At 31.6% G+C, this 64,697-nt stretch overlaps 3 protein-coding genes and 1 non-coding gene across 9 annotated transcripts; 2 read left to right on the top strand and 2 right to left on the bottom strand.

Moving 5' to 3' along the window:
- Positions 1–8,411: 8,411 nt before the first annotated feature.
- Positions 8,412–9,740, top strand: LOC108487896 (reticulon-like protein B9). The gene is made up of 5 exons (XM_017792237.2): positions 8,412–8,597; positions 8,765–8,945; positions 9,041–9,182; positions 9,252–9,321; positions 9,408–9,740. The coding sequence occupies exons 1-5, from the start codon at positions 8,492–8,494 to the stop codon at positions 9,575–9,577; spliced, it is 669 nt and encodes a 222-aa protein (XP_017647726.1). The 5' UTR covers positions 8,412–8,491; the 3' UTR covers positions 9,578–9,740.
- A 4,585-nt stretch (positions 9,741–14,325) lies between these two features.
- On the top strand, positions 14,326–42,205 carry LOC108456197 (uncharacterized). Of its 6 annotated transcripts, none has more exons than XR_001866878.2 (5): positions 14,326–14,638; positions 14,800–14,915; positions 15,018–15,092; positions 38,198–39,808; positions 41,583–42,205. XR_001866878.2 is itself a non-coding variant. In XM_053030764.1 (3 exons), exons 1-3 carry the CDS (start codon positions 14,478–14,480, stop codon positions 15,052–15,054), a joined length of 318 nt encoding a protein of 105 aa, XP_052886724.1. In that variant the 5' UTR covers positions 14,341–14,477; the 3' UTR covers positions 15,055–15,298. The 6 variants fall into 6 exon arrangements, 2 of the variants coding, with proteins under 2 accessions (XP_052886724.1, XP_052886723.1); XR_008285759.1 differs by lacking the exons at positions 38,198–39,808; positions 41,583–42,205 and adding exons at positions 26,847–26,925; positions 27,109–27,593; XR_008285758.1 differs by lacking the exons at positions 38,198–39,808; positions 41,583–42,205 and adding an exon at positions 26,847–27,073 and having other exon boundaries at positions 14,328–14,638; positions 14,800–14,919.
- On the bottom strand, positions 38,784–38,890 carry LOC128295982 (small nucleolar RNA R71). The gene has a single exon (XR_008286530.1). It is a non-coding gene; the product is annotated as a small nucleolar RNA R71 (small nucleolar RNA).
- A 6,814-nt stretch (positions 42,206–49,019) lies between the features above and the next one.
- On the bottom strand, positions 49,020–50,536 carry LOC108480289 (uncharacterized). Its single transcript, XM_017783230.2, has 3 exons — positions 50,065–50,536; positions 49,904–49,986; positions 49,020–49,424 (listed from the first exon to the last, which is right to left on the bottom strand). Exons 1-3 carry the CDS (start codon positions 50,405–50,407, stop codon positions 49,131–49,133), a joined length of 720 nt encoding a protein of 239 aa, XP_017638719.1. The 5' UTR covers positions 50,408–50,536; the 3' UTR covers positions 49,020–49,130.
- Between the last annotated feature and the right edge of the window lie 14,161 nt (positions 50,537–64,697).

Genomic DNA, 64,697 nt, shown 5'->3' with positions numbered 1-64,697 from the left:
AAAAATAAAGTTTCTAAATGGCTTAAAATTTTACAAATTTCTTTTCGTACCCCCAAGTCTTTTAAAATGTTTCTAAGCCATATTTTTCAAAGTTTCCAGTCCTATCTCAAGACATACCAACATCGAAGTTAAAATTGCTTCAGGGGTGCCCTGGCTCGAGACAAAAGCTCATTTGTCTCGAGAGCAACCAACATTGAAGCTAAAGTAAGCTATAGGGGAACTCTGTCTCAAGACAAAAGCTTTTTCTTTTGTCTTAAGACAACAAAACATTGAAACTATGGTTTGCTTCAAGACAGCCTTGTCTCGAGACAATACAAGGGAGCAATTGTCTTGAGACATATAACAATTTTTCTTAAGACCAACCTATTGTGTCTTGAGACCTTAGGCTCCAACAGTTATATAGTTTTTCTTCTTGTCTCGAGACATTGACCTGTACACACTTGTGCGCAGAAAAACAAATAATTTTATAAAGCAATTTAAAAGTGCGGTTTTGACTGCGAGTGTATAGTGTCAGTTGTAATATTTATAGTTCCGATGGAACACGAAGTGTTCCCAAGGGTTGAACCCAAAGAATTGTCAAGTGAATAAATGTATTTATCAAGTCAATTACAAGATGAGCAATTACTAATATAATTGAGTAAAAAATTATTAGTGCGAATTCAAATTTAAAATTGTTTATAAACTAAAACTAAACTATTAATTAAATTAACTAAGCTAAACTTTCTTCCTAATGTTTTAGATAATATGAATGATTAAACGATAATAAATTGATTAGTTGAGTGCTAATTAAACTAATGAACCTATATCGATTATATTGTTTGTCACTCTTAGTTAGGAATCTCCTCTCGATCTCATCATAGACTAAAAGATACCACCTAAGATTACTTCTCGGTCTCACCTAGGCATATAGATTACCTCTTGGTCTCACTACTTGTGTAATGACCCAAAATTCACGGGTATCAAAAAAAGTACATTATAGGGCCTCCATCTCAGTAAACCAAACCTATAAATAATTATTAGAAATATCTATGAGTCTAGTAGTGTGTCTAATTAGGTTTTAATTAGGTAAATTTAACTTAATTAAGAGTAATTAGGAAAAAGAACTAAATTGAATAAGGGCAAAAATTGAATTATAGATTAATAAAAAGAAAGGGGACCAAAATGGAAAATATGCCATTTGATATAATTGATTATATATTATTATTAATTGATTATATTATAATTATAAATTATATATTATGAAACAAATTAAATAAATATAAATGTATGGTAATAAAATATACATGTGTAAAAATTATATTTGTACAATTGTAATTTAAATACATAATTTACTCATAATTTAAGTATAAAGATATTTTATGATTATTAATTATATTAAAAAATTATATGATAAATAAATTAAATTCATGACAAGTGGATAGTGATGATGATATACAAATGTAACAATGTATAAATCTATATTTGTAACATATGTATTTGTGTATTAAATAGATACTTATTATATTTATTATTATTTAATTAATATTGTATTATTAAATTAATGAATAAATTAATAAGATGACAAATGTAAGGTGATAGTAAAATACAAGTGTGATAAATCATGTACATACAATTGTAATATTTTTATTTAATTACTTTTTATTTAAGTAAATAGATCATTATTATTTATTAATATTATATTATTATATTATGAAATAGATTAGATCAAGACAAATGTAGGTGGAGATAATGTATAATTGTAACATATATATTTGCTATCAAATAGATATTTATAAATTAAGTAGTTAATATATAAATTAAGTTATAATTATAAAGTAAATAAGAAAAAGAAACAAATAAAGGAAAGAAAGGACGTAAAACATAGAAAGAAACAGAGAAAGCCATTCGAAAGTGGGAAAGGAAAGAAAGAAAGAAAAGAAAAGGAGAAACTAAGTTTTTAAAGCTTGAAGTTTAATTTGGTAAGTCAATTAAGCCTTTTTCTCTTAAATTTGATGTTTTAGAAGCTTTGGAATAAAGTTTGGATGAAATTAAGTTGAGGTTTTGGAAGTTTTAAGGTTTTTGAATATGGTTCATGTTGAACAAAATAGTGAATTAGGGATTTAATTGAATGAATTTCAAGTTAGAATTGATAAAGGGATTAAATTGTAAAAGAAGCTAAAAGTTTTGTGATAGAGGGATTAAATTGAAAGAAATTTTAAATTACGGTTTTATTATGAATATTGAATAGTTGAGTTTCATATGGCAAGAAATTAAGTAGAAAAGAAGTATGAATTAAGTTAGAAAAGTAAGTAAACTTAGTTAGGATTAAATTGAGAATAAGTAGGAATTGAATAAAATTCAATTATTTATTATAATTTAATGCTGTAATTAATAGTGAAAATTATTATTATTTTTGAAGCTAGCAAAGAACCCGAGGCATCGTACCGAAAAAAAAGGAAAAAGTTGTCGAGGAGTAATCGAACAAATCCGGGTTTGTATTACTATAATTCAATTTATTTATTTATTCATTAAATGTTAAATTAAATTATGTATTTGGTAAGTAAATTACGAGGTAAGTGTTGTTAGGGAATTGAATGATAATTGAAATGGTTGTTAATAGTATAGGATTATGATTGAATTGTTGAATTGAAAGATAATTTGAGATTTAAAGTGAAGTTGAATTGAAGGAGAAATATGTGTTAGTATTGAATTGTATTTTGATTGGTGAATGGAAAGTGTATTTGATTCTAAAACTGGATTTTTGAAATGAAAGTGAAATTTTGATTTAAATGGAATTGATATGAATATTGATTGGAATTGATGTGAACATTGATTGAAACAGAGAAAGTGAACTAAGTACCCTATTAACTAGTCGGGATAAGTCGAATATAGTTGGCATGCCATAGGATTGGAAGTGTTCAGGGATGCTTCGACCTCGAGTCGATGAGACACTGGGTGTCACTATTATATTTCGGATAGATTCGATGAGGTACTGGGTACCACTTTACTTCGGCTAGGCCGATGAGACACTGGGTGTCAACTTTGCTTCGAAACATCCGATGAGGCACTGGGTGCCATTCTGGTGTGTTTGGTTGGATCCGTGTATCAGTCAAAGTCCGGGTCTGTTAATAGGGTGAAAAAATGAAATGAAAAATTTAAATTGTGGATTGAAATTGAGATTGGAAATGGAAGGCATAAACTAAACGTTGATGTAGTGAAGAAAATTGAAGTCTATGATATTTGATTGAAACTGATAAATAGTTGAAATTGTGTTACTATTATTAACGAAGGAAGTTTAAGAACGAGTTAATATTTGAGAAAATTCAATTGTTATATGTTTAATATTTATATTTCATTATTGTTATTATAGTTTGAATTATAGTAATACCACTGAATATGTAACACCCGGAAAATTTCTACAAGAAGATATTATCCTTAATATAGTAAAATAAGGAAATAAAGTGACAAGAAGAGGAAAAATTGAGTAATGTTACTGGGAAGTATATTATGACATATTGATTTAAGAAAGGACTAATTTGTAAAAATGAGAAAATTTTTGTGGCCCAAGAGTAAATACTCAAAATTTGAGAGATTAAAGTGTAAATATGAAAAGTTGAAGGACTAATAGTGAAAATATTTTAAGGGTGGAATGATCTAGAAACCAAGGAAAATTGATGAATTAAGACCAAATTGAATAGGTGAAGAATTATGAGGGACTAAATTATAATTTTACCAAATTAAGTGATGACTCAAGAATGGAATTTTAAAAGATCACTAACGGCAAAATGGTCAATTGAAAGAGAGAAATCTAGAGACAATGATGATGTTGGAGATATTTTAAATAAATTAAATAAATAAATATTAGTTTATTAATACTTTAAATTAAATTTTAAATGATATTTTATTATTTTATTATTATTTTATTTAGTATATATAAGGAAAGCAAGATGAAGAATCATTATCTTTTCTTTCCCATGCAAACTAACGTGAGAGAGGAAGAAGAAAAGAAGTTTTCTTTCTTTACAATTTAGTCCTTCCATCAAAAATTCATTATTTTCACCTAAAAATTGAAAGAATTTCCATAGCCATCAAGAGAGAAAGATAGCAAGGAGATGATGGAGAGCAAGAATATCAAGCTGGATTCAAGAAATAAAAGCTGGAGGAGAGAGAAAAATCAAGTTAAAGATTGAAGTCAATAAGAAAAGGTAAGAACATCAAGATTTCAATATATTTTTAAGTTTAATATTGTTGAAAAAGCATGGAATTGATGTTGATTTAGAGTTTTCTTATATATGGTCTTATGTTCTTGTCATGTTAGTGAAGAGAAAATAAGAGAAAGTAATGAAAAATAGTGTAGAGAAAGAAAATAAGGGTGTTATAAACATGATAAATAATACCTTGCACTAAAACAGTTTTGGACAGTAGAATAGTCTAAATTTGAAAAATCATTAAAAATTGCGGGAATCGAATTAGAGGTTAAATAAAATATTAAATTAAATATTATTGAGTCTAGTTTCTTATAAAAGAAACGGTGTAAGAAATGAAATTGTAAATTGTGAGATATAGTAAACTTTGTGAGATAAGGTCAGAATGATTTCGGGTTCCTCTGTTCTGACTTTGAAAAATCATAAAAAATTGGATAAAAATAATTAGGGGCTTAACTTTAATGATTAGAATTCTGAATGAGTCTAGTTTCAAGAGAAATAAACGGGAACATCATTTGAATTCTGTACAATGAGATAATTAATTTTTAGTTAAGAAGGGTCAGAATTGTCAGACAGCAGAATAAGGGTGGCCTTAAAGAATAAACTGTACTTATTGGCTAAACCAAAAATTATGAAAATTTTATGGTAAGAATATACGTAAGTATAATTTCATGAAAAATTAGCAGATCTTAATTTCGAGTTCTGTAGCTCAAGATATAAATAATTTAGTGACTATGACGCAAATGGACAGTTTTGAATATACATATAAGTAAATAGTGAAATTATTGATATTGTTATTTGTAGCATGTTATATAAATTAAGGATATGGAACGGAGAGGAGGAGGAGGAAAATATGTATGAATACTCATCTAGCATGACTAATTTGCATGTTTTAGGCTCAGGGACTAAATTGAATAAAAGTAAAAATTTATGGGTAATTTTGTAAAAATGTTAGAAATGACCAATTTGCATGAAATGGATTATTTTATTATTTAAAATTACAAAAATGAATGAAATTATTAATTTAGCTCAAGATCGGGAAAAATATGTTTTAAGGATTAAGTTGAAAATTGTTGAAATTATGGAAAATTCTGATATTTTATAGAATTCATGGGTTGTTATCAATTTGCCGGCTGGAAATAAGGATTAAATTGCAAGAATTTTATTTTTTAGCCTAAGGATGAAATCATCATTAATTAAAAAGTTTAGGGGTAAAATGATAATTTTGTTTAGAGCATCAATTGAATGTATTAGAACATGAAATGAAATATCTGATAAATAAATTGGTAAGTCCGGTAATGCTCTATAACTCTATTCCGGTGACAGATTTGGGTTAGGGACGTTACAGAGTATGTCTATATTCAGCGTACGGTTATTTTCTGTACGCAGGTCAGTAGGAGTCAAAATCTGGTCCAGCATCCGAACCAATCCCGATCTCAGAAACTTTGGTGATGTATATTTTATTTTGGTATATGTGGCATGTACCTAGGTTGTATTTTGAGTTAATGTGGTTTTGGATTGTAAGGATAATATGTGATGATTTAAATTGGTAAATGAAAGATTAAATAAAAAAATTAAAAATTTACGAAAATTCTCCGAGCACCTGGATAAGTCCCGATCCACTTCTAATACGTGTTTTGGACCTCGAGGATCCATTATAGGGACTTAAGGATTAAATTTATACTTTGTATATTAATTATTTGTAAGTTATTTGTAATTTGTTTGATATGTCTGGTAATGCTCCGTAACCCTATTCCAGTGATGGTATAGGGTTAGGGGTGTTACAACTCGGCACAATTATATTGAACTATCTAAGGATAAACTCTTATTTCAGTCTCGTTTATCTTGGCTTTTTGCTAAAGGTGTCAATTCTAACGTATTAAACATTTCGATATAATTGAACAACCAATCAATCAAGAATAAACATTAATCGTCCAACAATTTAGCACATAATAAAGCTTAACACCAAAATAGACATTTCATTGAACATTTAATAAGCACAATATAAAGATAAGGATAAGAAATGTTCATTTAGATGTGGAACCAATGAAACTCAAAAGTTTCATCCATCTTCATTTACAAGAGTCTTTAATAAGAAATAAGAAGAAAACAACAAAAAGAAAATCTATTTTAAAAAGAAAAAAAAAGAAAATCTAATCTAAAAATGAAAAAAGAAAGAAAGAAAGGAAACCTAATCTAAAACTAAAAACCTAAATAGAGATGTTCAACCAACCAAATGTGAAGAAAAAGGTTTATAAAGTTGTATTTATAGCCTATTAACATTTAACCTAACATTGATCATTATGCCCTTAAATGAAAAATAGACTTAAGTTTGTTTGGACATAAATTTGCCCCTAAAGGTTTTTCACTTGTCACGTAGTGGTAACGTGATACGTAACCACAATAATCCTGAAATGGGTGGTCCTAGGATGTCTCAGTATCGCAATACCCATTACTTTGTATCGCGGTATCATTGTAGCTGGCTTCAATTCTCTTTATTTCAACACTGCTAGGGGTATCACGACTTCCAAGCTTTGATACCGTGATACCCCCCTTCTGAGTGATATCTTCTTCACATTTGGGCCACCATTGACTTCTTACACCACTCAATCAACTTGTTAGGTTCCCCATGGCACGATTGACTAAATTGGGTCTCAAAATTGCTTAAAAACTAATAAAAATAATTTATTAACAACAAAACTAAAAATTAATAAAAATATATAAAAGACACTTAAATTGCTTGAGAATCAACTCCTCAAGTGTATTAAGAAGCCTAATTTGACGTATCAAATCGATAGATCATACATACTGCTTTAGGCTACATTAAATGTGTGAAATCAATGCTCTCAACTAGAATCTCTCTCCAATTGCTCCAAAGGTCCATAATTCAATAAGAAGCTAAATATTATTCTAGGACACTCATATGAAGCCAAGAAACAAATATACAAAGATCAAGAGCTTAATTCCAATCAATTCTCATTATTATTCTCATTTTCTTTTGTACATACTTGTGGGTTTACCTGATATTCATTCTTTCAAATGTTTTATTATTTTATGAGATTGCTTAATTGTTATATATCAACTTTTTAGAGGTGATAATCCTTTCCAAACTTTATTTCTAATTTTTTGTAAGGATTTACTTAAGGTGTTGGGTAAAAAACTTTAAGGGGAAATGACTCTATCTTGCTTATTGAAAAGATAGAGATTGTAAATATTAAACGCTGTACATGAAATGTTCAAACTTAGTAAATTTAAGAAATCCTTAGTTCTGATAAGTTAAGATAGTGGAGGTAAACTGTTTGAGACTAAACCATTGTAAATCTTTGAATCTTTATTATTTGTCATCTTTGCTTTAATTAAAAAAAACAATTTATCCCCGGTGATTATTGATCTTAACATAATCATTATCGATATCCATGAGATGAATAGGTTGTTCTGGCTTCCCCAAGGCATAGATGCGGTTGTATAGGGTATTAAGACCAATCCTTCACCCTAACAACTTGACGACCACCGTCAGCGCCATACTCAACTCTTATAGCTTATGGACCCTGTCAAAAAACTTGATTGAAGGAACTCCATCGATCTCACTTATCGTAAAATCACCTTCAGTGAGTACGATATCATCTTTGCCAACAGCCATCCCATTCCCTTTCGACTCTTGCCCATTTTCCATTAGCTGATCTTTGAAAGACCTAGACCCCCTGGTCGGGTTTGACTCCATAGTGTCCCCTGGATCATCAAGCGGATCGTCCTCCCGCAGCCATACCTTTTTCATGGCTTTGCCACCATTGTTGGTTCCCGACGAAAAAGAGAAAGTACCGTTCGTACCTGTCATCCTTTCCACACTGGTTTAAGAGGTTGTTAGTTTTGCTATTATCAAAAGTGGACAAACATTTCAAATCAAGATTTACATATATTTGGTACGACACAAAGTAAAGCAAATGAAAAAAAGAAAAGAAAAAAGAAAAGTTAGTATTAATTATAAAAAGAAGCTACTTATAACTTTATTGCTGTCACACGTGATGTTTGACATAATAAGGGTGCAATTAAAGTTGACATTAAGTCCTCAGCAATGTTTAATGATTCACTATACTTTTATTAGTGGCGGGCATGCGAAGCAATAAACTTCGCCAAAAGGAAACATCCCAAGGCATTCCTTCCTTCTTTATTGTGATTTACTTTCTTTCCAAGCCTAGAACCCCCCCCCGGGGGCCCATTTTTAGTATATAAGTTTGGTTCAATTAATGCAAAATGGTGATTGGAGCATTATTTTTGTCATCAACAACAAAAACTAAGTATATTAAACCATGCCGATAAACAAATCCTATGATTCCGACGGTGAGACCACCACGCCACGGATAAATTTCTTTGGACGTGGAAGGCCTGTGCATGCTATTCTTGGAGGAGGAAAAGGTTCTCTCTCTCTCTCTCTCTCTCTAGATTTTAGATTTGGGTTCGATATATAGATATAGGTGTTGAAAATGAAGGGTCATTTCCAAAATGGCTCCTGATATATGCAGTGTCAATGTGAACCAAATATTGGATTTTACTGCACATTAAGAAATTGATGAAAATTTCAGTTGCGGATGTGTTACTATGGAGGAACCAAAAATTATCAGCCACATTATTATTTGGAGTAACAGCGATATGGTATCTTTTCGAGGTGGTTGAATACAATTTCGTCACCCTCTTCTGTCACATCTGCATCACCACAATGCTTATCGTCTTCATCCGGAGCATCACTGCTGAATATTTTGGATGGTATGGTGTGTGTGTGTGTGTGTGTGTGTGTGTGTGTATATATAGTTTTCAAGTAAAACCTCCTCGTTTTTGAATCATATCATTCATCTCTCTAGGAATCCTCCGAAGATCCCTGAGTTGATATCCAACGAAGATGCCTTCAGAGAAGCAGTTTCCACCTTCCATAGGAGGTTGAATGAATTATTGCGAAAATTCCTTCACATTGCTGGTGGAAATGACCCACTATACTTCTTTTTGGTATCATCTTGACAACTAAAATTTGATTTACTTATCAAATTATCCTCTTATTAATTTATATATCTACAGGTACTTACTTCTCTGTTCATAATATCAGTGATAGGATCAATTTTCAACTTCTTGGATCTCCTATTCGTTGGTAAGATTTAATTATCATCTCATGTGCCTTACTAACATACCATAAAGCTAATAGTAATTTGTTTTTTTTCTTTGTATTGGATCAAGGCTTTCTATGCATGGAAACGTTGCCGTATCTGTATGCTAGGTATGAGAAGGAAGTTGAGTATCATGCTAGCCAAATGACCAGAAAGGCCAGCAAAATGTACAAAAGGTTTGATTCTAGAGTTCTTAACAAGATACCTAGAGGACCGGTTAAAGAGAAGAAGCGCACGTAATATCAAGTTAAAATCATCAACATATTGGAATTTTATGCAGATGAAGATTTCCATATAAATGTTTAAAAATTTACACTACAAAATCCATGTATACTAAAGATGATATAATCCAACAACATTTACATTTTAATTTAATGAGGTTGATGGGTATTTACATTTACAATTTATTACTATTTTTTCAAGTACGAATTGAATATATGATATTAAAGTCTCAAAACTTCAACCTTCACTAATAATACCAAAACATCGTTAACATATCATCACTAAATTAAATTTCACAATACATAACTCTCAATCTCACCACTATATTAAATAACCTATTAGTTAAGTTTTTTTTATCTAATTGAAACTATAGTCCTACTTGACACGTGTTTCTCCCTTTCTTCTTTTTTTTTTCTTTTTGCATTTTATACAATTTTGATCAAATATCACTTTTGGTCCTTCTACTTTATATACGTTCATTCTTTCTCTTCTCTTTTCTTTTATTAAATTTTTTTTCATTTTACAAAAAATTGGACAAATATCACTATTGGTCCCTTTACTAGGCTTAATAATAAGATTTAATCTTTATACATTAATTTCTACAATAATTTAGTCCTATTCTTTTATAATGTTTAGTCCAAAAGCTAATATTGTTGATTACTTTGACAAATTTTTTATGTGAATTTTTTAAACATAATACTATTCTAAAAGAAAAAGTATTTTGGCATGATGGCTTGGAATAAGTCTTTTTTTAAAAAAAAAATCCACATGAGCTATCAAAATTTTTAACCGCGCTAATTATTTGGACTAATTAATGACACGATTTTTCCCCCTCTTTTAGTCATTATAAGATAATGGTAAAATTGCAGTTTTGATTTTTCTACTATACTCACATTTGATATTTAATCTTTATATTTTAATTTATATAATTTGGTTCTTTCCTTTTACAAAGGTCTTAATTAGTCCATATAATTTACATACTTATATGTGTTAGTTATCTTATCATTTTACTATCATATCCTTTATATTCGACAAATGTTCAAGAAAAAAAAAGTTATTTATAATTGAAAGGTTAAAGGTGATTTTTTTCAACTATTTATAAACTACTAGAAAAGAAAAAAGATTGAAGGTGGCTGGTATGACACCATATTTTTCTATAGATTATATAACAATAGTCAAGTTTCAATTTTGGTGCTATACTATGCTCAAATTTAAGATTTAATTTTATACTTCAACTTCTTGACATAATTTGGTGCCTTAACTTTTATAATGTCATTGATTAGCTTAAATGCTTTATTTTGATTAAAATGATGATATAATTTTTAAGAGTTGTTAACAATATTAAAATTATCTATTAACTTCAAGTAATTTTAAAATAAATTAAAATATCGTTTCAACGAATTTAATAAAAAATTTAACAGTGTCAACAATTAGAGTTCAATTTTTTAATAAAAACATGGAAAAATGATAATAGTATTTTAATAAAACATTAATTTTTTTTATCTTTTATGGAAGCAAGGCCTAAAACAAATGTCAATAAAAAACATGTGATTAACCTTCATTTAATAAAAAATTTATCAAAAATATCAAGAAAGAAATTTTAAGTGTAGAGATATCAGCAAAATCAATAAATACCTTGTATATGAATTAACTTTTTATTTTTTAGTAAAATAAACAATATAAGCGAAATAAAATGAACACCCTAATTCAATAAGGAAGCATTATAATCCATCATAAGCAGCTCCCTAACAATATACGAAGGTTCCTCTAACAGATGGGATTGTAGTAACTCCGGAACTTCAATTTTGGCCAAAAGATCCGCCATTATATTCTACGCCCGTAGGATATGTTTGACACGAACCTCTCAAGACTGAATAAACATTTTCTGTATCAGTTGAAACTCCATCAACTACTATCCACAGCGCCACCAGCTAGAATAATCTCAACCAACAAAGCATTATCACACTCTAATTCTAACTTCTGAAATCCCTTATTTCAAGCTAAGTGAAGTCCTTCAAGTATCGCCCTTACTTCAACTTGAAATATTGTAACTTCTCCAATCGACATTGAAAAACCACATATTCACAACCCATTAGCATCTTTAAGAACATCTCCAATAGAAGCATAAGCCTTTGAAGAAAACACAATACCATCAGTATTAAATTTAACATAGTTCTCTTTAGGAGGTGACCAATGTGAACATAATACCCGGTAATGAAAAAGAAAAGATTTAGATAACGTTGATATTTTTATTAAAATTTTGTGACAACCTTTAGTTGTGTTGCGGATAATATTTAATTGCATGACTATAGCAATTTAGGCGTTACTTGAATAAAATTTAACTATAAGTATCTCAATAAAGATAAATAATTATGTTTTTAGTTATGTTTGTTTTAGTGAAAAAAAAGAAAACACTAAAGAGGTGAAATAATTAGTTGGGTACAGTATAGAATAATAAAAGATTGGGTTGAAATGTTAGTTTTATAATTAATTAAATTATCATGTATTTTAATATAAAATGATAATGTTGTTTAAATGAAAATTTAAATTGTAATGGTTCTCTTTCTTTGGTATTTTCAGCAATCCACAAATCTATCTTTCTTTGTTCTCTGTTTTTTTAGTTTTATGTTTTACCAAGCAAGATTTGAAATGATAAATATAATGCTGAATTATATGTTAAAAGAAAATATTGATGGTTTTTTGCTTAAATAATTTTTTTTTAAAAAATTATATACCAAAATAGGTTGTTAGCTAGAGGTGTTTATAGGCCGGGCCGGGTTCGGGTCAGGCTCAATTAAAAAATCATGCCCATTTACTGGGCTCGGGCCTGGACGGGCTCAAAAATGGGGCTAAAATTTTGCTCAAACCTGACCCGAATAAAAATACTAAAACCAAGGCCGGCCGCTCATATTAATTTTTATATTATTTTAAATATATATAATACAACAAAATACTAAAAACATCAAAATAAATATTTTCCAACAAATTAAAAATAAATTTAAAAAATATGTAGACTTAAATAACACTAAGATAGATGCAACTTAATAAGTAAATACCTCTAAAATAATAAAAATTAACAAATGCCTTTAAAATAATAACAAAATAACAAGAAAATAAGTTTTATACAATGTCCAAACAATAACAACAAAATAGTAGCAACATAATAGTAAAATGGTAGCAAAATAGTGAGAAAACAACAAGAAAATAACATTCAGAAATAAAAAAATGCAGATCTTTTTTTGTCCTTTAGTAAATTCGGGCCGGGCTAAAAATACCTTACCCGAGGCCAGACCCATTTTTTAAATGAACCTTATTTTTTTGTCCAAGCCCATCTTTCATGCCTATATTTTTGCCCAAACATTCCCACATTTCGGGTGGACCTTCGGGCCGGGCCAGGTAGCCCGACCCATGAACACCTCTATTGTCAGCTGGATTATTTACCAAAATGGGTCGTTTTTTTCATTCGCGCCTATCTGACAGGCGCGACTCTTTTTTTTATATTAATATATATATATATATATATATTTTTGTTTTTTAAATAAAATATTATTTTTTTATTTTCGGATCAGTATGACCCGTGTATAGATACGAATACAGGTTGCGTCTATCTCAAAGGCGCGACTAGTTGAGCCTTTCTCAGAGGCGCGACTAAATGTGTCTATCTCATAGGCGCAAATGGTGGGGCCCGCCTATTGCTTAATTTTTCCCTTATATATACCATGAAAATTGTCACTAAAATAAAAAAATCAAATAAAATTATATTATATAAAAATTACATTAAAAAATACAAAACACTAGAAACATTGATATTTGTGGGTGTTAAATAATTTATAACTCAATCTTAAATTCACGGATACTAAACTAAACACAACATTAATATTTGTGGGTATTAAATTTTTAATTAAAATTTTAAATAATTTGAATAAAAATATTTGTTAATATCTTAATTCATACTTAGAATCAATAATGCATTAAATGAAATTCAAGATTCATATTTACTTGTTATTGTAGATATAAATATCCATATCCCATATTTTTCACACAACCAAAACTCTACTCCCATTGTTCAAAATATTTCTTAATTATGAGTTTTGGGAAATGCTTTTAATTGATACTATTAATGTATTATTATCAATTTTTAATTTTTTAAGTTCTTGTTAAATGTTGGTATGTTAATACTTGATTTATATTCTTCAATATTTCTACAATCATTTTTTATAAAAATAATTTTAAAGTATATAAATTTATGAAAATAGTCTGTTATGATTAAACTTAGACAAATTTATATCCAAGTTGATATAAAAAATATGAAATGAGTCTGTAGTAGCATCAGCAAATGGCACGCTGAGGGTTGTTTGTGCACTGTGCGGAATAGTACCATTTGCGCTTACCTGTTAGGTACGACTAGTCGCGGCTATCTGACAGGCGCGACCCATTCTCGTGTATTTTTTACTCGTATTTTAATCCGTTGACCGTATTTTTATATGTATATAAATTTAAATATTTTTAATAAAATAAAAATTAATATTTTATTTAAAATATATATATATTTTAATATAAAAATCACGTCTGTCAAATAGACGTGAATAAAAAAACAACCTATTTTAATAAATAATTGAGCTGGCAACTACTTTTAGTGTATAATTCTTTTAAAAATTTATTTCAATAAAAAACCTAAATATTGAAAATTCGCGATAATCGCGTCGCTATTATGATTTTTTTCCTTTCTTATAATTCCAAAAAGAATAAAAACAAACTCCGTCTCCACTAAGTTTATGCATTAAATAGTTTTTTTTTATTAAAGAGATCTGGGAGAGAGAAAACAGACAAAACCCACTCGGCTAAGCAAGTGGTACAAATCAAAAGTCACATCAACGCTAGCTGTTATGAAACAAATCAAAAGTAAATAAGAAAAAAAATGAATCAAAATGTTCTCACTTCCAAGCCAAACAAACGAAAGTTGATAGAGAGATTCAGATGCTGCAAATCCAAGAACATGAGACCAAGACTAGTTGGTGGTTTGAAGGCGGGTCTACAAACCTCTTATCTGCGTTCATTTGGGGCAGCGTCTTCAACCAAGTAAGTGGCTTCATCTCCTAGGAAAGCTTCTTTTTCCATCAAATGTGTCGCTTTATTTTCGGATTGACCCACAAACAAAATCTTGCAAACTGCACATCGGTCTAATAATCTTTTACCATCAACAATGTGGGCACTAATTAAAGAAAAATCCTGTCCGGTAGATTTCATCTTCTTAAGAACAGAGAGGGAGTCCCCTTCAAGGTCAATCGAGTAAAAACCAAAATCCAGAAACAATTTCAAAGCTTGCATGCAAGTGAGGGCTTCCGCCGCGAAAGGGGTAGGTACATGCTTCATCACTAAGGCACACGATCCCATTACTAACTCTTCCTGATTCCAAATCACCACACCCGTACCTGATATGTTCTGTTCACTCTTGAAGGCAGTTTCGAAGTGGTGACTGCAACCTTGGACCTTGATAACTCTCTAAGCTCTTAACAAATGCGCCTGAATAGAGGTACGTTAATCCTCACTTCTTGTTGTCTTTGCCTCGTTCATGAAGTTGTTTTCAGCAAATCAGGCCGCCCAAATGCTGACTGCCATTACTTCATAGTCATCATTCCTGTGACTATGTATACCTAACTCGGTTACCAGATTCACCACGTTATATTATCAAAGCAACTCCGATTAAATTAACATAAATCTACAAAGTCAAATTCATAATTATCGTTCATAACAGTTAATCCATTTGTTATGATCTTACACATGCATTCATAGCACATAAGAATTAATTATATCTAGTTACAGGTTATAAATAAATTTTAGAGTTAGTATCCAAATCCAAACTAAGTGTCAAATTTTAATTTGTTATCTTAAGACGGGGAACCTCATGTATCGGGACAGACATCTTTTGTACTTTGGAATTTTTGCTTTTATGTCAACAAGTCTCGAGATAAACAAGTTCATGTCTTAAGATAAAGATCTTCAAGGTTCAAGATTGGGTCTCAAGATAAATTTTCCATGTTTTCTTATTTTAGCTTCAATGTTTGGTTGTCTTAACACAAGAGGTTTTTGTCTTGAGACTCAGAACAAGGCAAAACTTATTTAGATTCATTGTGCTCTTGTCTCAAGACAAAGGCCACTTTGTCTTGAAACTTGATTGAGGCTATCTCGAGACTAGTTTGAAAAGCTCGAGACACTAAGCAATTGATCTTATGAAATGATAAGTTTTGTTCTAATGGTCTCGAGGCATGTTCTTATTGTTTTGAAACTTAATGACAAATTGACCTGAGATGCACAATTTCAAGCAGTCAAACCATACTAAATTATACCTAAACTTCACATAAATGAAAAATCATCAATTCAACAAATAAAACACATTCAATCACCAACAAATCTTAGCATCCATTTCGTCTTTGTCTAGCCAAGCAAGTCATGCAACGAAATACTTGTGAACAAATACTTATGAACATGTATAATAATCTTTAAATCAAAAGAAGAAACTGATCACTTAAAATATTATAGGTTAGAATATTAAAAATACCAAATATTAACTTAAGTAATAGTTACATGCTATTTATCCAAAAGTACCAAATATTAACTTAAGTGACATGCCAAAATAGGCAAGTAGTTGGTTTTCGAGTTGGATGCTTTCTGACTTCGAATCTATTATGATTCTCGTTTGAGACCTATGTATAGAAACAAATATATTTGTACGCTGAGTAATATATACTCAATGTTGCTAATATAATTCAAATTCAAATATAAATGTCATTATATCAATTGAACGAACTAAGTGTCAAGATTAAACATATTATTCATTAGCGATTTCAATATTATTAACATTAATATGTATATACTTATAAGTCATTATTCCTTTGGATGATTCATTATCATTTTTTTATTCGAGCATGTTCATATTCACATTTTTGCTTGTTTACAAGTCACATTTCATGATATATGTATGAGAAATTTATTAAATTTCATTAATCGAAGTTGTTAACTTTTTAGTTTAGAAAATCAGTCGACTTGTGATGGTTTTTTAGATGGGATCCAAACATTTAGGGGTTGAAATGTTTTCATAACATTCAAATATCTATTTCTTATATTTAAAATGCACTTTGAATCACTTGATTTCGAATTTGAAAGTTCAAGTTATGACGTTTTAATAAAGATTACGTGAATATAATTTTTGGACGAGATTATTATGAAAAATTATGAGTTTTGAGCTTTAATTTGAGTTTAAATTATATTTGGTTTGATTTTTAGATTTAATTTTATTATATATGAGCATAATATTTTATTTATTAGGTTTTGTTATTTAATTATTTATTTATTCTGAATTTTAGAATATTTTTTAGAGTATTTTAAGTTATTTAGAAGTTTTATATTTCTTAATCAATAATAATTTAAAACTACTTTTTATTTAGATTATATAGGGTTTCTTACCTTAATAATATATATATATATATATATATATATATATATATATAAAACCAAAATGGTATGTTAAGATTAATTACCAAAATGGTTCATTTAAATTGGTGGAAGATGGTGCATAGGTGGCACCACTTTATTTTTTGACACTTTACAGAAAAAAATTTATTTTATGTAGTGGAGGGTGTCAGATAGGCAGCATTAGTGGAGGGTGTTCGGTAGGCAGCACCAGTGGAGAGTGTCATCTAACACTCCCTAACTTCATATCATCACCGGAATAGGGTTATGAGACTTTACCATACTTATACACTAGCATTTATGCAAAATTGAGTCATAAATTTTTATTTTAAATTGAAACTTCTTAAATTACACTATAAAGTCTTTAATATGAGTTTACAGGGTCCAATACATGCTTTAGAAGTAATTCAGGATTAAACCGGTAACTTTGAAAATTTTATCTTGAAGATAGGGGTATGCGCCTGTGTGACTTGGCCAGCCCGTGGGGTTCCCATGGTCGTAGGGCCAGGCTGTGATAGATTTTACTTGCTCACACGATCGTGGGAATAGTCGGTGTGACATAAACAGAGAGTCACACGGCCTGAGCACATGCCCATGTGACTTGGCCGTGTGAAAACATGATTTTTGTCCATTTTTAAGCTATTTTCACATGTTAAACACATTTAATTCACGCTCAAGCATTTACTTGGCCGTGTGAAAACATGATTTTTGTCTATTTTTAAACTATTTTCATATGTTAAACACATTTAATTCACGTCAAGCATTTACTAATAGTTCTTAACTTAAATATCATTCATTATGCCATTCAAACTTAGCAAATATTCATTCATTCATTTTAATACCTCTTAAGGATTATGTATCACAACTCATATCGAAATTATACTACATTTTCATACTAGTCAAACTCATGTAAGTTTAACTTTTCAAAATATGTATATTTCATACCATGTTTCAACATCTTTCATACTCATTCTTATCATTTACAAAATAAAATCTTGCCAATTTACCAAAAGAAAGGTACTTCACCACTTTGAGTTCGGGATTGGCTTGGATGCTGAGTCTTCATCTTTCTTTCGTATCTAAACCTGCGTACAGAAAATAAATCGTACACTGAGTATACACTCAGTGGTATTTTTATAAACCAATATTAACATACATTTAAAACATAACTATAAATTTTAACAATAGGAACTTTAAAAATTACCATTCAATTATCCTTAAATTACAGTAACACTTATTAATAAAATCGTATTCAATAAGATCATACAGTAATAATAAAGTATCTTTCGATTCTTTCGATCAGATAGTTTATCTCTTACATTCATTTTACACCTCTTCCTTGTAGTTAAACAATTCATATATATTTATATTACATGTCTTTTGATAACTTAAACATTCGTAAATTAATCACAGTCACTTAATCGATATCAGACAGTCTTCAGTATTTTCATTTACCCTTATTAACATCACTCGAATTTAAAATATACAGTGTTTAAATCCGAGTGATGTTAATAAGGGTAAAAATAACAATTACATTGTATTAAATCATTAAGCGTAGTTAATAAGGGTAAAGAGGGTGTTATTAAATAACATATATTGATAATTTTAAATGTTCAATTTTATGTAACCAACGTAACACCGAAAACATTATCAAAAAAGGAAAAGGAGAAAGTGAACGAGAATATCGAATAAACCCGAGAATTTCAGTTTGTATTTCTATAAACTACGCTTAATGATTTAATACAATGTAATTGTTATTTTTAATAGTTAAAATGTATAATAAATGATATGACGAAAACTGTTACTACTTCTGTATTGAAATGAAACGATTTGAATACTCTATTAACAGTGTCGGGCTAGTCAAATACAATTGGCATGCCATAGGATTAAAAGTGTTCAGGGATATTCTAACTGTGTTGATGAGACTATATATGTCGACTACTGCGACTGTTTCGGATTCGTTCCGAAGAGGTACTTCGAACCTGATTATGACTGTAACTGTTACCTTACGGTGTCTTCCAATTTTGGTCGATGAAACACTGTATATTATCCCTGGTGTGTGGGTTGAATCCACGTATCGATTAAGTGATTGTGATTAATCGATATCAGACAGAAGTAATAACAATTTTCGTCATATCATTTATTATACATTTTAACTATTAAAAATAACAATTACATTGTATTAAATCATTAAGCGTAGTTTATAGAAATGCAAACTGAAATTTTCGGGTTTATTTGATATTCTCGCTCACTTTCTCCTTTCCTTTTTTGATAATGTTTTAGTGTTATGTTGGTTACATAAAATTTAACATTTAAAATTATCAATATATGTTATTTAATAACACACTCTATAATTTTCATGTAACTTTTACTATATTTCTAATTAGGTCCTACCACCATAACATTCTTTTTCTTCAAATAACTTTATAAATTTCCTTTTATACTTACTTTAAACAAGTTTCAACTCTTAATATTCAATATAAAACATCAATTCTACAATTTACACAATTTAATCCCTACTATTACAAAATTTATTTTTCTTTTACAATTCAATCCTTTTACCACTTTTAACTTGAATTCCTATCAATTAAACCCATATTTCTTCCATTTATTAAACTTAATCAACATCTATAAATTTAATAACTTTCTAAATTTCAACATTACTCAAATAGTATTTATTTTAGGATTTCATAAACACCAAAATTACAAGAAAATGGATTAAATTAACTTACCAATCAAGCTTGAAATCTTAAAACTCTAATTTTCCTTTTCTTTTCTTTCCCTTTTCTTTTCTTTCCCTTTTCCTTCTTCTTTCCCTCGCTAATCGTGCCTTCTTTTTTTTTTATGTTTTATTTATTTTATTTTATTTATTTAATCAATATGTTATAATTATATAATATAATATATTTTACTTTACATTATTATTTACTTATATAATAAGTAAATACATATATATACATATATTTGTACCAATTAAAATATTATACATGTATTTATACTTACCACATACTTGTCATATAGGCTTATTTGTTAATTTAATCCATTTGACTTTTTATAGTTTATAATTAAACTTTCACATTTTATTTAATTTAGTTTATATATTTAATTAACCCTAATTAAGCTAAATTTACTTAATTAAAATCTAATTAACCTCTTACTAAACTTCGTAAATATTTCTAATAAATATTTATGAATCTAATTTTCAGAATCGAAGACCCAAAAACTCACTTTTCTAATGACCTTAAAATTTTGGTCGTTACATGTTAAATAGGCGGCACCAGTTGTATTTAGGGAATTTAATTTATAATAATAATGAAAAATATCTCAAAGTTTGGAAAACAACAAAGCATAAAGAAATTCAAAGAACTAGGAAATTGGATTGAAATCTTCAGTCTTGATGTAAGATCCTACCTCTGAGGTGATTCTGATAGTTGTCCTTTAGTATTTTTTGCCTTTAACTCTGCATGTTCCTTTTAACCCTCTTCTAGGGTTTTTAAATAGGTTTTGGAATGCTTAAATTAGCCTCAAATTGGTCTTTTTCGAGTAGAATTAGACTTGGGCTTGACAGAGACGGTCGTGTGTCACGCCCGTGTGAAGGTGTTTAGGCCGTGTGTAATTCTGACTTAGTTTTGTATCGACACGGTTATGACACACAGGCGTGTGATCTACCCGTATGTTACACACAAGCATATAGATCACCTGTGTAGAAGTGCCTAAGCCGTGTGCCATGCTAAATTAGGCTTATCTTGTCTTTTTTTGGCTTTTTTTTGCTCATTTCACCTTTCAATGCTTGTTTAAGTATAAAACATGAATTTAAAAGATTAGAAACATCAAATTCAGTGAAATTAAGAAAAAATTATCCATAAATATGCCAAACATGGGGTAAAAATATGCATATATTACGGTTTATCAAATATCGTACGTTGATAATGAATCGATTATATGCGGGATTGATATTGATCTTAATGTTACACTTGAAATTGATATCATTGGTGATAATGGATACGATAGTAGTGATCCTTGTAATCAAGAGGTCAACAGTGATAGTGATCTCGAAGTAGACGATGTTTCTGATGATATTGATGACGAAGACGTGAATGACGATGGAAATATTAACGTGTCTTCAGTTGAGAACCAGATTTGAGTATTATGAAACACTAATCTTGGGCCACACGTCGCTTATAGATCCTCACGCAGCGTACGTAGTCAAGTTCCTGAAGTACCTTAAAATACTTCTTGCTCACTTGCTGGCTGTAAATTTCGATCCTGTGGAGTTATTTGTAGGCCAGAGATTCAAAAGGAAAAGTGTGTATTTGTTATTAAGCGATATAACATGAATATATCAGTGGACTACAATGTCGTAGTGTCTAAACTGTCATATATTGGGGAGTGTTGGAAGTCGGAGGAAGGCTGCAATTGTTGGGTATAAGCTGTATTTATTCAAAATTCGCAAATGTAGAGATAAATTTGTTGGGCCTTATACATACATATCAACACGTATGATAGATCATTAAAAACTTAATTTCTAAACTATCTATGCGTGTATCATGCTAATGGTGAAGGATATGCTGACCATTAAAGTTTTGATACTTATTGTCGAAATGTAAACATGATTTCAGTATTAAGTGTCATGCCAAAAGGCGTGAATGGCTAAACAGATGACAATAAAGTAATTGTACGGGAATTTTAATGCGTCGTATAACAAGTTACATGGATTAATAGTCGCTATACGGAAGTATATACTGATTGTTATTTAGTTACAGACACGACCTTATTATAGCCCGAATAACCAATAATCGAGAAATAAAAATTTCTCGAATGTTCTGGACATTTAATCCATATGTGATTGTATTTTCCCACTGCAAGTCGTTTGTGCAAATGGATAAGACCTGGTATATGTAAAATATACACATTTAATTTCTTACGGTTGTTTAAGACGGTAACAAGAACGTACTCTTAATAGCATGTCATCGTAGATAAGGAGTATAGAATAGTGAGAATTCTTCCTTACCAACCTGCGGGTATATGTTATTAGCAACGATAATATTTGCATCATCTTCGATAAAAAAATGATTAATTGTAGCTATTAGGCATTCTGGTGTGCCATGGAGATCCGTTTACTGCATCCAACAAATCGTGGCTAACTTCAATTGAGATTATAAGAATGTAGACTGGAAGAGACAAGTTATGAGAATGGGTAAAGGATAATCTTTCTTTTCAATGTAAGTTTTAATGTTTTAGTGTAATATTGTAACTTATCTTTTCTTAATACATAAAAAGCACATGAGCTAGAGTCATATTTTCTGTCAAAGAATGACTCGACTCAAGAGTCACATGGAGATTCAAACGAGTATATCTTTTCGATTGTGGTGGGGTACCATGAAACTGTGAAAATAGGCTTAAAGTTTTGACGAAGGCTTTTATTATGGTCAAATGACCAAAAACTTAGTGGATGAGATCAACACTGTTTTGTTGAAACAATATATTTTTTAATTTTATCTATCTTCTCAGCTACATTCTATAGATTGACTATTTTGATGCTAAGAATAGGTCAGCAACAAGTTAAACAGATGGAGGCGGGACATGTGTTTATTGAATATGTCCGGGATGTAACAGTTGCAAACCGTTAGATGGCAAGGTTGATGAATGTAGAAATATATTCATAACGTTTTGAAACGTTTCGAGTTATAGAAATCATCAGTTCTCAATACGGTATGCCACTTAGGTCTTATGGAGTTGATCTTCGGAACAGACGTGATTGCAGGAGGTTTTAAACACATCATTATTCACATGCGCATTTTGTGGCAGCGTGTGCTAAAGTCTCAATGTTGAACAATTTATCGATAATGTGCATACTCGAGCGCACATTTCATGTCTGGGAGAATGAATTTCTCGTCTTATCTGACCTGTTTACGTGGGAGGTATCTCTAATGATTTTGAATTTTGTCCTAAATAGAGGGTTGCGTAGGAATTCGAGAGGTCATTCGCAATCATTCAAAATCCGTACTGAAACGGATATGAAGGAGAAATCTGACGGTAAGTGTTATGGATTATGTAGATTAGCTGGTTATAATCGGAATAAATGGCCACAGTAAAACTATCATTTTGGACAATCATCACGATTGGGTAGGAATTGAGCTTATGTAATTTATATAAAAAAAATTTATATTATAAAGTATGTTCCAATTAGGTTATGGTTGTAATATATTTAATTTATATAACAAAATTTATATTACAAAGTTTAATCCAATTAGATTATAGTTGTAATTTATTTAATTTTTTAACATAATTTATATTAAAAGTTTGTTCTAATTAGATTATGGTCGTAATGTATTTAATTTATATAAAATAATTTATATTACAAAACTAAGTTTATAAGTTTTAGTATTTTAATGTTGTAATGTTGCAATTAATCTAATTTATGACCACAAATTTTGTTCTAATTTTTAAAGTTCTAATTAATCTAATTAAATATATAAAAATAGGGTCTTTTTCATGATTTATATATTTTAGAATAAAAGTATAAATTTTATAATATCAAAATCGCAAGAAACCCTTCAAAGTAATTATTTGATGGTGTGGTCTTAGGGGTATATTTTTGCGGGGGTCGACGTTTACGTTGTGGGTGATTACGGTGATCAACATCCTCTTCAGTCGCATGAGGGGGTGTGTGAAACATGAAAGAAAAATCATATGCCCCGAACACCATTGATGAACTTAAGCCGGGAGGACTGTCAAACTATGGTGGATACGACTCGGGAGAAGTGGAGTACTGTAGTGGATTCGGGCCGGGAGAAATGTTGTACTGCGATGGATACGAGCTGAGAGGAATACTGTACTAAGGTGGATATGACCCAAAGATATCAAATTCGGAATGATACCCGTGTCCTGTTGAGTTCGAGAAATATTCATTGACCAGTAAATTTGGATGTTAAGAACTATTAGTCGAATGTGTATGCGATCACTCGGACTCAGCCTCTGGCTGTGGTTTGGGATCTTGCTCTGGGTAGGGCTTGACCTTTATATTAGCCATTAGCTCGTATGGCTTAGGTCGCTGCATGAGCGGGAGACTATAGTCAACTGCTCCCAAGTAAATGACTTTCCCGTAGTAAAGTATCATTTTATGTACTTTAACAATGGTTCCAAATCGAAAGAAATATCCATCTGAGGTTTCCGCGACATTCAATTAACCCACACTGTTATATATTTCTAGTGCACAACCCTTCAATTCTTTTCATGTTTTCTTTTCTTGGTGATCAAGTGAGTTTTCTCTACTTGCATTGACGGATCCGGGATATACTAGATGCAACCAAACTGTCGGAATACTCGTTATTTCACTTGTCTTTTTGAAAATTGATAATTCATGCGTTAATGCACCACATGTGAATGAATATGGGCAGACGAAGGTATAACAATCTCAATTTCTTGTCTTCGATACGACATTCAAATAAACTGCACTATTAATAATAAGTTAAAATTTAACACAGCTTGTGTAAAATAACAAAATAATTACATGTCACGAAAATTGAAATAGCTTACCTTTTTCCCAGCATATTTAATCATCAGACGATATATCGGGACAATATATGACCTCTTGATACCCAGATAAAAACTCAATCTACGAAAATAAATTTCAAGTAAATATAGTATCGTAAGAATAGTATCATTATAAAGAAATTGTCAATTAATAATAAGTTAAATTTTATCACCTGTGCACTAGTAGAAATAGGTATGGTTGGTGCATAACCTATGCCAAGAATGACATCCAATAAAGAGCCCATGACTGTAGCAATACAAGGCGTCCGCCTATGTCTATGGCATCAGACTTTGTCGTCTGACAAAGTTCACGATACAACATAGTCAAAACTGCAGAATCCCAACTATACAAGTGAACATTTTGCAAATCAGCTAATAGGGGTAAATACATCAAATGAACCCTGTTATTTTTCGCATCGGGCATCAATACACTTATAATATGCATAATGTATGCTCAAGCTGCGCACATCAACTCATGCGCAGTGGCATTAACTGATTAAATGTTTTAAATTGGTTTTAAACAATAAAAATTTCAAACCTGTAAAATTAGACTCATCATTAACAGGCGAGACTCTTAGTAGGCTATAACAAAGGGCAGCTGACCCAACAATTGCACTTACGCCCGTTACGGTATTCCCGTCGATTGGGAGTTTAAGTTGCAATGCAATATCCTCTAGAGTGACAGTACACTCCATACACGGTAAATGAAAAGTGTAGGTTCCCGAGCGCCAACACAACCAATGCGGATATTAAATCGTACCTCAAATCAAATTTCTAGATTAATGCTGCTAACTTGAATCTAGCTAACTCCAAGTATGACATCAGTCGTGCATCTAAAGAATATCTTAAATAATTCACCCGACCCTTTAATGTGCGGTAGAGGCTCTAACAGTGATAAATTACAGAAAATAGTTATAATTACATAATTTATTTTTGTAAATTACATAGATCTTTTTTTAAGGGAACCAACGATAACAAATAATAATATATTACTATATTATTAACTGTGTTTGATATGTGACCATTTTTAATCAATGGAGCCATTGCGATACCTGCAATTTCAAAATAAATTTCGGTTATTAATTTCAATGTTTGATATATTTTAAATATTTTTCAAAATACTTAAATTTTATATTTTGCTTTTAATTACTAAGTCAACATGTAGTCGTGCCATTATTGCAAAGTGGTGCCGCCTCTGACACCCCCCACCTGTATATTTTTGTAATTAAAAGTAAAATATAAAATTTAGGTATTTTGAAAAATATTTAAAGTCCATCAAACTTTGAAATTAATAAACGAAATTTGTTTTGAAATTGCAAGTATCGCAATGGCTTCATTGATTAAAAACGATGATCACATATCAAACACGGTTAATAATATGATAATATATTGCTATTTATTAATCATGTGTTACTTGATAAAAAGATCTACGTAATTCATGAAAATATATTATGTTATTATAACTATTTTATGTAATTTATCACTGTTAGGGTCTATATCACGCATTAAGGGGTCAGGCGAATGGTTTAAGATATTCTCCGAATGCACGATTGATGTCATACTTGGAGTTAGCAAGATTTGGATCAGCAGCATTAATTTAGACATTTGATTTGGGGTACGATTTAATATCTGCAATGGTCGAGCATTGGCGTCTGGAGACCTACACTTTCTATTTGCTGTGTGGGGAGTGCACTGTCACTTTAGAGGATGTTGCATTGCCACTTGGGTTCCCAATTGACGGGAGTGCCGTAATGGGCATAAGTACGATAGCTGAGCCGGTTGCCCTACTAGGAGTCTCATCTGTCGATGATGAGTCTAATTTTACGGGTTTAAAATTTTCATGGCTGAAAGCTAATTTTAATCATTTATCAATTAATGCCACTGAGAATAAGTTGATATGCGCAACTCGAGCATACATTATGCATATTATAGAGGGTGTATTGTATTGATACCCGATACGAACAACAGGGTTCATTTGATGGATTTACCCTTATTAGCTGATTTGCAGAATCTTTACTAATATAGTTGGGGTTCTGTAGTTCTGGTTATGTTATATCGTGAACTTTGTCAGACAATAAAGCCTAATGCCGTAAGTATAGGCGTATGTTTTGTATTGCTGCAGTTATGGGCTATTTATTGGATGTCATTCTTGGCATGCGTTAAACACCAACCTTACGTATTTCCACTAGTGCACAGGTGATAAAATTTAACTTGTTTTTAATTGACAATTGTTTTTATAATGATATTATTCTAACTATACTATATTTATTTGTTTTTGCAGATGGAGTTTTTATCTGAGCATCGGAAGGTCGTACATTGTCCCGATATATTGTATGATGACTGAACATACTAGGGAAGGGGTAAGTTATTTCAATATTCGTGACATGTAATTACTTTGTATATCATACTTGAACTATGTTAAATTTTAACCATTTTATTAATTTTGCAATTTATTTGGATGACGTATCGAAGATAAAAAATTACGGTTGTTATACCTTCGTCTGCCCATATTCTTTCACATGTGGTGCATTATCAATTTTCAGACAGTCGAGTGGTATAACGGGGATCGAGTACTCTAGCAATTTGGTTGCATCCAATATATCCCAAATCCGCTAATGCGAGTGGGGAAGATTCACTTGATGACCAAGAGAAGAAAACATGGAAATAATTAAGGGATCGTGCACCGAAAGTATATTGCAGTGTAGGATAATCCAATGGCGCGGAGACATTAGATGGATATTTCTTCTGACTTACAACAGTCGTTAGAGTACATGCAATAGTACTCTACTACGGGACAGCCATATTTACTCCGTGGGTAGTTGACTGTAGTCCCCTACACATGCAGTGACCTGGAGCATACGCGCTAGTGACCGATATAGAGGCCGAGCCAGAGCAAGATCCTGAGCCGCAGTTGGAGACAGTTTGAGCGATTGTATACACTTTCGGCTGATAGTTTTTATCTTTAAGATTTGTTGGTTAATTACTATTTTTTAGGCTCGTCAAGACAAAAACCATTCCGGGTTTGATATCTTTAGGTTGTAACCACCACAATACAGTACTCCTCCAAGCCCGTATCCATCGCAGTACAGTACTCTTCTCGGCCTGTATCCATCGTAATACTCTACTTAGCCTAGGTCATATCTACCGTAGTATGACACTCCTCCCGGCTCAAGTTCATCGATGACGTTCAGGGTAAATGATTTTTCATTCATGTTTTGCACACCTCATCCTCCAACTGACGAGGATGTTGATCGCCGCAATCACTTAGAACGTAAACGTTGACCCCGCAGAAATATACCTCTAGGACCACACCATCAAACAATTAATTTAATGGGTTTCTTACAGTTTTGATATTAAAAAATATGTACTTTTTATTCTAAAAAAATATAAATAAAGAAAAAGACAATCTTTGTATATATTTAATTAAATTAATTGGAACTTTAAAAATTGGAACAAAATTTGTAGTCATAAATTAAATTAATTATAACATTACAACATTAAAATACTAAAACTTGTAACAAACTTAGTTTTGTAATACAAATTATGTTATATAAATTAAATACATTATAACCATAATCTAATTAGAACAAATTTTGTAATATAAATTAGGTTATATAAATTAAATACATTACAACTATAATCCATTTGGAACAAACTTTGTAATATAAATTTTGTTATATAAATTAAATAATTACAAACATAATTTAATTGGAATAAATTTTGTAATATATATTTTTATATGAATTACATAAGCTTAATTCCTACCCGATCATGACAATTGTCCAACATGATAGTTCCGTTGTGGCCATTTGCTCCGATTATGACCAGTTAATCTGCATAATCCACAACGCTTATCGTTGAATTTCTCCCTAATGTCCATTTCATTACGGATTCTGGATGATTGCAGACGATCTCTCGGATTCTTACGTAATTCTTTGTCTAGGACAAACGCGAAAGTTATTGGAGGTACTTCTCACGTAGACAGTTTAGGTAGGACGGAAAACTTATTTTCTCAAACGCAACATGCGCGCGAATGTGTACACATCATCGACAAATTATTCAATATTGAGCGAGACTTTAGCGCTCGCTATAACGAAATGTGCACATGGATAATAAAGTGTTTGAAACCTCCTACAATCGACCGTTTGTTCCGGAGATCAACTTTGTAGGACTTATGTAGTATACCGGGTCGAGGATCGATGGTTTCTGTAACTCGAAATGTTTCAAGATGCCGTGAATATATTTCTACATTCATCGACCTCGCTATCCGACGGTTTGCAACCATTGTATCCCTGACATTTTTAACAAACACGTGTCCCACTTCTATCTGGTTGACTTGTTGCTAACCCATTTTTGGCATCAACGTAGCCAACTTGTACAATGTAGTTGAGAAGACAAATGAAATTTGAAGATGTCGTGTTGTCAACAACGCAGCGTTGATCCCCTCCACCAAGTTTGAGGTCATCTGACTATAACGAAAGCTTTCGTCAAAATTTTAAGCCCATTACCACAGCTCGATGATACTCAAACACTGTCAGAAAGATGTGTTCGTTTGATCGTCTATGTCACTCTCAAGTGGAGTCATTCTTTGGCTGAAAATATATGGCTTTAGCTTTTGCGCTGTATATGTATTAAGAAAAGATAAGCTACAGTATTGCACTAAAACATTAAAACTTATCTTAAAGATAAAGTTATCATTTACTCATTTTCACAACTTATTTCTTTCAGTCTGTATTCTTATAATCTTGATGGAAGTTAGCCGCGATGTGCTAGATGCAGTAAACGAATCTTCATGGAACACCGGAACTCCTAATGGTGGTAATTAATCATTTCCCTTTATCGGAGATGATGCAAATATTATCGTTGCTAATAATTTATCTCCGCAGGTTGGTAATGAGGAATTCCCACAAATTCATGTTCTCATTATCTACGATGACAAATGCTATCGGGAGCACGTTCTTGTTGTCGTCTTAAGTAACTACAAGAATTAGGATTTGTGTATATTTTCATATAGTCAGGTCTCATCCACTTGCACAAACGGCTTGAAGTGGAGAAATGCACGCAAACATGGATTAAACGTTCAGAACATCCGATGAGAAATTATTTTTCCCGATTGTAGTTGGTCATTTGGGCCATAATAAGGTCGTGTCTGTAACTCAATGAGAATCCCCGGTACGTACTCTCACATAGCGGCTATTAATCCCTGTAGCTCGTTATACGACGTATTAAAATTTCCGTACAATTGTTTTATTGTAATCTGCTTCTCTGTCCACGCCTTTCGGTATGATACTCGATACTGAAATCGTGTTTGCATTTTAGTAATCAGTACGAAAATTTTAATGGTCGGCATGTCCTTCACCATTGGTATGATACATGTACAGATAGTTTTGGAATCAAGTTTTTCATGATCTTCTGTCATACGTGTTGATGTGTATGTGTGAGGCCCAACAAATTTTCGTACTTCTCACATCTGAGAATTTTGAATAAATGCAATTTGTACCCGCCAATTGCAGCCTTCCGCCGACTCCAACACTCCCAATATATGTCGATTTAGATACTGCAATTTTACAGTCCACTGATATATTCATACTATACCGCTTAATAGCAAATACACATTCTTCCTTTCGAATCTCTGACCTATAAATAACTCATCAGAATCAAAATTTAAGGCCAACCGATGAGTAGAAAGTATTACAGGATACTCGAAAACTTGGCTACGTGGCCCGCGTCAAGGTTTATGAGCGACATGTTTGGCCCAAGATAATTGTATCACAATACGTCGAATCTAGTTCCCGACTGAAGACGCATTAATGTTTCCATCGACATTCACGTCTTCGTCGTCAATATCATCGGAGATATCGTCCACTTCGGGATCACTATTAACCTCTTGATCAGAAGGATCACTACTATTGTATCCATCATCACCAACCACATTAATATCGGGTGTAACATTAAGATCGATATCGATTCCGAGTATAATCGATTCACTATTAACGTACGATATTAGAGCCACCATGTATGGTTCTTGAGCCCCATGTTCTTCACCGTATGCAGTGAGATTTTTATTTTGCTCCATATCGGCTAACTTAGAAAATAAGTGAATCGGTGCATTTGTCATTCCGATTCCCACAGTAAAGAGCGATCATTGTCTCCACGTCTTCGTCGTCTTCAAGTGCTATTTTGGTGAATTTGATGGGATCTGTCGAAACTGAAAACTTGTAAAAAAGTTTTAAGATCCTTCTCCCACAACGTCTAACAATTTTTGCGTTAATCCTTCCATTCATATCATCCAACAAGACATTTCTATTGAATTTCATTGCTATTTGTTGCCGTGTTTTAAATATACATCTAACGGTTGTTGTTAAGATGATTTCATCAAAATAAACGCATACGTAAATCTGATTATCTATCTTCAATACCCAATTTGTTAAAAAATTAACAAAAAAATCTCAAAACAATTTCAAATAGCATAAAAATACTTGCGTAAAAATTTAATGATTGATAATAGTCTATTTCTAACAATATCAAATTTTTTGTCATTTCTAACAATATCAAATATATTAAAAATTTTACAAGATAACATTCTCAATAATCTAAATACAAAACTTACTAACAAGTCACAATAAAGAAAATAACTTTAAAACAAAACATAAAAATAACACTAAACAAACCATATAATACTAATGTAATTTTTTCTTATCATAAACTATTGTATTTGAAAATAACAATAAAAAATACATTTTCTTTATTTCTTTATTCTATTCTCCTCTCTTGTTTTGCTAAAAAAAATTTCCAAACTGATACGAGTCAGGTAGAAAATTGAGGGGGAGGGGGAAATATACTGGGTGCGCCGCCTATCTGACACCCTCCACTACATAAAATAATATTTTTCTGTAAAGTGTCAGAAAATGAGGGTGGTGTCCCCTATGCACCACCCTCCACCAATTTAAATGTACCATTTTGATTTTTTTTTTATATTATTAGGGTAAACTCGTTTTATTTTGATGCAATTATCTAGCCTATTTAAAGGTCTTTTTATTATTCATTAACAACACAATAGTTTTTCATTAGTAAAATTTTTCAACCCTAAGAGTTAGTTACTTTTGTGCAAGATTATTTTCTTATGATTTTTAAAAGCAGTTTTCTTCCTGATTTTCTTAAAGGAGTTGTGGGAATTTATTCTTCGTCTTTTAGTTTGCCAATGATTATTTTTTGAAGGGTTTATTAGAGTCATTAATTAAATTTCTAGGGGATTTATATCTCAAAGGTTTATTGGACACTTATCCATCATGTACATTGATTTATTCAATTTATCTTTCACTTTTAGTTTTTTATTTTCAATTATTTATTTATTTATTGTTTTGGATATTTATTTATTGTTTTTTAATTTCTTATTTTGGTTTTTTTATTCTTTGTTTTAATGTCAGATCCCAATCTTTCTTTCTTTTTTTAGTTGAATAACTTGAATACGATCTTTTTTTGCCATTCCTTATCATTTCTCCAATGCACTCTCAAGGTATTTGCATGTATCTTTACCATATCAATTTCATATATCATATTGCCATTATTATCATATTTCAATAATACATATGTTTGGCATATAATTTCATATTTTAATCTCTATTAACAGAATCAAACTCAAGGACAGATATTCAAATTAATCCATCATCATACTAGTATACGCATTGAAGTGTTGACCAGGCATAAATGCACTGATCTCACCAACTACACTAGAATTGTAACACCCCACACCTGTGCCCTACGCCGTGACGGAATATGATGCGTTACTAAACTTAAACACATTCATTCAAACATTTACGAGTCACCAAGACTTGATTTAATTCAAAACTTTTTCAAACTTTTCCAAAACTTCTTATCAGGGGCTTATAATGCCCAAAGCATCTTTAGGAAATCATTCGGGACCAATTCGGGTCATTTAATCAATACTAGGAAAATGACCTTTGAAATAAGGCACACGCTCATGTGGATGGACAACACGCTCATGTAGAACTTGAACATGGTTGTGTTGATGGCCTGTGTGGCACACGCGGCCTAAGCACCTAGGGACACACTCGTGTCCCATGCCCGTGTGAATTAAATTCTAAATTCGAACCTACAGGAGTTTTCACGTGGCCTGGCACACGCTCAGGTCTATGACCCGTGTCCCTCACACGGTCATGACACGCCCGTGTCTTAGCTCGTGTCTAAAAACCTTGATATTTTGTTTTTGACGTCAGCATCTAATTTGGGGCACACGGCCAAGACACACGCCTGTATGCTAGACCGTGCCCTTCACACGGCTGAGACATACAGCCGTGTCTCTACCCGTGCGTTTATTACCATGCATACTAACTTGTAAAATTTACGTGCAGGGGACACATGGCCCGACAACACACCCATAAGGTTGGCTGTGTGTCACACACGGTCTAGACACACGCCCGTGTGTCTACCCGTATGGACAATATAAGGCTATGTACCAAGCCTTATGCCACCCTGAAACAAATTTTAATACTAATCAACATATCAAAGTCTAATTTAATATGAGTTCTCAACCAACAACCATATCTAAGGCCTATATACATTTCAAAAATTTAACCATGTCAATAATTTCACATTCATAAAAGACTATCTTGCATTCATATAATGACTTACAATATTAGCCATTTTCATGGCCTTATACAAAATGAATCAAATGCTAAAACAAGCCAACACCATTGTGCAAAAGAGTTAGTTTCTTTTGTGCAAGACTATTTTCTTATGATTTTTAGAAGCAGTTTTCTTCCTGATTTTCTTAAAAGAGCTGTGGAAATTCATTCTTCGTCTTTTAGTTTGCCAATGATTATTTTTTGAAGGGTTTATTAGAGTCATTAATTAAATTTCTAGGGGATTTATATCTTAAAGGTTTATTGGACACTTATCTATCATGTACATTGATTTATTCAATTTATCTTTCAATTTTAGTTTTTTATTTTCAATTGTTTATTTTTTTTATTGTTTTGGATTTTTATTTATTGTTTTTTAATTTCTTATTTTGGTTTTTTTATTCTTTGTTTTTATGTTAGATCCCAATCTTTCTTTTTTTTTTTAGTTGAATAACTTGAATACGATCTTCTTTTGCCATTCCCTATCATTTCTCCGATGCACTCTCAAGGTATTTGCATTTATCTTTACCATATCAATTTCATAGATCATATTGCCATTATTATCATATTTCAATAATACATGTTTGGCATATAATTTCAGATTTTAGTCTCTATTAACAGAATCAAACTCAAGGACAAATATTCAAATTAATCCACCATCATACTAGTATACGTATTAAAGTGTTGACCAGGTATAAATGCACTGATCTCACCAACTACACTAGAATTGTAACACCCCACACCTGTGCCCTACGCCGGGATGGAATACGATAGGTTACTAAACTTAAACACATTCATTCAAACATTTACGAGTCACCAAGACTTGATTTAGTTCAAAATTTTTTCAAACTTTTCCAAAACTTCTTATCAGGGGCTTATAAGGCCCAAAGCATCTTTAGGAAATCATTCGGGACTAATTCGGGTCATTTAATCAGCACTAGGAAAATGACCTTTAAAATAGGGCACACGCTCATATGGATGGGCAACACGCCCATGTAGAACTTGAACATGGTTGTACTGATAGCTTGTGTGGCACACACGACCTAAGCACCTAGGGACACACTCGTGTCTCATGCCCGTGTGAATTAAATTCTAAATTCGAACCTACAGGAGTTTTCACATAGCCTGGCACACGCTCGGGTCTATAACCCGTGTCCCTCACACGACCATGATACGCCCGTGTCTTAGCCCGTGTCTAAAACCTTGATATTCTGTTTCTGACGTCAACATCAAATTTTGGGCACACGGCCAAGGCACAGTCCGTGTGTTAAACCGTACCTTTCACACGGCTGAGACACACAGTCGTATCTCTACCCGTGTGTTTACTATCATGCATACTGACTTGTAAAATTTACGTATAGGGGATACACGGCTCGACAACACGCCCATAGGGTTGGCCGTGTGTCACACACGATCTAGACACACGTCCGTATGTCTACCCGTGTGGACAATATAAGGCTATATACCAAGCCTTAAGCCACCCTGAAACAAATTTTAATACTAATCAACATATCAAGGTCTAATTTAATATGAGTTCTCAACCAACAACCATATCTAAGGCTTATATACATTTAAAAAATTTAACCATGTCAACAATATCACATTTGCAAAAGACTATCTTGCATTCATATAATGACTTACAATATTAGCCATTTTCATGGCCTTATACAAAATGAGTCAAATGCTAAAACAAGCCAACACCGTTGGCCTCAAAACAATGTGACACAAAAATAAAATCAAAGATTCCTATACATGTCATAATCAAAATGAGAAAACTAGTTATACAAAGTGTTTCAAGGATAGTGTTACTGGCTTCTCTGACGTAGGCGATGAACCTCGAACTACTTTGGCGGCACTAAAAGGAAATGGAAAAGAAAAAAGGTAAGCGTGGGAGCTTAGTAAGTATATATATGCAAATAAGTGTAATTAGAAACACATTCGTCAAAAAATGGCTTATCATACTTAAATGATATATCATTTTAACCTCACTATCTTGCTCTTCCTTCTTTTACGCATACTTACTACATCTCATCACATACTAAGGTCTTCGTTCGAGAATTTAGTACACATATTTGTAGTTACCCAAAAAATAACTCAAGTTCATTTTTTCTATTGACGTACCGTACCTTATTGGAAGTATCGCCAATCCATTCATCGAGTTACCCTTTTAAACACTCAGAAATACCAATGAATAAACGGATAGTTTACTCTTAAGTACTATACAAGTAGCTAAGGCTACCTCGTACTTTGTAATACTTGCATAATTGAGCTACTCACGGGCCTTTTCACCAAGTCAGTACTCGGACCCCATAGCTCTATCATGTAATGCCCGCTCATTGAGCTACTTACGGGTCTACACACAAAGTCAGTACCCGGACCCACATTACATATTTCACTTGTCTCATGAACTCAGAATTGACTGATGAGTTCAGATTACTCAATTTCTCATGACTTGCCTTTTGTATCCCATACTATTTTCGAGGTTCGACGGGATCTCGTATCTGACCTGATGCTGTCGCACTTGTTCATAATGTAAGTTACTCTTATATCGCATTATTTATACTTTCATGGTATCGAGTAGATTATGATACACGGTAAAAATAAAACATTTAAAAGTAAGCTACAATGACACATTATTTACATATGTACTTACCTCGGCACAAAAGGATGGGTACGAACCTAATCTTCGTAAATTTTGTTATTCCCTCGATCAAGGCCCGAATCACATTTCTCTTGATCTAAAATGTCAAAATTAGCTTACTTAATACACAAATCATTTAATTTAACTTAAGACTCATACTTTGGTAAAATGACTATTTTGCCCTTAAACTTGCAAAAATTATGATTTTACCCCTAGGCCCGAAAATTAATTTTTATCGAATTTCCTTTTTAGCCAAGCCTAACCGACCATTTATTTCTCTAATGACTACTCCGAATTCTCAATATTTCACAACATTACTATCTATTTTACAAACTTTACAAAATGGTCTTATTGGGGTTTTCATGAGAAATCCTGTCACAAAAGTTGTTCACTTAACAACCAAGACTCATTTTCTTCCATAAAAACTCAGCAAACATACAAATCCTTTCATGGTAAGTCCCTAAACTATCAATCATTTCATAAAATAGTCCCCTCAATAGCTAGATTAAGCTTTAGGGGTCTCAAAAGTACAAAAATTATCAAGAATAACCCTCAAGTTGACTTACTTGCAAGAGGCTAGCTTGGTTGAAATTTCAAGGCTTCAAAATTCTTATTTTTTGCTGAGAATTTTGGTGAAGAAGAATAGGTGAAATGATTGATATCATCTTTTGTTTATTTTATTTCTTTTTAGTTAAACAAGTTACCAAATTTTTACCTAACATTGACTAGCCTAATTCTTTGTCCCTATGGCCGGCTATGCTGCATTTTAAGAGTCTATGATAAACGTCAAATTATACATATTTTTACCCTAAATACATAGCATATTGATGGATGTTTATTACTAGATTTATGGATTGTGGTGCTCTTAATCTGATTATTTCATGTTTTGTACTCAAGAGAGTACCAAGAGTCAAAAGGAGCCAAAAACGAGCCAAAAAAGGACAAAACGGACCAAATCGAGAAGATGACACGGCCTAAGCCTTGCCACACGGGCTGCTCACACGCTTGTGTCTTTTGAAGGTGTCGACCAAGGCTTTCACGATTCACACGGCCTGACCATTGACCCGCACGGTCATGTGTAATTTAACGAATCGAACACGGCTTGATAAATATGTCACACAGCCGTGGCACACGGGCGTGTCCCTTTTTCAATGAGTTGTATTTTTCACGGAAAAAGATACTTAGGGAGGAAGAAAGTCAATCCAAAGCCTATATAAACACCCTAAGTATGACTTAGAAAGGGCCCTTTTCCTCCAGAACTTTTCTGGAGTACAGAACCACACGCCGAGAATTACTTGAAGGAAGTCAGACGATCCATCCCAAAAGCCGGAGCTACTCCAAGACTGAAGATCTCTCTCAGAATTCCTTCAGAGGTTTTAGAGTTTTCTTTATGTTTTGTTATTTTCATACTTTTGAGATGTACTCTTATTTTATTATGGACTAAACCCCTTAGATACCTAAGGGGGTTAAAACCTATGATGGATCTTGTTATTATTATCTGAACTATATGATAAATACTTGATTTGTTCTTAATTATATGTTCTTAATGCTTGAGTTAATATTCCAGGTATTAATTCATGATTTGATGTGTTATGCAGAGGAGCAAAAGTCCTTGTCTAAGAGTAGATTTGGCATAATTAAGCAGAGTTGATCGAATGCCTAGAAATAGGGTTACGAGATTTTGATGGATTAGGGTGAAACTTAATATGAGAGTCTATAGATCGATTTACTGTTTCCCTAGGGGTTTTAATTAATAAAGAGCTTTCGATTAATTCAACTGAGGGTTAGACATTATTAGGCTCGAAAGAGATAATAATATAGGTTAGGGAGTCTCACGGATCAAGTCAAGTGAATAAATCGTCTGGTTTAGAGTCAGATAACAAGTGAAATCTGGGTGGGTTCCTTCTTGGGTATCGTCTTTATCTATTACTTTCTTTCAAGTTTTTTTCTAAATTTTCTCTTTACTTTAGTTTAATTAGTTAATTATTTTAGTTAATTAGTTTAATAAACAACCCCTCCGTATTTCTAGGTTAAATAATAAAAAGGTAGTTATTACTAGTACTTTTGGTTCTCTTGGGTACGATATCCCGGTCTTACAATTACTGTGCTATTGTTCGATAGGTGCGCTTGCCTTTTCGTCATGATAATAGTTAGTTTAGGTTTGATCTTCATTATAAATATTTATTACGTGTTTCGAATCACGCGATCAAGTTTTTGGCGCCGTTGCCGGGGAACTAAGATATTAGGAACGCTCAATTTTTATTACTTTAGCCATTTATTTTTCTTACAATTTAATTTAATTTAATTATTATTATTATTTAATAATTTACTTTTTCTTTCTCTTCGCAGGTTTTTATAGTTTATGACTAGAAGAAACCCGTCAGGACTATTACTTTCTGACAAAGAAATCTTTCGTACAGTTCGTAGAAACCAAAGAGAAATAAGTCGCAGCTTAAGATATATAGGGAACGAGTAATAAGGCGATACTCAACCTCCAACCGACGAGATGGCTGAAAACCAAGGCAATCAGCTACCTCCTGCAATTGCGGCTAATCAAAATCCTGCTCCACGTACTATGAATGATTATGCTAAACCTTCTTTAACAGGAACTGAATCTAGCATAGTTAGACCTTCTGTAGCTGCAAATACTTTTGAATTAAAACTTAACACCATTCAGATGATACAGCAGTTTGTTCAGTTTGATGGTTTGCAAGATGAAGATCCCAATGCTCACTTAGCAAATTTTTTGAAATTTTGCAATACATTTAAAATCAATGGTGCTTCTAATGATGCCATTCATCTTCGGTTATTTCCTTTTTCATTGAGGAACAAAGCTAAACAGTGGTTGAACTCGTTACCATGAGGGTCAATTACTACTTGGGAACAAATGATCGAGAAATTTTTACTAAAATATTTTTCGTAGGCTAAAACGGTTAAATTACGTAATGATATCTCTTCTTTTGTGCAGATGGATTTAGAAACACTTTACGATGCATGGGAGAGATACAAGGACTTACTGAGAAGGTGTCCTCACCATGGGTTACCACTTTGGCTGCAAGTACAAACATTCCACAATAGTTTGAATCCTTCGACTCGGCAAATGGTTGACGCAACTATTGGCGGAACCATCAACAATAAAACATCGGAAGATGCCTATGAGTTTATAGAGGAGATGTCACTGAATAACTATCAGTGGCAAGTTATGAAAACAAAGCCAACGAAAACAGCCGGCGTTTATAACGTCGATTCAGTCACCATACTCTTTAATCAGGTAGAACTTCTCAATAAAAAGATTGATGGTTTACTTGGTTCTATGCAGGTACATCCAGTAATGAGGTGTGACTCAATTGGAGGAGGTGTGCATACAGAATATCAGTCCTTCAATCCCACAACCGAAGAGGAACAAGTCAACTATATAGGTAACAATAACTTTAGATCTCAAAAATAACCTATACAGTAATATTTATAATGCAGGTTGGAGGAACCACTCAAATTTCTCCTAGGGTGGTCAAGGAAATCAAAAGCCACAAAATCCTCAGGGTTTTCAACTGTCACCTTTTCAACAAGAGAAGAAATCGAACCTTGAGGAGATGCTCTAAAAATTCATATCAATGTCAGAAATCCGTTTCCAAAATACCGAGACAGCACTTAAGAATCAACAAGCATCGATCCAATGGCTTGAAACTCAGATAGGCCAGCTATCCAAACTAATCTCCGAACGACCACAATGTAGCTTGCCAAGTAACACTAAACCCAACCTAAGGGAATAGCTCAACGCAATTAATATCCAAAATAACGAAGGAGTCGTTGAGCCTGAACCAGAACCAAGGCAAGAAACAGTGGTAAGCAAAGGGAGAGATGAGGTAGATCAAAATACAAACAAACCAGTGACTGTCGAATATAAACCTCGTGTGCCATACCCTAACGCGGCAAGAAAAGACCGCTTAGACGAATAATTCGGTAAATTTCTTAAACTTTTGAAAAAATTACATATTAAATTATCGTTTATTGAAGCTTTTTCACAGATGCCAAATGTAATGAAATCTTTAAAAGATCTTTTAGTAAATAAGCGGATGTTGGACGAAGCGTCGCATGTGGAGCTAAACGCAGTCTGCTCAGCTATTCTATAGAATAAACTACCCCATAAATTGAAAGATACAATTCCTTGCTTAATTGGTAGTTTAGATATAAGTCATGTATTAGCTGATTTAGGGGCTAGTATTAACGTCACACCTTACAAAATGTTTAAGCAACTAGGTCTTGGGAAGCCTAAACAAACTAGGATGAGGATTCAATTGGCAGATAAAACTATAAGATTCCCTAGGGGTATTATTGAAGATGTACTCGTGAAAGTAGATAAGTTCATATTCCCCGTTGATTTCGTTGTTCTAGACATAGAGGAGGATAATAACACCCCTTTGATTTTAGGAAGACCCTTTCTAGCAACTATTAAAACAATTATTAAAACAACTATTAAAACAACTATTAAAATTTTTTAGATTATTTTCCTAAATTGAGGTATTATCTTGAAATCTTAAGTATATAGGAATGACATCAAAAAACCAAATTTTTGGTGAGATTTTTGAGCCTTTTGAGCATATAGCTTTCTTTCTTGCTCACTTCTTTTGTGGTTTGAGTGTGTCAACATTGAACTGTTATTTTAGAACTTGCTTCGATTATACATGTCGAGATCACACGTATGATTTGATATACTGAGATGATACAGGCACTTAGGATTTAACTCAGTTACTCCATAAAAAAGCCTTCCCACATAATTAAACCCTTAATGAACCTCCTTTGAGCCTACTAACCTTTTTTATTGATTAACTCTCATCATTAACCCATTAACCCATTATTGTTGAAATACTCTTACTTAATTTACCCTTTCTTTTTTATCGAGATTAAATTTAATATTGTTACCTCATTATGTTCGCCATTTTTTGTTACTGAATCATGAAGTATGATTCCTATATTGTATATACTTGATTTGTTCTTAAAAAAAAACTCAGTATTATTATTGTAATCCTCAGCAAGTTAAAGTTGTCATGAAAAAAAAAAAAGAGCTCATGTAATATAGTTATAGATATTTGTTTGTGATTCAGTAATTAAGTTTTTGATAGTGGGGTAATATATTGAAATTATCTCGATTCTAACATTTTTCTCTTCAGTTGTATCTATACTCGTAACCTAAACTCCGTTACAACCATGCAAGGACCTTTTGATTTGTGTATCATATCATTTACAAGTGGTGGAGATTTGATTTTCATACAAGCCTATAGTAATAACTTCTCATGTTTGACAATTGAGTGCTTAATCTTGAACCTTAAACACTTTGAGTGATTTGAGTGAATCTTTAGTGAGGATGTCATCTCTTGTATATTTAGGACTAAAGTTAATTACTTAAAGGAAGGAGATTACCTATGATTTTATTATCAAAATATTAGATTTAAATTGTTGAGGCTTTTAATGCCCCTATAGTTGAATTCTCACTGTATGATTTTCTGTGGAATAATTTGTAACATTATCAGTAATGATTATGTGATTGAAAGGAATAAATTTTAGCAGTGAATGATTGTTTTACTTGAGGACAAGCAGATGCTTAAGTGTGGGGGTATTTGATAAACTCCAAATTATATATATTTTTACCTTAAATACTTAGCATATTTATGGATGTTTATTACTAGATTTGTGGATTATGGTGCTCTTAATCCGGTTATTTCATTTCTGTACTCAGGAGAGCACCAAGAGTCAAAAGGAGCCAAAAATGGACAAAACAGACCAAATTGAGAAGATGACACGGCCTAAGGCTTACCACACGGGCTGCTCACACGCCTATGTCTTTCGAGGGTGTCGACCAAGGCTTTCACGATTCACACGGCCTGGCCATTGACCCGCACGGCCGTGTGCAATTTAACGGATCGAACACGGCCTGGCAAACACGTCACACGGTCGTAGCACACGGGCGTGTCCTTTTTTCAAGGAGTTGTTTTTTATACGGAAAAGGATACTTAGGGAGGAAGAAAGCCAATTCAAAGCCTATATAAACACCTAAGTATGACTTAGAAAGACCCCTCTCCTCTAGAACTTTTCTGGAGTACAGAACCACACGCCGGGAATTACTTGAAGGAAGCCAGACAATCCATCCCAAAAGTCGGAGCTACTCCAAGACTGAAGATCTCTCTCAGAATTCTTTCAGGGGTTTTAGAGTTTTCTTTATGTTTTTTTATTTTCGTACTTTTGAGATGTACTCTTATTTTATTATGAACTAAGCCCCTTAGTACCTAAGGGGGTTGAAACCTATGATGGATCTTGTTATTATTATCTGAACTGTATGATAAATACTTGATTTGTTCTTAATTATGTGTTCTTAATGCTTGAGTTAATATTCCGGGTATTAATTCATGATTTGATGTGCTTATGCAGTGGAGCAAAAGTCCTTGTCTAAGAGTAGATTTGGCATAATTAAGCGGAGTTGTTCGAACGCTTAGAAATAGGGTTACGAGATTTTTCCGAATTAGGGTGAAACCTAATATGGGAGTCTATAGATCGATTTACTGCTTCCCTAGGGGTTTTAATTAAGAAAGAGATTTCGATTATTTCAACTGAGGGTTAGACGTTATTAGTCTCGAAAGAGATAATAATATAGGTTAGGGAGTCTCACGGATCAAGTTAAGTGAATAAATCGTCTGGTTCAGAGTTAGATAACAAGTGAAATCTGGGTGGGTTCCTCCTTGGGTGTCGTCTTTATCAATTACTTTCCTTCAAGTCTTTTTCCAAATTTTCTCTTTACTTTAGTTTAATTAGTTAATTATTTTAGTTAATTAGTTTAATAAACAACCCCTCTTTATTTTTAGGTTAAATAATAAAAAGATAGTTATTACTAGTACTTTTGGTTCCCTTGGATACGATATCCGGGACTTGCCATTACTATACTATTGTTCGATAGGTGCGCTTGCCTTTCCGTCATGATAATAGTTAGTCTAGGTTTGATCTTCATTATAAATGTTTATTACTTGTTACGAATCACGCTATTTGGTCATTTAAAGACTTTAAATTTTGGCTCTCTAGCTATTTGGTATGTCTATCAAGTGAAATTGAACTTTTACCCTTTAAAGCCTAATTCTTTATCCTTATGGCTCTCTAGCTATTTAGTCATTTTTCGCAATTAAGCTCTCAAATGCTAAAATTTATTCACCAAAATTTTCATGCACCTTTATAATCATGCCGTCATACATAAAATAATATTAAATTAATTTCTCCGGTTTCAGAATAGTGGTTTCGAAACCATTGTTCTGACTAGGCCTAAAATCGAGCTATTACAAAAATACGCTCGTACCCTTAGGGAATTTGAGCCGGTGATACATTCTCAAACTTTAGGGAATTAGAGAACTATAACAATACACATATAGCACTGAATTTTCTACTTATCAAATCAAATCTTATAGCATGCCAACTATGACCTTATCCAACAATGTTAATTGGGAAATTTCATTATTAAAGATCATATATCTTCAAGCAAGCATATACTTATCAATTTACCAAATGATCGCAAATCATATAGTCAAGTATATACGTACCTTTCAAATACAATCACATTGATAGTATATCATTTTCAACCATTTAATGAGTCAAACATATACATATAATTATTTAATAAACTCGAATTATGAAAGCACAAACTAGAGTATCTATTCGTTGACGATTTTAGATTTTCCTTTTAACCAAGATGATTTTAAGTCTTTTTTAGCAATAAAATTAAATCCAAATATAGAAAATAAATTAATCACACAATTCAAACACCAATAAGAAAATTATAGACATGAATGTATTTTATTCATTTTAGTCTCTACAAGCCTTAATATCCAAAATGATTGTAACTTACGATTTACCCAAGAATGTATTTTATTCATTTTAGTCTCTACAAGCCTTAATATCCAAAATGATTGTAACTTACGATTTACCCAATCGATTTTAAATCCGATTTCATAAATTTAATATAGGAAACTTTTACATTATTCACTATCAATTCTCACAATTTGTATCTTTTACAAGTTAATCTTTAATTACACATAATTTAACCTTATAGTCTAAGCTTGATTCAATATTAGTTTATTTTTTACTACAACTTTAATACATTAAACTATAATATTAACTAAAACTAGCATGAATTTGAGTCTTTAACCCTAATTTTTCTTAAGCCTTCCATCAATGGAAATTCATGTAATAACTTACTAATTCACTAAATTAACTAATGGATCTTTAATATCTATTACACCTTAACAAAATCCTAATGAAATTCTAAGAAGAAAACTCACCAATGCTTTGGTGTAACGACAATGGTAAAGCTTAGAGAAGATTTCTTTTCTTTGGTTTTTGCTACTGATTGAGGAAGAAGAGAAATGGGCATTCTCTTTCATCCCACTATCCCATATATATATATATATAAGCATAATTAACATAATTTTCTTTTTCTTTTAACTTAGTTAAACTTAATTGACTAACTAATCCAATTTTTATTAAACTTTAATAATAGTAATGGGAAATGATATATAATTTGCATTTACTATTAGTATAAATTATTAAGGGTTTAATTACTCTAAGGTCCTTAATAAAATTACATGTTAAGCCCCATTTAATTATTTTCATTCAATTTCTTCTATTTAATCCATTTGACGATTTAGTCCTATACTATAATTAGCAACTTAACTAAACTAATTCCACTTAACAATTTGACCATATCATTACATGCCCAACACGCAATTATCCTTTTCAAAATTTTGATTAACTTAATTGAATAAATTTGATCATAAAGTTAAAATTTTCAATGTCGTTGAAATTTGGATTGTTATAATTCCCCTATTATTGAATTCTGTTTTTAACCAGTTCGTGATTGAATTGTTGTTTTGAGCTGCGGTCACTTGAAAACCTAGCAGGTCCCAAACTAGGCTGATAGAAGGGCAATCACGGACGGCATGGGCTGCATCTTCCGGATAGGAATTGCATCTTGGGAATGTCATATTAGTAGTTACCTCTTTATGCACAGATTATGAAATGTAGGAACAAAATTCTTGTGGAATTTCCACACTGTGATTTTTACTTTTTGGGGCATAGATAATAGCCATAGCTTTGTAAAAGGAATTTTCCGTGGGCGAGATAGTATTTGGGTTATTATTATGATGTAAATTCCCCAGCATAAGGCACTTGTAGCCACTGTAAATAGAGTACCTACTTGAGTTTTCGCCCATCCAAGATTGAACATCTTCTACCTAGTGCATGTACAAGGGAATGCAAAGATTACATCGTGGTTCCCCAGTACTAAATAAGGAAGCTCAAAGAAAGTACTAGGAGGACACAAGGAAAAATCTGACAGAGGCCTTGCCCAAACTCAAGTCTAATCTAGTTCTCCATGCCCAAGTTTCTATGAGCTCTTTAAATCTGAGTTAGGTGGACTTTAATTGTCTTCAAAAGGTCTCCATAGAATCTCTGAACTTTAATGTTTATAATTCTGAAGGAGAAATGTGACAACCTATTTTTCAATGGTGTCAAAACAGTAGTTTTGGAATCACAAATTTCAACGTGTCAATCCATAAATATTAATTATTTAATATTTACGAGGTCACTAGTATCGTATTAAATTTTAGTCCAGTAATTTTAATGTTTAAATAGTTAATTAAAGAAAAATGATTAAATTATAAATGTTGTAAAAATTAATCAATATTGAGTATAATTAGTTAATAGGGTTAAATAGTTAAATGAGGGGAAGCATAATGGCAAATATACCTTTAATATTGGTAGTGGATAGCATTAGGTAAATTTCGTAAGGAATTTTAATTAAAATAAGGATAAAATAATATTAATAAAATAAAAGCTAAATAAGGGGGGAGTTGTCATCTTCTTGATTTTTCCTTGAGTGTTGGCTGAAACATCATTTCTATAAGGCTTGGGAGTTTAGTTTGTTATTTTTGAATACATGTAAGCTCAATCCTTAACCGTTTCTTGTAATTTTTATATTTTTGTGATCGTTGTATTAATATCTAATTAGTTTAGGGACTAATTTGTGAAGTTGTAAAGTTTAGAAAAATTACCATTAATGTTCTTGAAGTATTCTTGATGTCTATTCTTGAGCATGAATCTTGATGATAATTTTGATCTAATTTGTAAAGTGATTTTAGTAATTTTCATGATTAGAGATTAAATTGAAGATAAATTAAAATAGACAATTTTTTTTTTGATAAATTCAGAATCATAGGGCTATTTTAGAATGGTTAAAAATTGGGTTCAACGAGTTTAAAGTTTAATTATCTGAAATAAGCTTATTTTGGTCTTTAGGACCGAATTGAATAAAATGTAAATATTTAGGGTCTAATGTGTAAAATTGTAAATAGGAAGTTATATGTATTACATTGAATAGTATATGAAATTGAAGTTAATAGTTGAAATAAACTATATTATAGATCAAGAACAAGTAGATAATTGAGGAAAAGGGAAAGTAGTTGAATAGTTCCTGAATCTTTGTCGTTATTCCAGTTTAGCTTTGGTAAGTTCGTTCAGTTTATTTTAATATAAATTGAATGAGGTATTGAATGTTGAATGTTGAAATGAATGTTTTATTGTTAAATTAATATGAATTGAGATAATAAATTACTTGGATATGTGTTTTACAAAAAATAATCCTAAGCCGAATGACGTAGGATAGAGTACAGTTGGCATGCTAATAAGTTATAATGTGCACTATTCGAGATTGGTTTGAGATGAGATGATAATTCATGTTTATTTCCTATTCACTGAATATACCGAAGTCCAGAATTTGTTGCGGACTATCGTGTTATATTTACAGTGTTTCTAGCATGTTACTGGGGGGCGCATGTAAGCCTTCAGTCTTGGCACTTGGTGCTGAGGCGTGTTATAGAAGGGATGTTAGCCTCTAGACATTTGGTGCCAAGATGTGTTATCAGTTGGATTGGCTCATTTGAGCATTTGGCGTGTTTCAAATGGATAACTGTGTACTCATATTCATATATCGTTTATCGGGCAATGTTTATTGTGTTAAATGTCTTGTTATTGAATTGTTGAACGATTATTCATGAATCTCCTGATAGCATTGTGACTTGATAGTGAATGATTTCGTACTTGTCTATATATAAACTCACCTGTTGTGGATTGTGATTGACAGAAGACTCTGACTTTTAATCTTATTATTAAAATTGTTATATTTAATTCGGTAAACTTTATCGTTTTAACCGTTGAACTTCCTCAGTTCTAGTGAAATTACTTGTATTCTTTTTTGTTCCTTGAAGATAACGTTTTGTGGAGTCGGGCGATTGGATCAACTTGAAGATCACACTATCTAGATACATTTTGGTAGATTTTGATATGTTTATTTTGGGTTATATGACATGTAATAGGTGTTTTTGTATATGTTTAGATACTTATTACAAATGTTATGTTTTAAGCTTGGTATAAGCTTACTTGTGCATGTGCATTTAATCTTGGTGTGAATATGTTTATATAAAGTTGTTTTGGTCATGTGATATAAACCTTATTTAAGTGTTTGAATCATGGTATGAATGAATGTGAATGATTAAGAAGAAATGATAAATTTGGCAAGAGTTTTATATAGGAACTTATGAACTTGAATTCAAATTAGTTGATGTGTCAAGTGAATTAAGGTTGATAATTGAATTGTGGTGTCAATGAGGACACATTGGTTAAACACTTAAGTTGATTATTTTGACATGTTTTAGGCTTGTTTAAATGTGTTTTTAAAGTATGGAAATGGTTCCGTTGGCTTGGAACCTAAGTGTTGGATGAAAGTTTGTCTTATTTTGGAAGCTTTTTAAGGTGCACATGGCTTAAGCTATTCCACATGGCTTGGCCACATGGCCATGCGTCTTATTAATTTTTAGGTGCAGGATTTTTCACACTGTCACAGTTAGTTACATGGTCTAGCCCCACGGCCGTATTAGTTAACGGTCTGGCCCTACGGCCGTATGACCTCTGTTTCCAAAATTTTTGAATTTTTGCATATTTTTTTCTTTTGATTCAAATTAGTCCCGAATTGTTCTCAAACTATTTTTTGGGCCCCACAAGCTCGATTTAAGACCCGTAAGTGTATTTATACCATAAATTGATTTTGTTTGTTATATGTTTATAAATTATTTGTTTAATTGTTCTAAAATGAAGTGAATTGTCCTGTTTTGACTTGTAATAATCCATAACCCTAATCTGACGACGAAGACGGATTAGGGGTGTTACAAGAAAACTAGGAAAAATCCCAAAGGGAATGGAAGCAATCAACCAAATTCTTCATTCTCACTAAGCCTAAAGTAAAGGATGAAGAGAAAGACTTAGAAGGTTTGATGGATCTGAAAGATGCCCTTGGAGAACGTCCCCAAAAACATGAAAATCATTAAAAATGGGGCTAGAATGGACTTACAATCGAGCTTGGAAGCTTGAAAAACCCTAGACGTGGTTACCTCTTGTGAAATTCGGCCATGGGTTTGAAGATGGAAAAAAATTGGCTTTTAATATTGTTTTTAATTCATTTTAATTACTAAATGGCCAAAATACTCCTAACTTAAAAATATTCTATTTCACCTATTTCATGTCCATTTTTGTCCAACAAATTAACCAATGGTCTAATTACCATTTAAGGACTCCAATTTAAAATTTCATAGCAATTAGACACCTCTAGCTTCTAGAACTCAAGTTTTGCACTTTTTACGATTTAGTCCTTTTGACTAAATTGAGCGCTCAAATGTCGAAATTTTCGAATGAAATTTTCACGAAATCATTCCGTGAACCTGTAGATCATAAAAATATAATAAAAATAATTTTTTTCTCGTCGAATTTGTGGTCCCGAAACCACTGTTCCGACTAGGCTCAAAATCGGGCTGTTACATACATTGCTACCAAATGTGTGTGTGTGTTTTTTTTTTAATTTTAAAATGTCGCCCCAACAAATTTAACAAAGAAAATTTTAATAATAGTAACAATTGGATTTGAATTTTGAAATTGAAAAGTAAAATTACTAAATTCCTAAAAATAAAAGCTTAAGAATTGAATATCAAATTTATGAAGAGGGTAGAGATCTATGGTAGATTTTAATCTTTTTATTTTTTATATGGAACATATTAAAAAACGTAAAGGAAAAACTCTCAAAATAATATAATTTGCTTTGTAAAATAATCATTATTTTAATTATTATCTAATTAAATTGATATACAGTTAACTCATAACACCAAATTAATTAAAAGTTAATATACAACGGTTAAATATATTTTCAAGCTAAAAGCCAAAAATTTTTGTGACGCTTTGTGGTAATCAAGTAGCCACCAAGCTGGTTGCTCTTCCTCCTCACGGCGATTGTCATGCACGAAGCATTTTGAATACAGTAATCCACAACCCCACCGCCGTTAGCGCCACCTCTCTTTGCCACCAACCTCCTCATTAACTGCCAGATTATTGATTTCTTCCTCTGTCCCAACACCAAAAGCGACACTTGATGTTCTTTGGCTGCCTCCACTATTATTGAACCTTTCTCCTTTCCTTCAACTTTGGCCACCTCAACTTGGACCTGCAATTAATCAGTCATTTCAAACCATCACCATATATTAAAACCATATCATATACTTTTAAAAACATTAAACTTAGCTGTCCCCATAATCAATAAAAACAAATGAAGTTGCAATAAAAATATTACGGAATTCGTTATAATAAGAGTTAGATTATATTTTGTTCTTTTTACTTAAAAATAGGTAAATTAGTTATTATCGTAAACTGGTTCTTCTATTAAAAATATCATCTATTTTTACTGTTAAAAATTTGTCTTTGTACATTAGTATAATGTTCATGTAACACGCCACGTGTTACTGTTTGATTATTTCGTCATGTACGCTAATTTTTAACTGTACAAATAGATAATTTTTAACATAAATGACTAATTTTCTTTTTAATTTAATATATAGAAATTAATTTATTTTTTTAATAAATAAAGTAAAATGCAATTTAAATCAGAAACCTCTACTACTTTTAGCACGAAGTTGCAGTTCTTACCCCTGACTTTTTCATTTGACACGTATTTTTCATTGAGTGAAGCAGTTCATCAACTCTTGGATTTCGCTTCCTTTTAGACGACTCTGCAAATCAAAACTTCAATGTCAAGCACCTAATATAACGAATATATATACATATATATGAATGAATGACTGACTGACCTCTTTTTCTGGGTTTGGCGACATGCAGAAGAATAATGGTGTCCTCGGTTTGAATAGTGTGAGATAATGCCCAGTCAAGAGCTCCCTTAGCTTCCAGGGTTGACTCAACCACCACCATGACTTTATTGCCACCGCCATCGCCACCGTCGTAATCAGTTCCGGAAGCCTCGATGTTGATCATAAAGTTGGTAGCCTCTGATTTATTACCTAAGAACTCGACTTCCTGATCGTTTTCTACAAAATTAGAGGCTGATTTTCGCCTGAGAGACGGTGAGTTGACACGAACTCGAGCCACTGACAGGCCAAGACTCATTGTTGGGGATCTTGAATGTGATCGACCCATTGTTCTCCTTTCTTTGAATTAAATTTTCGTTGCAAAACTGATCTGTGTTATAATAAATATATAAACATATATAATAATCTGCAGTATGAGTACGGTGGGGGCATTTTCCTGGGACGTGCAAGACATGAAGAAGGAAGATAATATGCGAATTTTTTTGGATTTATATAATTGTCGAGGAGATTATAAGACCTTAAATTAAGGGTAAATGACAACTATTAATTTAATTAATTTCACCCGTTTGCAAGAGATTGTGATATTGTGATCTCTAGTCTCTTGTCTAAAATGAGCTGTTCTTTTTTTAATTATAAAAGAAGTTGAGCTCAATCAAGAAATAAAAGATTTAAGTTTTCTGGCATTCATCACATAACACAATATTTTACACTATCAAAAGTGAGCGAAAAAATAAAATGATTGTCACCTTAGTCATAGCATCAACTGCTATATTCGCTATTTGTGGCACATGTCAAATTTTTACTTATTAGTCACTCGCCATCCATTTTCAAATTCGTAAAATAAACCTCTTTTTTTTCCCTATATATGTGCATTACCAAGGAAAATGTTATATTAACAAAGTTTCAGCTCAAATAAGTGGAATGTCAATGTTGATTGTTAGCAATTTCTTTATTGTAAAAAAAAAAAAGGTTTTTGGTATATAAGGATTGCCACTTAGCCAATATACGACATAAAATAAAATTCCTTCCCATATTTTAGTTATGATATGCATGATAAAACAAATTATATGATTTATGAAAAACATTATAAAAGTTACATAAAATTAATTAGTGAGAGTGGGATGGGGTATTTGGATAACATCTTACCTCCATACCCAAAAATATTTTAAAGCTCAATTCATATCAAGCATAACCTACCTTGCTACTCTATGCTATTAAAACATAGAAATAAACTTAAACTAATATTTATAAAATAAAATAACATATTGAAATTGTCAATTTATTATTCTATTAGGACAATTCTTTTAAACATATATTTTTTTTATTCGATTTGATTTGGATAAAATAGGTTTCATATGAAACAATTGAACCCAAATCGAATTGAGTTGTTTGGGTGATAACACTAACCTGAATTGAATCGAACCAAACAATACAAAATTCAATGTAAACTGAATACATCTAAAAATACGTGAAAGTTTTTATTTTTAAAATTTTAATTAATTTTAACTTCTTATATTCATTTAATTTTTATTTTCATATTTTCCTTGAAAAATGTTAGAAACGTCACCCTTGGCCTAAATCCTACATCCACTTCGGTTTTCTTCAGCAATTAATATTTAGATAGGGGATTTATGTTTTATATATCTCTTGTTTGAGAATCTCTTTTTCTTTTATCTTATCATATGTTTCCCATCCCATTTTATAATGATTTTTTTTTAACCATAAACCAGAGGAAGCTTTGGGTTAAAATTTTTAAATGAGAATAAGGAAAAATAATTAAATTAAAGCAAATTGATCTTGTCTTCGCATTCAAATTTTTTAAACCAAAGCTTTTCTTATAATTTTTTTTTGTCAATTTTTAACCAAAAAAACACAATTAAAAATTATAAAATGCGAATTTCATGGAAAATTATGTTTCAATGAAATTTAACGAGTTTTGTTGTTGAGTTTAGTGGTATTCTTTCTATTTGGAATTTCGGGGGTCTCAAATATGAATCTTCTGGGTTTTTCATAAGAAGGAAATGAAGCTTTTGAGTTAAAAAATTTTAATGAGAATTTTTTTAAGAGAGCAGAGAAAGTGCTAAATAAATGTTTTTCTAGACCTAAAATAAAATATGTTATATCAATTTAAAATAAAAGTAATAGGTAATTTAAAAAATATATTGAAACGGACAAGTGATAAATTTTCTAGAACAACAAAATACATGAATGGAAGTACTAGTTGTAGTGCTTACTGAAGTTGTACTTTGACAAGAACAACAAAAACATGAACACACGAAGGTTATTTACATAATTTAGTTTTCCTACATTTTTAGAGTCTAACTCAGTTAGTAAATTCACTATCTTTAATGTCAATATAAAAAGTAATTGAAGCCCTATCATACTTTTGTATAATAACCTCACTCAGCTTACTCGGCTTGTATACATAGTCTAAACAGTTTGGGCCTTCAAAAGCCTTTTGGTTGAGCCACATAAACCTCCCCATTCAAAAACCATTGAGAACTGAATTCTTAATAAACATATGGTACAATTTGATGTTAAGATAAATGGTTATAACAAGTAACATTTTGATTCTGATGGCTTCAAGTCTTGCAATAAGTGTAAAGATCTCATTGAAATCTATCCCTTCAACTTTAGTGTATCGCTAGACCACAAATCTTGCTTTGTTGCGTGTAATATTCTCATTTTCATCAGTTTATTCTCGAAAATCCACTTTGTGCCAATGATGCTCCAATTAGTAGGCCTTGGCACAAGTTGTCAAACTTTGTTCCTTTCGAACTGTTAAAGCTTCTGCTACATAGCTTGAATCAATCTGCATCCTCAAAGTCATCTTCAACATGTTTAGGTTATATCTGAGATGTATAGAAGGAAAGTCTCATCATATCTCAATAGTTTTGCCTTGGTCTTCCCTCTGGTTTGAATCCCATCATTGATATCTCCAATGATGTCATCAACTGAATGATTCATTCTGACCTTGGAAAGAGGTTAAGGTAGCTCAACATCTTCATTTTGATCATCAATTAAATCAACAACTTCAATTTCATGTGTTTCAACATGATGTTTATTAGGAACATTCTCAATGCCATTTGTAGTGGCCACTTCAACAGGTGGCCACTACAACTAGCACTGCAAGTGATTCTTCAACAACTTTATCTTTTTTTTTCTTCACCAGCTCCGTCATCATTCACCACAACATTGAAAGATTTCATAACCTTCTAAGTTCTTTTATTATAAGCTCAAAAAGCCTTGCTATTACTCGAATATCCCAAAAAGAACCCTTCATCAGTCTTTGAATCAAACTTCCTCTGATATTCACGATCCTTCAAGATGTAGCAGGTACTTCCAAACACATGGAAATACTTAACATTTGGCTTTCTCCCTTTTCACATCTCGTAAGGTGTCATATGAGCCTTTGGTCGGATAAGAACCTTGTTAATCACATAGGTCGCAATGTTCACATCCTCAACCCAAAACCTATGAGCAACTCTCGTTGAACGTCACTCGTGTCATCTCATGTATGGTGCGATTCTGGCTTTCTGCAAATCCATTTTGTTGTGGTGTCTTGGAAGTGGAAAATTCATGTTTGATCCCTGCCTCATCATAGAAATTGGAAAAATCTTAATTCTCAAACTCACGTCTATAGTCACTTCTAATTCTTCTAATCATCATAATGGTTTGTCTTATTTCATTCATAAATTGTTGATGAATCTACCTGTGTTTCTTTCCTTTCAAGCATCTACTACAGACTTTAAGAATGACATCACTCAGTTTTCGGATTCCCCTCACAGCATCATATCGAACCAATCTTTGAAGTCCTTTGTAATGAAAGTGACTAAGCTTCTCATGCCACAAACCCAAATAAGAAATACTATATTCATGTTTGAAGACTTACTAACATACTAAACCAATTACACTCAAATCCCTTAATAACATTAGTTGAAATAACAAAATTCAATATAATAATAAAGACTAAGATAAATTCGACTGTTGGAAATATGCCTTCAAAACTTGTCTCAATCCAGCTTCCATAATTCAAAGGATTTGATATCTCAATGTGATCCAGTCTAATCTTCAAAATAAGTTACTTCGAATGGATTGATATTCGTAGATAAACTTTCATACATCTCCAATATCAGCATCGTTTTCAACCCAAAGATTTTATTTTAAAATTTGTTAACTCCGAACATGGAAAGAAATAGAGTCAATCAAAGTGCTAGTCGTAGTAGCCACTACCGCTACCGCTTTGAAAACTTGCCTCAACAAAACAAAAATAGCTATGTAATTTCTATGTCATATGCCATATATCAGGCATATATTGGTTACATCCATAATCTTATTAGTATACTGGAGTAACTTATATTACATTTGTCAAATTGAGGTGTTAAATTAAAAAAAAAAGAAAAGTTAAATACTAAATTTAAGCTTATATTTTATTATTAAATACTAATTGGAAGGGTTAAAAAACTGTCCAAAGCCGAATTCATTCCAGCCGAAGCCAAAAACAAAAATATAAGATCAATATATATATATATACATACATGAACGTCCCATGTCTAGTGACTTAATAATATTGTTTAATGAAATATTTATATCCATAAGGCAAGAGAAGCAAAATAATTGCCAAGTGACATGCATGCATGTCTTTAGTAAAATATCAATAAATATAATGGTTGGTACAACTGTAACATTGTCCGATTAATTAAAGTAGTACATCTTATAAAAATATGATTTTGTCTAAGTGGCTCACCAATTGGAGGCACTTCACACTTGTATTTGGGGACACAAAATCCATCCATATAACTGAATTAATTAAGAGGGTGGTTAAGTTTATTTACTAATATCAACTATATATTAATACATATAACAGAATTCAATATGAAGGTCAGAACTTAATTTTTTTTAAGAGTATTTTTGCATATAGTTGGCGCTTGTAGAAAGATTCATTGTAGTATAAAGAATTATTATTATGCATTTTATCTTATATTTTTAATTATAAATACAACGCAAATGAATAATTAAATTTTATTATATTAACTGTATATTTTTATTTTTTACATCTGTTTGTTTTATTTTTTCTTAGCAAAAATGAATAATTTTATGAAAAGAGAAAATGCAAAAAGATGCAATGCTACATGCCAAAACCACAATATAAATACTAAGTGTTAAGCGCAACAGTAATGCACATTGTATTCTCAATAAGAGAAAGTAAGTTCGAACCTTAGAGACAACATTGTCGAGAGTAGGAATGATAATGTAGAGAGAAGCGGCACACATATTGCTAAAATCACCACCGCTCCATAGTTGGCACACTTTACTCCACCACCCGTCCTACTCCACTATGGAGCATGATCTTGAAAACCACTACAACTTCCAAAAATGTTGGATGCATCCATCCATTCCCTATCCTACTCTACTTCAATTTAATTTTTGCTACTTATTTTTAATATTTTCAATATTTTTAAAATCAAATATTTAAACATAATTCTTTAAAAAAAATATTTAAACATAGATGATGGTCACTAAACTAACTAAAATTACGACAAAAGGCAAGCGCACCTATCGAATAATAGTATAGCTATGGTGAGTTGGGAATATCGTATCCACGAGGACTAAAAGTACTAGTACTTACTATTGTTCTATTATCTAGCCGATAAATTGAAGGAATTTTTTGTAATCTAAAATTAACTAAACTAATTACTAAGAATGCAACAAAGAATGAATTAAGAAAATAATCGAATAAACCAATAAGATGGACAATACCCAGGAAAGAATCCACCTAGACTTCACTTATTATTCAGAATCTGAATTAAACGATTTATTCACTTGGGCCTTGATCCATAGAAATCCCTAAATTATGTTAATATCTCTTTCGAGAATAAGAACAACTGACTCTAGGTTGATTAATTGAAATTTCTTTCTAGTTAAAACCCCTATTGTTGCATTAACTCGATCTATGGATTACCCTATTAGATTTGACTCTAATCCGGTGGATTTATGCCATCCTATTTCTAGGATTGCATGCAACTCCACTCAATTATGCTAGATCTACTCTTAAACAAGGACTTTTGCTCCACTGAAATAAGCACATTAGGCATGGATTAATATCCTGAAAATATTAAAACATTAAATAAACATACATAATTGAGAACAAGAATCAAATATTTATCATGTAATTCAGAAATCATAATAAGATTCATATAGGTTTCATCTTCCTTAGGTATCTAGGGTGTAACAGCCTAATTTTCAGTGGTGTTGGAACAGTGATTCGAGATCACTAAATCCGAAAAATGAGTAGGAAATATTATTAATTTAGTGAGTATAAGTTAAATGTGAAGTTAGGAAAAATTTTGAAATAGTGAAATGTACTAAAAATATATATATATTAAAATAATTAAAATTGAAAACGAGGCATCGAGACTTGAGAATTTTAAATCGAGCCATAAATATTTTTATAAATATTTATGGAGTGTTAATAAGTTAGTATTAAAGTTTCAGTCAAGAAATTTTAAATCTTGATAGCTAATTGAACAAAAGGACTAAATTGTATCCAATGCAAAATTGTGGGAAATGATTAAATAGCTTAAATGATAAAAGAAAGAGGGTTTAAAAGGCAAATAGACCCAAGGTCTATTTGGGCTGGACGGCAAGAGCATGAAATCACCAAGAAAATAAGGGGAATTAAGGGCAAAATTGGAAAATTGTAAAATTTACTTAATAAAGCTAGGACTAAAGTGGAATTATCTAGATTTCTCTTTATTTTTCTGCATTCTCATCAGCAAAAACACCATGGAAGAGTTCCTTAAGCTAGTTTTTCATATTTTTACTGCAAGTAAGTTCAATTCTTGATTATTTCTTGAAATTTTTATGTTTTTGTGACTTTTACAACTAGGTCCATTTGTTGAATTCATTAGTTCTTGATTCTATGAAAGAAATTGAAAGTTTCTATGAATATGTGCTGGAAGTATATGATGATTTGACATAGAATTAGAGCTTTAAATTGTTTATATGCTGATTTTATTGAAAGAATTGAATAGAAAGTGAATGTTTGAGACCTAAATTGTAAAAGAGTTTGAAGTTAGAGTTTTATGTGGAAATTCTGAATTTCAATAGTTATGAAATAACTTATAATGTCTAGGACAAGTATTAATTGAGAAAATTAGTTTAATTGAGGGGTTAATTAAGTAAGGACTGAATTGTATGAATTGTGAAATTTGGGGCAAAATGAAAATCAACATTTTGCACTAAAACAGTTTTGGACAGCAGCAATAGTCCAACTTTGAAAAATCTCCAAAAATTATAGAAATCTAATTAGAGGATGAATAAAATATGAAATTAAAGCTTATTGAGTCTAGTTTCTTATAGAAGAAACGGTGTAAGCAATGGAATTGTAAATCATGAGATATAATAAGTTTTGTGAGACAATGTCGAGAATGATTTCAGGTTCCCTGTTCGACTTTGGAAAATCATCAAAATTGGAGAAAAATAATTAAGGGATTAAATTTATATTTTAAAATCCTTAAAGAGTTTATTTTCAATAGAAATAAGCGGGAACATCATCCGAATCTCTTACGATGAGATAATTAATTCTTAGTGAAGAAGGGTCGGAAGAAATCGAACAATGAGTAACAGGGCAACTTTAAAGAATAAAGCGTACTTATTGGCTAAACCAAAATTCTGAAAATTTTATGGTAATAAGATAAGTAAGTCTAGTTTCAGAAAAATTAGCGGATCTTAATTTTTAGTTCTGTAGCTTAATATATAAATAATTTAGTGACTATGACGCAAATGGATAGTTTTGAATATACATAAGTAAATAGTGAAATTATTGATAATGTTACTTGTTGCATGTTATATAAATTAAGGATGTGGAATGGAGAGGAGGAGGAGGAAAATATGTATGAATATTCAGCTAGCATGGCTAATTTGTATGTTTTAGGCTCATGGACTAAATTGAATAAAAGTAAAATTTTATGGGTAATTTTGTAAAAAATGTTAGAAATGACCAATTTGTATGAAATGGATTATTTTATTATTTAAATTACAAAATTCAATGAAATTATTAATTTAGCTCAAGATCGTGGAAAAACATGTTTTAAGGATTAAATTGAAAAGTGTTGAAATTATGAAAAATTCTGACATTTTATAGAATTCATAGGTTGTTATCAATTTGTGTGAGAATAACGGCTGGAAATAAGGATTAAATTGCAATAATTTTATTTTATTTTAACCTAAGGATGAAATCGTCATTAATTAAAAGTTTAGGGGTAAAATGATAATTTTGTTTAGAGCATTAGTTGAATGTATTATAACATGAAATAAATGAAAACGACGATCAAATTTCTTTATAAGATCCGGATGACTTGAATACGAGACTTGAACGTGGAAAAGAAAAGATATCGAATTAATGAAATATCTGATAAATGAATCAGTAACTCCGGTAATGCTCCGTAACTCTATTCCGGTGATGGATTCGGATTAGGGGCATTACATAGGGAATTTAGTACATAATTTGGAATAACATCATCTCAAAGTTAGGAAAACAACAAGACATAAAGAAACCCAATAAAACTTCTAAAGAAATTGAATGGAGATCTTCAATCTTGAAGGAGTTCCACTTCTAAGATGAATCCGATGGCGTTCTCCGAGTCTTTTATTCGTTCTTCTCTGCGTGCTCTCTTAAGTCCTCTTCTAGTGTGTATTTATAGACTTTAGAATGTTCAGAAAGCATAAAAATTGAATTTTTCAGCGTGTTCGGGAAACAGAGAGCGATATTGACAAGGGTTGGCACATGGGCGTGTGGCTAGCCCGAGTGACTCACACGGGCATGTGCCCAGCTCATGTGGAAATGTCTAGGTCGTGTGGTTTCAAAAAATAGCTCTTTTTGTTTAATTTTAGCCCATTTTTCGCTCCTTTCACTTCCTTATGCTCACCTAAGTATAGAAACATAAATTTAAAGGATTAGGAGCATCAAATCCACTAATTTTCATAATAAATCAACCAAAAAGGTGTCAAGAATGGGATTAAAAATATGTTACTTTTATAGTTTATCAATAGATTATATGATTTTTATATTGCATTATTACATTTTTACCATTTTAATAGTTTATATATATAAGGATAAAATGATGATTTCATACAATGGAAAGTGTCAGGGCAGGGCAAGCAATTACTATAATTGCTCCATACCCACTATCCAAAAGAAAAAATCCGCCCTGCCCTACGTTGCATCCACTTTTAAAAAAATGCTCCATATAGAGCTGATTGGTTCAAAATTCATTGGGCAGTTCGAGTTTTTCCATCCCTAGTTGAGAGAGGTGATGATCACTAAACTAACTATAATTACGACAAAGGCAAGCGCACCTATCGAACAATAGTATAGCTATGGTGAGTCGGGAATATCGTATCCACGAGGACTAAAAGTACTAGTAATTACATTTTTCTATTATTTAGCCTATAAATTGAAGGGATTGTTTTTAATCTAAAATTAACTAAACTAATTACTAAGAACGCAACAGAGAATGAATTAGGAAAATAATCGAATTAAACCAATGAGATAGACAATACCCAAGAAAGAATCCACCTAGACTTCACCTATTATTCTGAATATGATTTAAACGATTTATTCACTTGTGCCTTGATGCGTAGAAATCCCTAAATTATGTTAATATCTCTTTCGAGAGTAAGAACAACTGACTCTAGGTTGATTGATTGAAATCTTTTTCTAATTACAAACCCTATTGTTGCATTAACTTGATCTATGGATTCCCCTATTAGATTTGACTCTAATCCGATAGATTTATGACATCCTATTTCTAGGTTTTCATGCAACTCTGCTCAATTATGCTAGATCTACTCTTAAACAGAAACTTTTGCTCCACTCAAATAAGCACATTAAACATAAATCAGTATCCTAAAAATTTCAAAATATGAAATAAGCATACATAATTGAGAACAAGAAATCAAGTATTTATCATGTAAATTGAAAATCAAATAATAAGATTCATCATAGGTTTCATCTTCCTTAAGTATCTAGGGAATTTAGTTCATAATTTGGGATGAAAACATCTCAAAATTAGAATAACAACAAGACATAAAGAAACCCAATAAAACTTCGAAGGAAATTGAATGGAGATCTTCAATCTTAAAGGAGATCTGCTTCTGAGTTGAATTTGACGGCGTTCTTCGAGTAATTTCTTTGCTCTTCTTTGCATGCTCCTTTAGTTCCTCTTCTAGTATGTATTTATAAACTTTAAAATGCGAAAAAACTCTAAAAATTGGGTTTTTCCGCGTAAAAGAAAAATAAGGTGCGAAATCGACACAGGCTGGCATAAGGGTGTGTGGCCAGCCCGTGTAGAAATGCCCAGGCCGCGTAGATCCTGAAAATAACTCTTTTTGTCTGATTTTGTCCCGTTTTTCGCTCTTTTTGTTCCCCTATGCTCACTTAAGTATAGAGGCATGAATTTAAAGGATTAGGAGCACCAAATTCACTAATGTACATAATAAATCATCCAAAAACGCATCAAGAATGAGATTAAAAATATATTACTTTTATAGCTTATCAAGAGGATACCATTTACCCTGAACATGAACTTTAAAACAAACATGGAGGATACAAAAAAAAAATCACAATACACATGATAACGATGGCATCTTCCACTAATTGTGATTAAAAGTTAATTAAACAAAGTTTAATTAAATTAATTAAGATTAATTAATTGTTAACTATAGTACAAAAGAGAAAGTTAGTAGAAAATTCACCATCTTTCTCATTTCTTCTACCGTCCACCATTAATAGAAAACTTAAGAAAGCTTCAAAGTCCTTCAAGCATTTGGCCATTGATTTAGGTATGAAATTCAAGTCCTTTTCTTGTAACTTTTATAGATTTTAGGTTATGGGAGCTTAATTTAGCTAGCTCATTTACGCATTTGTAAAATAATTAAAGTTTTTGGAAGTTTCCATTGTTTAAAAATATATGAAATTGGTGTGAATTGATAGAAATTAAGCTTAGATTATGAAAATGACTGAATTATAAAGCTTAATTGTTAGTTTCGTACATTAGGGACTAGATCAAATAAAATGAAAAAATGTTATGAAATTTCAGTAGGAATAGAAAGTAGGAGGTCCCTAATGAATATGTGTGAAATTAGATTTTAATTCGAAGCTCTAAATAAAAAATTATGATTGTCTATGGTTTAGGGACTAAATTGAATAAATTGCAAATTATGTTTGGCTTTGTATTTGACAGTAATTTGGATGGAATTTTTTGAATTATTATTCACATCTAAAGTTGACGTCAAGAGGGAAAGGAAAGGTGAAAGCTGACAACGAGTGACGTGGAAACTCGATTTGTATTTTTATGATTCGGAAATAGTATGTTAATATGACCGAATGTTATGAATTGAATAGAAAGATGAAAATCAATTATGCTTAGTATGGTATAATTTTTAGATTGGTTACTTGAAACATGTATAAATTGATTCATATAGTATAATTGGTCCTTTTGATTACATATGCTAATTGCCATATTGATTGAGAATTGATATGAATGGCATATTAGTTGGGTGAAAATGATATTTGAATTGAATGTATGTAATTGATTTAACGGGCATTATATTTTATTGAATCATGGAAATACCATTGAGCTCTATTGCTTAGGGTACAGTTTGTTTTTCCCATACGTAGGTCTCGAGAAATGATTCCAGCATCCAATCAAAAATCCCTGACTCACCAATGTTTGCAAAGTTTCTTTTTGTTCGTTATATGGCATGTACCTAAGTTGGGTTGGTTTTGCTTAATACTTGATCAAGTCATTTTAGGACTTAGATTGATGAGCTAGAAATGGTTAATGGTTGGTTTGTATAGATGAAATTGGAAAATAGATGTTCTATATGGGTAGTTGAAATACTTGTGTTCATATTTAATAGTATATGTCCAATTGGTAATGCTTTGAAGTTGCATAGTTGTCAAATATGAAATTGAATAATTATGGATTACAAATGATCATATGATTGATAGAACATGTTGGAAATGTATGTTTTTTGGTTGAAATGGAAATTAGTGTTGATGGAAAAGACTTTTAGGTAATGTAAATTGGTACCATTTTGGCCATTCTCAAAATAGATGGTCACGTCAAAAGATCGAGCCTTTGTCATCACGACGAGACCTAGTCAATAAGTTATGTAGCGACAAGAAACCCCCAAAGTCATGATGTCAACCCAAAATTTTGTAACCTTTGCAATTTGATCCTATTTCGATCTCGAGTTAGCAAAAGAGCTTTCATAAGCTCGTGTAAAACTTGAAAATGATTATTGATCATATTATACACGTGTTATCCATATTTGAATGTTTAATAATATCAAATAGATTATAAACTATCGTAGTTGCTCCGACAACGAATGTAGCATCCTGTAGCTCGGACCTGACGATCGGGTCAAGTATCGAGGTGTTACAAGTTCGACATCTTTAATGAGACTCTTAAGAACTTCAAGCAAATTCAGTTCTCCTATCTGCAACTCCTTTGCAGAGCTATCCCTTCAACAAGTCTCCTTAAAGCCATTATTCACCACATAAGCAACAACATTTGCTTATTCATCTTTAGCAAACTAGAGAAGTCTAGGAAAATTATTCTTAAAAGACTTGTCACCATCAATCCAGAAAAGAATATCTCTTTCATTAATTTTTTTTAATTGAATGTTTATGTAGAATAACCTTGCGCTTTTATATAATATCGCATGAACCAATTGGTTAATTGATTAATCAATTAAGTAAAGAACTATCTAAAATTGAGTATCTATTCAAGTTTGCTAAAGAACTTAGTATACTATGATTGACAACCCGGGTAAAATATCTAGACAGGTGAGACTGAAAGGGTATCCCGTTAGGTAAGCCTTTAGTAGACTTATGCTAAGCAATGAGACCGAAAGCGTATCAATATGCCTAGGTGAGACCAAAATGGTATCTTAGGTAGTAACTCTTAGCGAAGAAGAGACCAAAAGGGTATTCCTAGTTAAAAGTGGTAAATAATTCAATTAAGGGTAGTTATCAGCTTAATTATTAATTAGTGATTCAATCAATTCTAGGTTGAGTAGTTTGCATCATTGAAACTAGGAATAGGAATTTCTGAGAGTTTAACCTAGGTTTAATTTCAATTTAATTTAGTTTTATTTTCAACCAATTTGGAATTTGCACTACTAATCCACAACTCGACAAGATTAGTAATTATTTTCAGATAATTAATTTAGTAATAATTTTCTCCAATTTAGTTATCCTTTCGGTACGATCCTTAAAATAATTCCCGGTGTTTCATTGTAAACGTAAACTATATTACAATTTGACATGTTCGCTAATAGATATCGCACTTTACATTTACATATCTAATTGTATATTTTTAAGCATCGATGCATGCACGTTGGGGCGCGGTCACTGTCACACACCTTCCGATGAAAATTCTCAACACCTATATATTTTCCATTCTTAGATTTTTCAAATTTCTCACAATTCCTTTCAATGTAGAAGAAACCATGTTGCCCTTAGGCTTAGGCAGTAGCCAAGATTGCATATTATAACAACCCTAAAATCATTATGTTATAAAAGTAGAATAAAATGAAAATTGTGCATAATGACTTCTTCGGTAAAGTAAAATAAGGAATATAATTGATAAAAGAGAAGGTTGATGGATGCCAAGGGAAGTTTAATTAATAATTCGTGATATATATTAATTTAAGGCATGGACTAAATCATACAGATGTGAAAAGTTTGGGGACTCAAGAATAATTATTCAAAATTTAAGGGGTTGAAATGTAAATATGAGAAAGTTAAAGGACCAAATGTGAAAATAAACAAATTTCTTATGACACAAAATTGGTGAGTAAGGACTAAATTAAATGAGTGAAGAAATATAGACTAAATCGTTATTTTACCAAATTAAATGATGATTCAAGGAAGGAATTGTAGAGAATGTTAGAGGGTAAAATAGTCATTAATCAATTAGGATACTATCATGAAACATCATTATGATTATGAATATTGGTGTTAGATCCTGACTGGTTGAAATTATTTTAATATAAGATATTTTATTATTTAATTAATGGTTAAGAAAACAAAAAGAAAAGATGGACATTGATTCATCTTTCTTTCAAGCTCATGTCCATCGTTCTTGAATAAAAGAGTTTTTTTATTTTGCAATTTGGTCATTTCCATCAAAATTTACCATTTTCACCTAAAAATCAAAAGAATTTTCATAGCCACCAAGAGGGAAAAACGATAAGAAGACTATGGTAAACATGACTATCAATTTGGATTCAAGAAAGACAGAATTAGAAGAGAGAGAAAACCAAGCTAAGACTTCAAATTAAGAGAACAAGGTATGAATTTCAAGGTTTCATCATGTTTTTAAATTTAATCTTGCTAGAAAAGTAAGGAAGTGATGTTAAAGTAGAGAATTCTCATGAAAAGATTCATGTTCTTGACATAATATTGAAGAGAGAGATAGAAGAAGTGATTCAAGTGGCAAAGCAAAGAGAAAAACAAGTGGTTAAAGATTGAAGTAAGTACCCTCGGATTTCTTGTTACCTAAGGACTAAAATGTAAACTTTATAAAATTTGTAGTAATTTAGAA

The sequence above is a fragment of the Gossypium arboreum genome, chromosome 7, assembly GCF_025698485.1.
Source record: "Gossypium arboreum isolate Shixiya-1 chromosome 7, ASM2569848v2, whole genome shotgun sequence".
NCBI lineage: Eukaryota > Viridiplantae > Streptophyta > Magnoliopsida > Malvales > Malvaceae > Gossypium > Gossypium arboreum.
Note: the sequence above shows the minus strand (reverse complement) of the source record. Positions and strands in the feature narration are given on the sequence as shown.

Bases quoted from the DNA above. Each gene is read 5' to 3' on its own strand.
- LOC108487896 (XM_017792237.2), top strand. From the start codon at position 8,492: ATGCCGATAAACAAATCCTATGATTCCGACGGTGAGACCACCACGCCA. The intron at 8,946-9,040 runs GTATGGTGTGTG...TCATCTCTCTAG, and splicing joins ACTGCTGAATATTTTGGATG to GAATCCTCCGAAGATCCCTG. The intron at 9,322-9,407 runs GTAAGATTTAAT...TATTGGATCAAG, and splicing joins CTTGGATCTCCTATTCGTTG to GCTTTCTATGCATGGAAACG.
- LOC108480289 (XM_017783230.2), bottom strand. From the start codon at position 50,407: ATGGGTCGATCACATTCAAGATCCCCAACAATGAGTCTTGGCCTGTCA. The intron at 49,987-50,064 runs GTCAGTCAGTCA...TTTGATTTGCAG, and splicing joins CGCCAAACCCAGAAAAAGAG to AGTCGTCTAAAAGGAAGCGA. The intron at 49,425-49,903 runs GTAAGAACTGCA...GATTAATTGCAG, and splicing joins GTCAAATGAAAAAGTCAGGG to GTCCAAGTTGAGGTGGCCAA.
- LOC108456197 (XM_053030763.1), top strand. From the start codon at position 14,478: ATGAATCAAAATGTTCTCACTTCCAAGCCAAACAAACGAAAGTTGATA. The intron at 14,639-14,799 runs GTAAGTGGCTTC...CCTGTCCGGTAG, and splicing joins GGGGCAGCGTCTTCAACCAA to ATTTCATCTTCTTAAGAACA. The intron at 14,916-15,017 runs GTAGGTACATGC...TCACTCTTGAAG, and splicing joins GGGCTTCCGCCGCGAAAGGG to GCAGTTTCGAAGTGGTGACT.